Raw genomic sequence first — 61,493 nt, 5'->3', positions numbered from 1 at the left:
AGAGAAATTATCCAGTCATATATAGTACAAAAGTAGCTTGATTAGGGAAAAAACCTTTATCACCCTGATTACTTCCTTTTGCCACCTCCTGAGTGGCTTTTAGTATGCTTAGGTTGCTTGTCTTCTACTAAGTGAGCATTAATCAACAGCAAGTAATTATGCTTTTCTCCAGGCCCAGAAAAGATCCTATCTTGACCCTCATTGTGTACTCATCTATCTCTGAGGGCCCAGGCACTCTCTGTGTCCCCAATTTTAAAATTTTACCTATATATGAAATAAGCTTGCTTATTTGTTTAAGTTACTTATTACAACCCTCCTCCCCATACTAGTCCGTGCTGTGACAGGTCACTACTATCTCCAGTGGTGAGCATCGCTGGCCCTAATGATATCTGCTCAAAGGACTTGTGTTAAATGAATAAATTCAGCATTTTAACTCAGTCGAGCCAGGACATTCTCTAGGCGGATGGGACCTGACAGTAAATTTGTATGACTCCGCACAAGTCATGTTAGAAGAATCTGTGCCTTCTCGCCAGACAGAAGCTCTGACCCAAATCTCACCTTTCCCACCCAGATTGTCGCTCAAGAGTGAGGTGCCGGAGAACCGGCTCCCTAACATTTCCCCGCAGAGTCCCCAGGTGCAGCCAGAGAGCTAGGAAGACTTCGGCCGGCGCCACGTCAGCCGGCAGGCGTACGGCCAACGCGCCTGCGCGCGAGGAGGGGCGGTGCGCGGGCGAAGGCCCGCCCCTACATCCGGGGCCTAGGCGGCGGCGGCGCCGCCGCGCGGGGGTCACGTGGCTCTTTCCTTTCCGTCTCTGGCCGGCTGGGCGCGGGCTACTGCTGGCGAGGAGCGTGGAGCCTCGCGCTGCTTCCCCTTCGTCTCCTCTCCCGGCCCGGGCCCCTAAGGAGTTCGCTGACGCCGGGTGAGCTGAGCCTGCCGCCAAGATGCCGGCCTATTTCCAGAGGCCGGAAAATGCCCTCAAACGCGCCAACGGTGAGTAGGGGATCAGGGCGCGCCGGACTGGGGCGGCCCGAGGCCTCGGAAGTCGAGGCGCCCGGGCCAGCTTCTCGCTGCTCCGCCGCCCAGCTACGGCTGCACAGGAGGCCGATGCGGCCTGCCCGCCGCCGCCGACTCAGGCCGTGGTTGGGCATGGTGTCCCTTCTTGCTCCAACCGACTCGGGGGTGGGAGGCGCGGAGCAGGGAACCGTCGCTTGGGGGGCCGTCCCTCCCGCCGCCGCCGCCGCCGGGTGAGTCTCGGGGCCGCGGCTCCCGAGACTGGCCTACCCGGGCCCGAGCTTCTGCCGCCCGCCCGCCCGCCTGCCTCCGCTTGGTCCTCCAGACCACGGGGCTTTCAGCTTCGGCCCCGCGCCCCCGGCCGCCATCTGGGAGTGCCGGGGAGGAGGAAACATGGCTCCCTCCCGGGGACAATGCACGCGAGAACCTCGGCTCCACCTCCCGCCGGGCCGGGAGCCGGGCAGTCCCACCTCCGGCCCTCCCGCAGACAGCTCGGCACCCCCCGAATCCAGCCCCGCGCTTTGCGGGGTCAGGGTCCACTTACCCTCCCCTCTGACCACTATCTCCGCTTCGGGGACTCTGACCCATTTAACCCGTTTCCTATTTTTTCTGGCATTGATTAGTGGCAGCTCAGAAGCCTACTCCGAATCACAGGAAGTTGGAACAGAGTTAATACTGTAAGAGGGACTTCAAGTTCTCTCTCAAAGATAACGAAAGTGAGGCCTAGGGAGTCTGGTTTGCCCAAGGTCACTCTGGGAGTTAGTTGTTGAGCTAGGAGTCTAAAACCAAGGTCTCTTAACTTCCAGATCAGTCGATTTTTTTCACCACGGCGCTGCTACTTGCGATTTTTATTTCCACATGTGTACTTATGGGAAAACTTACGGCGCTTCTGGGAAAACTTGTGCTTGTCGCGGTCCATTCAAGAGGCATTTATTACGTTGGCATTATGGGGGTGCAAATGTATTATACGTGCCTCTGGTCTTTAAACACTTTCTTATTTAGGGTTTATAAGTGTTAAGGGCGTCCATTGCTCTTAGTTTCACCCTTCTTCCATCCGAACAAGTTTTGGATCTTATCCATGTTGTAGGTGGATGTGCCGTGTCTGTTAAGCTTTTATGCTTGTGAAGCTTATTTTGTTAGTTTGTTTGAAAATCCTCTTAGGAAAAGGTCAGTTTCAGTCAGTACATACAGTTGATACTACTGATAATGTCAGGGCCAGAGGTCTGTTTGTCCCATGCTTGTTATTTTAACTAGAAGTAAGAATGTCGGGGAGAAGTAACAGTCTGTGAAATAGGATAGTGCCACATTTTGTAGAATAGAGTAATTGTTTTAAAAACAATTGAAACTACAACTTTGATCTAATCAACACCCATTCTAATTCTCTAATATAACAGGCAAGAAGTTTACAGATGTTGATTAATTTATAGGAAAGAAAATAGATTGAGATGGAAATTTAACCCTACAAAATGAGCTAGCAAAGTTAGGGAAAACATTTTTTTTTTTTGATGTTTTGAATCTTAGAGAATTATATTGTGGTATACCAAATGACTTGGGTGAAATTACTGCTGTAATTGCTTCTGCAGATCTGTTTTACAGTCCTTTGAATGCTTGACCAACAGACATTTTTCCCCATGTTAATTGGCTGAAGCACTGTAATCTCAATGGCCTAAATATTACACATTTGATGTGTTCAGGCCTTGTTTCTTTTGCTCCTCCCTTCTGAATCTTTTTATGAACTTAATATGTCAGTAATTTTTTAGAATTAGTAGGGATATATGATATGTAACAAATCTTAAATCTTTTCTCACAATTTCTAAGTTGAAATAGATTTGATTCATGGAGGGCAATATGGGGAAAATGTCAGAAATTAAAGTAGGCAAGATGAGAAAGGGACACAGAGATGGAGGTGGGAACATGAATTTTGTTAGTGTAGTTTTTCAAAAAGGCCCCTTTAAGCTGTAGGATGAGTGCTTGTATGGTAGGGATGCCTTACCTTTCAAGTAGTAATTTCTGTACCTTTGATCTTGTGAACAAGAGATCCCATCTTAGTGTCAAAGAGCAGAATGTGGACGGCAAATGACACTACTTATAAAACTTTAAATAGGATGATCAAAGCACATTTTATTTTAATGGAAATAATCTCATTTATCTATAACATTGGTAATCTCAATCACATTTGGACCTCATCCATTACATTATCCTAATAAAACATGAATAAATTTAAGTGTAGAATAGTTTATCAGAGCAATATTTTTGGAAACAATTGGAAAACAATCATTCAGGAAAATGAGAACTTGGCCCAGCAGTTACAGGCAAGAAACTCATTCCCCAGAATCATTTGGAAAAAGCCATTTTCCAGTTTATATCGTTAAGTAGTGCCAAGCCAGTTGCTTCTGACCCTGTAACAGCTTTTTAACTTACACTCTACAACCAATGACTTAAAAATGAAGTTGTTAATAAACCCACAAATTGTGTAACATTATAGCTTATCTACTTGGTCCGGTGCACAAATAAACTAGTAAAATTGAAGGGTTGACCTAAAGTTTTTCTTTATAGGTAGACACATAGTTTCATTCATTGTGTCTTTAAGGTAAACTCAGAATGCCCACCCTCCTAGTAATAGTTGGTAATTCCAGATTTTAATTTTTATTTCAAAAATATCAATCTGGTAATGAACATTTCTGTAAATTTTGCAGTAGAGGTTTTAGTGTGTGATAGTTTTTTCCAGCCTCAAAAACTTTTTTTCCCCCTAATTAGATGATTCAGAGGATCATCTAAACTATATCCTCAGATATCCGTTAGGATAAAGACAGGAACTCACCATCATGGATCACCATGAGAAACTTCTTCCCATTTCAGTGTTTTCTTTTAAAAACATCCTTGCCTGGTATCCATGTTTTCCTTTTTTTTTTGGTGGTGGTGGTGATGGTCCTATGAAAAATTATTTTTTAATGCATTTGCTTTGACTTTTATGAAACTGTTGTTTCAGAGTTTGAAAGTATTGAATTTGGAATCCTAAATTTTGATTGGCTGTTGAGGAAATGAAAAGTACTTTTAGTTGTATCACTGAACAAGACTTTCTGTTTTTTTTAAAATGACATTAAGATACCACACGAATTTAAAAATAAGATATTGGGAAAGTGAATTATTTTTTGACAGTTTAATATTTTGTCACCACATCATGCTGGTGACTCTTTTTGTGCCTATTCTGTATTGCATTGACGGTGTTTATATATGGTAGTATGGGATTTAAATCCTCAACCTAAGTTTGGGAATTGGATATAATAGGTTATAATAGGTAATTTTGGTGTGCTGCTCTGATACTCTTAATGTAAAGGATAAATTTAAAAACATTTACTCCCCAATTTTTGGCTGATAGAAACTGTTTATGTCAGTTTTGAAAAGCATTTAAAGTACTGTTGGATTTTAAAATAATCTTCTGTGCATGCGCCAGGAAGAAGATGGGTAGGTCCTCCCCTTAAAATAGAAAAGGCTTATTTCAACAAAGTATCTAGTTGTATTACATCTTTGTTTAATTTTGTAGGATTTATTTGGGGGGAGGTAATAAAATTGACTCAACTGAAAATGGCCTTTCTGTCATATTGGCAGGTTTGATATTGAGACTATTGAAGTATTGAAGAGGGGTTTATATTCATTTGCCTGTGAGGAATATGATTTGATGTAATATGGGATGATGTAGGATATTGTGTTAAAGATACTAAGTTTAGTATGTTTTGTGATTTATCCTGTGCAAGCTTTTTAATATACTAGAGTTGGAATATTGTTTGTAGTTTTCCTGGAGGAAGGAATGTTTAGAAACAGCATTCCTGAAAGATGTGATAACTGTAAGAAGAAATAACAGAGTTACTCACTAAATCTGTAGATCTAGTAAATCCTCCAAATAAGAGACATTTTTATCTATGTTTGCCTAGCACAGTTAATGTTATAATGTTATACATTGTTAGGTTAACACTTAAAAGAATTTTTTGTCAAGGATTTTTTTTCCTTAGGATGAAAGTAAACAATGATTTTAAAAAACAGATGTTTTAAGTTTTTTATAGTGTAAACGTGTTTAGTTCTGCCAAATTATTTTTCAAATGTTCAGTGGAGAGATTTTTTTGTGTGTGAAATTTGCCAGTTACTGAGTTTTAAGTTGAACATAACCAGAAAAGTACCACCCCCTAGTCTATTAAGTGTACAAAAGAAAATAAGATGAGAAAAAATATGATAAATTTTAACCTTGGTCAGAAATAATGTGATAGAGGAGACTTTGCTTTTGATTGAGTTTCAAAACGAGCAACATACCTAAGATTGGAACTGATTTTGAAATATTGCCATGTACAGGCCTTCAGGTTTAGGTGGTGAATTTTAAAAGAGTATACATTTCTTTGCTCTACGTTCTAAATTTTTTTTCCAATTAAAAAATAAACTTAATTTTAGAAATTAGAGATTTACAGAATTATCATATAGTACAGAGGGTTCCCATGTACACCACACACAGATTCTCCTGTTATTGAATATCTTACATCTGTGTGGTATATTTTTCACAATTAATGAATCAATGATGTTACATTGTTATTAAGGAAAGTCCATACTTTATTCATATTTCCTCAGCTTTTCCTAATGTCCCTTTTGTATTCCAGGATCCCATCTAGGATACCACATTACATTTAGTTGTCTCCTAGGCTCCTCTTGGTTGTGACAGTTTCTTAGATTTGTTGATGGCCTTGACGGTTTTGAGCAGTATTGGTCAGGTAGTTTCTCTCTCAGCTGGGATTTGTCTCAATATGTTTCTCATGTTTAGACTGGGATAAGTGGAGCGATATTCTGTGCTCATGGATTGGAAGAGTAAATACTGTTGTCAGTTTTTCCAAACTTGTTATATAGATTCAATAAGATCCCAGTGAGCTTTCTCTTTTTTTTTAAACTAACTTATTTTATTTATTTGGCTGGATCTTAGTTGCGGCATGTGGGATCTTTCCTTGTGGCACGTGGACTTCTCTCTCATTGTGGTGCGTGGGTTCCAGAGCATGCAGGCTCAGTAGTTGCAGCGCTTGGGTTTAGTTGCCCCGTGGCATGTGGGATCTTAGTTCCCGGACCAGGGATCGAACCCACGTCCCCTGCATTGGAAGGCAGATTCTTAACCACTGGGCCACGAGGGAATTCCCCAATGAGCTGTTTTTTAGGTATCTACAAGCTAATTCTGAAGTTTTATGTGCAAAGGCAAAAGGTGTTGTATAGCGAACACAATACTGAAGAACAAAGTTGGAGTACTCACCCTACTTGATTTGAAGACTTTTCTATATGGCTACAGTAATCAAGACAGTGAGGTATTGGCAAAAAACTAGACAGATAGATCAATAGAGAACGATCACTATAGAGCCCAGAAATAGACCCACACAATCAATAGATCGTAAAGGAAAAAAGTCAATCTAATTTGTTTTTTCTGCCTCAAGTCTTAACATAAACTAAAAAAATTTCATCAGCCAGATCATTGTGACCGAAGTTATACTTGATTTTTCTGCATGTACGAGGGGGAGATTGTTTTCCCTCATGACTTGAATTCCTGGAACTTTAAAATAACTTAGAAAGATATAATTGGTACAGAGGAATTGAGTGAAATCTAGTTTTACCTGTAGGTCATATTTGAGATAGTATTTTTCATTGTTTTGCCTTGGATAATTTTGGCATAGCTTTAGAAGTCAAAAATAAATTTGACCTCAAAAGAGATGGTAATAGGTTCAGAAATTAAAACAGCCAAATTAAAAAGCAAGATTTAGGCATTTATATAGTATACATAACTGATTTTAATTCTCCTGAGTTACTTTTCCAGAATTTCTTGAAGTTGGCAAAAAGCAGCCTGCTTTGGACGTTCTTTACGATGTTATGAAAAGTAAGAAACATAGAACATGGCAAAAGATACACGAGCCAATTATGTTGAAATACTTGGAACTTTGTGTGGATCTTCGCAAGAGCCACTTGGCTAAAGAAGGCTTATATCAGTATAAGAACATTTGTCAACAGGTATGAACAGCTGGGTTTTTTATGTTTTACTAAGTGCTTTTAGTAATTTTCAGAGGAGTTTGCCTCTGAAAGTTATTATGTTTTATATCATAAAGTTTGCTTTTAAAATATTTTATGGTTTGTTGGGGAAAGTTTTATTTATTTATTTATTTTGTCTAGGTGAACATCAAATCTCTAGAGGATGTTGTTAGGGCATACTTGAAATTGGCAGAGGAGAAAACTGAAGCTGCTAAAGAAGAATCCCAGCAGATGGTCTTAGACATAGAAGATCTGGATAATATTCAAACTCCTGAGAGGTGTGTGGGTTAAATTGCTAAGTAAATTTTTCTCATTGTTTTTCTTTACATGTGTCTCCATCATACCCATTTGAAGTAGATGTTTGCTAGAAAGAATGCTTATCTTTGAAATTTTAAATGTACGGTAACCTCAAGAAGTCATGTACTATTTAAAGTTCATAAAGGTGGAAAATTACAACCATCAGATAGGAGGGTGTATACTAATTTAAATGGCTGTAATACAGATTGGGAATTCAAGTACTTTGACACTGATAGCTTTAAAGTGTGTCCAGAGTTGTAGTAAGAATTTAAACTATTTTATAATGATCAGTTTTGGTTTTGGTTTTATAATCATATGGCAAAGTAGGAAACCATGTCTAAAATTGTTTTCAATGTTTTTAAATATTTTTGTAGTGTTCTCCTAAGTGCTGTAAGTGGTGAAGACACTCAGGATCGTACTGACAGATTACTTTTAACTCCATGGGTTAAATTCCTGTGGGAATCATACAGACAGTGTTTGGACCTTCTTCGAAACAATTCTAGAGTAGAGCGTCTCTACCATGATATTGCCCAACAAGGTAAAACAAGAACTGATTTGAAAGTTGACTTAAGGATAGGTTTTGCAAAAGATTAACTGTTAAAGTTAACCTCCTTTTCTCTGTAGTACTTATTTTACATAGTTTTTATTGTTGTAGATGATTAGCATTCATTTGAATATTACATAAATGATTATAAGAAATTTGTTTCATTAGTCAAGGTAATTCTCTATATTCCTCTGATGTCTGAAACACCTTTTAAAGTCATTTTGGAATTTTCCAAGTGACTGAAAAGATAAACTTAACTTTTTGATTGCTTTCTGGCAAACTTGAGTTCTACTTTTGACTCTACAACATATTCTTTGGCAAGCTGCTTAACCATGTACTGGGTTTCTAAAGTCTTTTTAAGGTCCAGAAGAGTTACATGATTCTATGAAAAACTATATATTTTTCCTTTCTTAAACAGTGTTACTGAATATAGAACTAAACCTTCTTGATGACTCAGGATCATCATAAAAAGTATCTAGTAGTTAATACTGCATGCACTTTTAATCTGAAGAACTGTGTTAAATCTGTTTTCCTAATCTTGTCTTTTTGCCTTACTGTCAATGCAGCCTTTTAACTGTAAGTGACTTGAGAGTGGCTCTTGGCTTTTTCTTACTTTGGCCTTAGGCACAAGCAGGTGTTGCCATTCTTTTTAATATGGGGCTGATTGGCTGATCTGTTTCGTTATGCTTACATGGCTAGCATATGTGAATTTTCATTTAACACAAATAAGCTAGGGCTTTTTGATAACAGTTGAGATAAATATTAACTTGTAGTTAAATTGCATCCTTTGAAATAGAAATACTCTTTTTTAAGGGAAGGACAAAAGTTATTTTAGTATTGCATTTTTGACAGTAGAAAATGACTATGTATTTTAATGATGGAGCAAGTATTTCATTTACACATCTGTGTACACAGTTGAAATTAGGTTACCACACACCCCCAATTTGTATTATTTAGTTTTAATTAGTGCAAAAGCTTGTTTTCTAGTAACTTAGATAGGAAAGTTCATTGTATTTCAGACCAGAATTTTTTTGCTCTTTTAGGGTTTGAAGTGTTTGAAAGGTGAGTCCCTCCTAGACCTAAATTTGAATTGCTTCCTTTTGTAAACTCTCCCAGAACCGTATTTTAGTCCTAGACCAGGACTGATGACTATGTCCAAAAGGTGGTCAGGGCACATGAAGTGAGTTATGACTCTGATCACTTCTAAAGACTGATGGTGAGTTTGGTAAATCTTGTTAAAATAACTGACCTTAGTATATGAAATAAAACCTATTCAAATACTTAAGTTGATGGTGGAAAGTACCTAATATATTTTACAATTATGCTTATAGCTTTCAAATTCTGCCTCCAATATACCCGTAAGGCTGAATTCCGTAAGCTGTGTGACAATTTGAGAATGCACTTGTCTCAGATTCAACGCCACCATAACCAAAGTACAGCAATCAATCTTAATAATCCAGAGAGCCAGTCCATGCATTTGGAAACCAGGCTTGTTCAGTTGGACAGTGCTATCAGCATGGAATTGTGGCAGGTATGTTGTGAACTGTTAGCTTTTCTTTGTAGTAATAACAGCCCATATTACCTTTTTTTTTCCTTTAATGCGTATCTGCATCTTGATAACCTGTTGGTTAATTTCAATAGATAGGTGACAAATTTAAGGTTGTCTAATGGAGTAGGAAGAGTTCTGGACAGGAAGTCTCAGATATTTTGGTTCTTGATGCCTGCTGTCAATTCTGAGCCAAATCATGTAATCTTTTTCAGACCTCAGTGCTCAAAGTGTAGCTTAATCCTTGGGGAATACGCATTTACAAAATTTTTTAAAGAATAGTTTCATGGTAGTTTTATGTCTGTTTACTCTGATTAAAAAAAAGTCTTAAGTTCATCTTTCCATCTTATTTTTGTAGTAATTTTATTGTATTTTATAAAAGTATTGGTGGCAACCGGTTAGAAATGACAAAGATGAACTTGTCCTTTAATGCAGAGAGCTACAGAAACACTGCACTAGATTACCTCCTAGATATCTCAGTGCTGCCCTGACTTAGTAAGCAATGCACAGTGAATATCCTACATTGGAGATCCCAGTGGTGTTGGGAATCTTGTCCTCATCATGGCCTTTTTACTCTAAGAATTCTGCAGAGACATTTTCACATGAATTGTTTTTATATATTTGATTCCCCCACCAAATCTAATTGAAATTGCGGAGGAAGAAACTAAAAATCGGTAGTTTTTCAGCCAAGTGGAAATGTGATTTCCCGCTCTCTCCCCATGTTTTCCTTTTCTGTAGGGTACACCCGTGGAATACTGTCTGATGAACTAAAGAGGAAAAAAAGTTCAATAGAAGACAAGTAAACATGCTTAGTATAGAAAAAATAGATAAGTAAAAGGGAGAAAATATCCATTATCTTATCACTCAGAAATAACCTCTATATTGTGTTTTATATCCTTTCAGATTTAAAAAAACATATATTCCCTCAAGCGGTATGATAATATGTATATTTTTTAAAAAAGTTTGGGCAAGCTACTTCAAGCAGTTTAAGGATTTAGTGTTTTTGTAATTGATGTTTTTCTGAAACATATCAGATATTGAATTATAGACAAATAAAAAGAACCACACATGAAGGCATTTTATTTGCCATTTTTATTCTTGTGTTCTGTATTTTAAGTTTCATAAAGAGATTTGAATTAGATTTGTTTGTTTAGAATGCAATGACTGTAATTTGTACCACTAATTTTAGGAAGCATTCAAAGCTGTGGAAGATATTCATGGGCTATTCTCCTTGTCTAAAAAACCGCCCAAACCTCAGTTGATGGCAAATTATTATAACAAAGTCTCAACTGTATTTTGGAAATCTGGAAATGCTCTTTTTCATGCATCTACACTCCATCGTCTTTACCATTTATCTAGAGAAATGAGAAAGAATCTTACACAAGAAGAGATGCAAAGGTAAGAGTCTTATTGTCAGATAGTATTGAAATTATGAAAGAAATAACTTCTAAATGGCATGAGAGTGTTTGATGAGGGTTTCTCAGCCTCTGCACTGATGACATTTGGGGCTGGTTCATTCTTTGTTGTGGAGGGGACTGCGCATTCAGGATCTTCAGCAGCATCCCTGGTTTACCCACTGGGTGCCAGTAGCAGTCCTTCCAGTTGTAGCTACCAAAGATATCTCGGCGTGGTTCTTCTTGGGCAGTATTCTTGGTCTTCAGTAGCTATCTTTTATCTGATAATCAACTCTCCAATTGAGGAAATGGAATATTAGGAAAGTCGGTGTTAAGGTATGAGCTTTCTATCCACGTACCGGTATTTAGAATCTAGGAACTAATTAGACAAAAAAAATGAGTACTTCTATCAAGTAACTTTTTCCCAACTATAAAACGTTAACTGTATAGAGTATTTGGTGTGTGTATTTTTATGTAGATAGATAGTCTATAACCTAACAATCTAAAGACTGTTTTATTTTTTTAACATTACACGTGTACTTTTCTTTCAGTCATGTTTGGTTTTTATTGTACATTTCAGTTGCGCATAGGCAACTCACATACCATATCTTATTGGTAGACCATGTTATTTTGGCCTCTAGTAGAAATATATACACCAGATTGTTTTTCTTTTAGCTTTTAAAGCAATACATGGAACCAAATAAATGAATTTTTCTAGTATGTATTTTTTAAAAAAAACTCTTGAGGATAGTGTTCATTGTGTCATTCACTATCCTGTACGTAATCCATGTCTGTTTGGGATAAGAAAAGACCTGATATTCCTTTGTTGTTTCTGTACTCTCGCATTAGAAAATACTATAAGAGTACTGTCATAATCATTAAGCTGTTTTGCTCTATGTACGTTATTTTCCTTAATCCTCACAACAGCCTTGTGACTCAGAAAATGAAGTATTTTGCCTAAGGTTCCAGTTTTGGGAATCGTGAAGCTGAGATTCCAACTCTTTTTTTAAAGGAACTCCTTTATTTATTTATTTATTTATGGCTGTGTTGGGTCTTCGTTTCCGTGCGAGGGCTCTCCCTAGTTGCGGCAAGCGGGGGCCACTCTTCATCGCGGTGCGTGGGCCTGTCACTATCGCGGCCTATCTTATTGCGGAGCACAGGCTCCAGACGCGCAGGCTCAGTAATTGTGGCTCACGGGCCTAGCTGCTCCGCGGCATGTGGGATCTTCCCAGACCAGGGCTTGAACCCGTGTCCCCTGCATTGGCAGGCAGATTCTCAACCACTGCCCCACCAGGGAAGCCCTGAGATTCCAACTCTTGACTCCTGTGCTCCAGAGCCCACAATCCTTAGTGTCCTACGGTGCTCTTAATTCAACCTGACTTTCCTTTTGTGTTTTAAGGAAGCTTTAGCTTTTGACCCCCACCTTCCATAATTATGTTCACTTATGGTCCTTGTAATTTTTTCCTCTTTCTTATTGTCATTTTTCCCTTAGTTTTAAAAGCTGCCTTAAATGTTTTTATAAGGAAGCATGGGGTACATACAAATGTGTCTGTTCTGCCATTTTACCCACAGTCTTTCTCTATAGCTAGAAGACATAGACGGTAGTAAGTGGGTGAATGAAGTTCTGCTTCTCCAAGTGTTCATTTTAGCGTAGTCCCATTTCTCTTTTAATTAATCCCATGCTTTGATGAATACTTATGAGTACAGTTCACTATGGTGGTGTAAACATTCTGTCACTGGCATATTTTACTAGAGGATTAAAGAGAAGTGTCTTTCTGCTTATCAAGTAACATTTACACATTTAACAGATTGTAACTTTGTTCTCCAGAATGTCTACTAGAGTCCTTTTGGCCACTCTTTCCATCCCCATTACCCCTGAGCGTACTGATATTGCTCGACTTCTGGATATGGACGGCATTATAGTTGAAAAACAGCGTCGCCTTGCAACACTGCTAGGCCTGCAAGCCCCACCAACGCGAATTGGCCTTATTAACGATATGGTTGGTATAAGTTTTAGCATTCTTATGGCTTTGAACAGAAAGCTATATGGTCAGGTTTTATAATTTATGATTATTAAATGCTGGGAATTCTGATGCATGGACAAGTTTGAGAACCACTGGTGTAAGTCAACACTGTGTTCAGTTGAGGTGTTTTGTCTTGAGTGAGCTGGGGTTAAATTTGATGTAGCAGACAAGACTTGGACTAGCTTCGAGGAATAATATGGGCCACCTGGTAAGAGAAGTGATGATGGGCAAGAATGTTCAGGGGCTATAGGAAAAAATCAAGCTGATAGGTGTTAGAAATACGGTGATGAGGCTAGGAAAGAATGTGAGTTAGATTAGGCCCAATTCTGGACAGTTAAAATGTTTCCAACTTTTTTTTCTTTTAAACTTTCATTGTATGTTACTTAAACTTTCATTGTATGTTACTAAGGCGGTGGTTCTTAATCAGGGCTATGCACTAAAATTGTGTGAAGTACTTTTTTAAATGCAGATTTCTAGGTTTCACCCACTGCATTCACTAAGTCAGTTTCAGAATATGGAGCCTAAGATTTTGTATCTTCACAATGTTTTACATTGGAATCTTTAATTCAGTGGAAATTTATCACATGAGTGTCTGTTACATGCCAGGCAAGTGATACTTAAATGGAATTTGCGCTCTTAGAGGAGTTTAGATTTTAGAGATTCTGATTCACAGTAGTAGTCTGACTTAGTAGTTATTGTGGTACACCTCCGGCAAATTACTTTGGGACAAGAGAAAAAAGAGGGACAGGTATTAGAGAATAGGCCTTACTTTACTGGCAGTCAATTAATTTAGATAAAAATTAACACATTTTCTATATGGCAGCAGTTTTGTCTTGTAACATAGTTCTCTGTATAGTAGCAAGGCAAATTCCCTTTGTGGTCAACTTTTATAAAAAACTTAATATCTAAAACAGTATTTCTCTGTCTTTGTATGCCTCCATGTTTTATTCTGCTTCCACTTGCAAAAATCAGCTTTGTGTTTTGGAAAGTTTAAGAGACTGAATTAAATTAAAAAACAACAGCATTGTGATTAGGAAGAGGTCTTACTAGCAAATATGTATTTTAAAAAATTTTTAAATACTGAAAGATGTGCCAAACTGGAAGTATAATCCATATGTCTTGAGCCCATGTCTGTACATAGCACACCTTGATGTTAAAGATACTTATTCAGGGGTGAGTATTGGTGGGATCAGGGTCAGTGCCAAGACATCCAGATCTGGGTCCTCATTGTACCCATAGACAAATGTTTAAGTTTGTAAGAAAGGTACTGGTTGGTGCCAGATGAATAGCTAACTGTCAAGAGGCATTTTATAAAACTTAAGTTCACTATATGTACAAGGTTGAGACCTGAGTTTTGGGCTTATATAACTAAATTCATAATCACCAAGAGAATGATTCTAATATCTCAGGAACAGACTCAAATTAATCCAGTTCATAAGAGATTGTTAGGTCAGAAAGCCAATTATTAATTTTAGAGAGAAATGTACTTTAATAGATTATGGTAGCCTACCTAGCACATTCCCTATTTGGAGGGGTTGCTAAATGGAAAATCTAGGATAATTATTTATTTATTTAAAATCAAATTGTAGTTGGTTTACAGTGTTGTGTTAATTTCTGCTGTACAGCAAAGTGATTCAGTTATATGTACATTTTTAAAGTATTCTTTTCCATTATGGCCTATCTCAGGATACTGAATATAGTTCCCTGTGCTGTACAGTAGGACCTTGTTTATTCTGTATGGAAGAGTTTGCATCTGCTAACCCCAAACTCCCAGTCCATCTCCACACCCCGCACCCCCGGCAGCCGCCAGTCTGTGCTCTATGGGTCTGTTTTTGTTTGATAGATAGGTTCATTTGTGTCATATTTTAGATTCCACATATAAGTGATATCATATGGTATTTGTCTTTCTCTTTTTGAATTCACTTAGTATGATAATCTCTAGTTGCATCCATGTTGCTGCAAACGGCAGTTTTTTTTATGGCTGAGTAGTATTCCATTGTGTGTGTGTGTGTGTGTATTTATATCACGTCTTCTTTGTCTGTTCATCTGTTGATGGACATTTAGGTTGTTTCCGTGTCCTGGCTATTGTGGATAGTGCTTCTGTGAACATAGGGGTGATGTATCATTTTTAATTATAGTTTTGCCCAGATATATGCCCAGGAGTGTGATTGATGGGTCATATGGTAATTCTAATTTTAGTTTTCTGAGGAACCTCCATACTGTTCTCCATAGTGGCTGCCCCAATTTACATTCCCACCAGCAGTGTAGGAGGGTTCCCTTTTCTCCACACCTTCTCCAGGATTTATTTGTAGACTTTTTCATGATGGCTATAGAATAATTTCTTGATAGGAATGAAATCAGGGCTGGGGGAATTTTATTTGAATGCTTGTATCACATCTTATTCCTGTAAACATACAAGGGCACTTACAAGGGAAGTATTCAAATGTTGTGGGACATCAGTCATGCACCCATTTTGCACTGGAGTTAAACCTAGAGTGCTCGAGAGTGTGGACATCCTCCTGTCTTGGAGATGGGATCTGCCAACAGTTGCCTCAGTTTAGAACCTAGTCTGTAGGAGTATGTGCTCCTGTGCTTTGGGGTCTTGGTTTGTTGCTGCAGTTTTTCTCTCTTTGGGTTAGCAGTTTCCAACAAGTAAAGGATAAAGGTCACATGCACTGCATGTAGTTAGAGCACAGGTTAAGATAGGATTTGGTTATGGGCAGTTTTGGAGTTTATAAAATTATACCACTTTTTTGTCTCCTTTGTGAGGGCGGTTTATGCAAGCAGCATCTTTATTGTGAAAGGAAGTTGAGTTCTATTCAAATATAAACTTAAAATGTATTAAACTGTAACGTTTTTTTAAAGTACAAATCATAAATGTAATTGCATAAATTCTCAAAAGATTTTTCCAGTCAACACTCTCCCATTTCCCCCAAGAATAACCACTGTCCTGATTTATAACACCACAGATTAATTTTGCCTGTTTGTATATTTTATGTGAAATTCGTTTCCTCACCATCTGGGAGATTTATTCATGTATTGAATGTAGCTGTGCTTTCTTTGACCGTTTCTGTATATTATGTGAACCTATCCCTTTTTGTCCTGAGTTTTTTTGAGTTTGTGGCTATCAGGAGTGACGCTGCTGTAATAACTTTTGTGTGATAAAGTTGTTTGTAAACTAGTATTTTACTTGTTATTGATAATAAATTAGTTGATGTTGGCCATACAAATTGTCTTTGTAAATATTTTGATTATGTTGATGAGTTTTTATTTCCCTTGTAAATTCTTGTGGGGTTTCACTGTAGAGAGCTGCATAATTTGGGGCAGGAGACTCAGCGTAGTGGTCCTGGATTTCTTTTTCATAAATTTCAAGGAGGTGAGGTTGAGGCTAGATAATCTTAGAGTCATTTCCCAGATTTCCAATCTTATATTTTTCTTTAATTTATAATCATTTCAGAATCCCAGTTGAAAACACCTTCAGCATTTAAACCTTTTGTTTTGCTTACTGTAGGTCAGATTCAATGTGCTACAATATGTTGTCCCAGAAGTAAAAGACCTTTACAATTGGCTGGAAGTCGAATTTAACCCACTAAAACTCTGTGAGAGAGTCACAAAGGTAAGCTTTGGTTACATTACCACGTAGCCAGCCCTGTTGCAGTCTTAGGTTGTATTTTTATTTAAGAGAGAAGTGTTGTCCTGTGTGTTTGAATTTGGTGCACATTTCATTTTTTTTTTTTTAATGTCAAGAGAAAAGATATTTCTGATGTGCTAAATAAACCTTTGGAGGTAAATTAGCAGCACGACTAATTTAGCCATTGCTGTCAGTCACCTTCAGACAACAGTCAATAGCTGCACGTTACCTTTTGTATTTCTTTGCATTGTGTGGTGGTTTTGTATATTAAGAAAATTGAAAAAGTATCTCAGGTGTTTTAGTATTTGTCGTGTAGAAAATATAACTCTTTTTCAATTTAATGGATTTTATAGGTTTTAAATTGGATTAGGGAGCAACCTGAAAAGGAGCCAGAGTTACAACAGTATGTCCCACAGCTGCAAAACAACACCATACTCCGGCTTCTCCAGCAGGTAAAGATGAAAAAAATGAATGTTTTATGGAAGAACTGTAATTTCTCCCTTGATTGTTTTGATCACAAAACTAAAAAATGTAGGAATAGCCTAGAAAATGAAAGCCTCCCCAAATTCTACCCTCCACCAAAATTAGTTTTACTATTTATCTGTTTGATTTGAAAAACAATTATGTAATTCATAACTGCTTTTGTCTCTTTTTCTGTTGACCACTGTCTTCGTACATTTTTCCTTGTTAGCCGTGTATGTCTTATTCCTTTTAATACCTACGTAGTTTTTCATTGTCTAAGGGTACCATGATTTATTTATTCAGAGTCTATTGATGGAAATTTTTTTTTTTTTGCTATCATAAAATGTTGCAGTAGTGAGCATCTTCTATACTTGTATCTTTGCATTCTTCTGTGACTTCCTGTAGCTAAGAAGTGGAATTAGTCATAGTCTACACATTTAAAGCTTTAATAGATCCTCAAAGATCAGATTCATGGGCCCTCCCACCAGTAGTGAACAAGAAATAGAAAGCCTTTTTTCCTGCTAACACTAAGTATTATCGGTCTTTTTTTTTTTTGGCTGCACTGCGTGGCCTGTGGGATCTTAGTTCCCCAACCAGGGATAGAACCTGTACTCATTGTGTTGGAAGCACAGAGTCTAAACCACCAGACTGCCAGGGAAGTCCCAGTATTGTCAGTCTTTTAACGTATTTTAGTCCACCTTTGTACTTAAGTTTGAATATTATGGTTTATAATATGGCTTAAATGATCCTGTTTTGTCTTCCATTTGTTTCATTTGGGGGGGTGGCTTTTACTATATGTTCACTTTCGTATTTGTGCACATTTCATTGACCTGCTTTCTCTCCTGTATGTGAGCAGTGTTATTTCTTATGTGCTATACAAATAATTGAAGGTTAATTAGCAGTATAACTAAGTAGTAATACTGCCAGTCTCCTTCAGACAAATAAACAATTTTATTAAGTGTTCAGATGAATTAGGTAAGTAGCAGGTCTCTAGCTACAAATACGTGACCATTTAGGGTTTTTTTTTTTTTTTTTTTTTTTTTTTATGAAACTAGGATATGAAAGGATTATGTGATGGTTCAAAATATAACATAATCCTTTGAAATAGCCTTGGATTGTAATTGCAGCTCCAGCAGTGTACTGTTAACATACTCTTGAGCTTCAGTTTTCTTTTCTTTGAAAAATAGGCTAAATTTCTACTTTCCATGGTTATCATGAGACTCCACATAAAAATTGCTGAATAAATGATAGCTATTATTACTAACCTTGTGTTTTTTATGCAGGTGGCACAAATTTATCAGAGCATTGAGTTTTCTCGTTTGACTTCTCTGGTTCCTTTTGTTGATGCTTTCCAACTGGAACGGGCCATAGTAGATGCAGCCAGGCACTGCGACCTTCAGGTAGGTGCTGCGAGGGGACTCTGAGGTTGGAGGCCTTTGAGGACGAAAAAGACGTACTCTTTGTTTCTCAGCTTTTGGTACAGTGGCACTGTTGTAAAGCTTTATTGAATGAATCTTCTAGCTTTTATATTTGACACTCTTTAGTTAATTTTTTTTCTCAAATGCATTTGAAATTTTAATCAAGTTATTCATTTGTAGAATGACTATATTTGCATGTAGATTTAACTGTTGATGATACCATTTAATTTTCGAAGGTTCGTATTGACCACACATCTCGGACCCTTAGTTTTGGATCTGATTTGAATTATGCTACTCGAGAAGATGCTCCAATTGGTCCTCATCTGCAGAGCATGCCTTCAGAACAGATCAGAAATCAGCTGACAGCCATGTCTTCAGTACTTGCAAAAGCCCTTGAAGTCATTAAGCCAGCTCATATACTGGTATGTATCTTTGGGAGAAATGGACTACAGAATTTTTGAGGGGCCCTTATGTCTTTCACAAAAAGGTTTGAGATGATGTCTGAGAGAAGGGATTTATTATATATTTCCTATTGATATTTAGTTGTATTTGATAGTTTTGGTATTTTATCAAATATCTTTATCAGATATACAGATCTTTGAGCTTCCTTCCATGGGATAAAATGATACACTACTCGAGTAATGTGATAAAAGGAGTACTGTTAAACCGTACAATAACAGACCACATGTGATGACCCTCCAAATAGGGAGTACTATGATTGGGCTTTTCCTTTCTGCTTCAGTTGTTTATTGTTTGTGAGCTCTGTTAGTATTCCGCCTTGGCTTGAACACTTTAAAGTAGATTTGGTTCAGGGAAAAGTCAACCTAGCAGATAAACGTTCTTCAGCTATGTCATTATTGTTAAAGACTTCAAATAGGAGTAGCGCCATAGTATTTGGTACTGGGAACCAGTAGCTTGAATAATGTTATCTTCTGTTATTAACTGCAGATACATGTAAGGATAATATATTAGGATTATGTAATATTTTTGATGTCTGGATACCATGGTATGTCACTTAAATTTATTTTAATGCATTCGTTTTTGAAGCAAGAGAAAGAAGAACAGCATCAGTTGGCTGTTACTGCATACCTTAAAAATTCACGGAAAGAGCATCAGCGTATCCTGGCTCGCCGTCAGACAATTGAGGAAAGGAAAGAGCGGCTTGAGAGTCTGAATATTCAGCGTGAGAAAGAAGAGCTGGAGCAGAGGGAAGCTGAACTCCAGAAAGTACGGAAGGCTGAAGAAGAGAGGCTGCGACAGGAGGCAAAGGAGAGAGAGAAGGAGCGTATCTTACAGGAACATGAACAGATCAAGAAGAAAACTGTTCGTGAGCGTTTGGAGCAGATCAAGAAGACAGAACTGGGTGCCAAAGCGTTCAAAGATATTGACATTGAAGTATGTAGCGTACTATGCATTAAAAACTTCAGTTTTATTCGGGTCTCTTAGAAGTACAGTTCTTTACCATTTATTGGTTTATTTTGGGTTATTTGGTTATTTCACTCATTTTGATACAGCTAGTTCATTAATCTCTGAAGTAAGCATTTGTTTTTAGTGATGCTACAGTTTTTAGCCACTGTTGAAATGGAGTTTGGATACAGTAGAATGGAGGAATAAGAAATAGATGTTAAGATTACATTGTTTTTCCCTACAATCAAGTGGAAACAAGGCTATTTTAAAACATTTTTATATTGCCTGAATTTACCCATTGCAAGCATTTGCCCATTATAAAGAAAGTAATTTAGCATACATTTCTAGAAAGAAATGGTGCTCCATATGGACCGCTGTGCACTTCTTTTATACTTTTATTAATTATGGTGCGTTTGTATTACTTTTTAGGACCTTGAAGAATTGGATCCCGATTTCATCATGGCTAAACAGGTTGAACAACTGGAGAAAGAAAAGAAGGAACTTCAGGAACGCTTAAAGAATCAAGAAAAAAAGGTAAATGAAAGAACTGGTGAACTTTAACATGCCAAGTTTAAAATAATTTTTTTTTTTTTAAACAACACTTGTTTTCATGACATTCAGATTGACTACTTTGAAAGAGCTAAACGTTTGGAAGAAATCCCTTTGATAAAGAGTGCTTATGAAGAACAGAGAATTAAAGACATGGATCTGTGGGAACAACAAGAAGAAGAAAGAGTAAGGTTTTCATTTAATTATAATATTTTCAGATTGTAAGCTATAATTAAGTCCTCTGCCAGTAATGGGAACAGGGTTTCAAATTGATTTTTGTATTCTTTTGCCAGATATGGTGCTTGAATGGCTGCATGCTAACAGATTGGTAGACAGACAGAAATTTTCAGAATGGAGATTAAAAAATGAAACTTGTAAAATACAAAGGATAGCTGAAAAATTTATTTAAAAAAATACCCCAGCAATTCACATGCCTTATAACTCACATGCCACATAATACAATTCACATGCCACGTATTTCACCAATTTAATGTGTGCAATTGATGGTTTTAGTGTATTTACAGAATTGTGCAACCTAATTTTAGAACATACCCCAAAAGAAACTTCATACCCATTAGCAGTCACTCCGTTTTCTCTCCATTCCCTCAGCAGCCACTAATCTCCTTTCTGTCTCTAGACTTGCCTGTTTTGGATATTTCTTATAGGTGGAGTCATACAGTCCGGTTTTTTGTGACTAAACAGCTCCTTCTGTAGTTTTGTTAGTCTGTATTGTATGTATTTACCTAACGATACAAAAGCAACATTTGTAAATGCTTGTAGCGGCCACATTTGTAGTAAAAATGAGTGCCCTCATTCTGGTTAAACAAATAACCACAGGCAGGAGACAACACACAGCTATGGAAGCTGCCCCTTCTTGGTTCCATTGGATTGTTGTCATTCTGGGCCTAGTGCTGCCAGTTTTTCCAGTTTGTTTAGAAGTTGTAATTTGTGTGGTAGTTCTTTAAATGTATGAAATTAGAAAAACAGAAGTGTTACAGACCAGCTAAAATGCTTAGGAGGATTTGCTCCATGTGCCCTGAAACCTTTTATTGTTTCACTTGGAGCACAAAGGAAAAGCTTTCCTATATGAATAATTCATCCTGCCTTAACCTCCAGTTGTTTTTAAGGAAGAAAATGCGTTAAATAATAAAGCCATAGTGCCTATTATACCATGAGGTATTTGTTATTTTGTTTTACCATATACATTTTAGTTTTTCCTCTATAAATGTTGTCGTACCATGGGGTTAAAACCGTTTCTTACAGATGCTCCAAGTCGTCTTTATCCATCTTCTGTCCCTGATTGTCTTCCTAGGGATGTGTTACCCTTCCATTTTTATGGCAGAATGGAAGGGGCAAAGGAACTTCTTGTAATTCTTCAAGAATATCTGTCAGGAATTTGGGATAAATTAGTAAGCAGATAATGAATACTTTGAAATTTAACTTTGTGTCATGTATTTGCAGATTACTACAATGCAGCTAGAACGGGAAAAGGCTCTTGAACATAAGAACCGAATGTCACGGATGCTTGAAGACAGAGATTTATTTGTAATGCGGCTCAAGGCAGCACGACAGTCTGTTTATGAGGTGACAGTCTGTTTACTGGTTTCAGGGAAACATCTATTCATGAGCTTTTGGGTTTTACCTTAAGGATTCTTCTTTAACCTGGTGGTACATTCTGTCTTGAGCTAACATTTATAATCGTCATTCAAATAATATTTTAATAGAGGTATCTTGAAATTATTTCATAGGCCAAGTAACCATCACTTATGAACAGATTTTTCTGAAGGTGAAAGTAGACTGCATAAAATTTGCTTTTGATACAAGCTTTTGTTTATTCTTTGATTCAGAAAGGAAAAAACTAGATCAAAGTGTCCTGCTCTTAGTTTCTGACTTAATCATTTGATTTATTGTATAAAAATAAACCCACTGGGTATAGATAATACTGTCAGTTCAGATTTTAAAAATTTGACATGCGAGAACTTGTCACTTGGAAATTTGGTTTTTATTCTTAAAGGTTGCTTTCTGTGGTCCCACGAAACTTGCAATGTTTTTGTAAACTTAAAGCTTACTGCCAGTTTGTAGCCCTTGAAAATTTGATTGTTTTTTATTTTTTGGTAACCATTCAATTACAGGAAAAACTTAAACAGTTTGAAGAGCGATTAGCAGAAGAAAGGCATAATCGTTTGGAAGAACGTAAAAGACAACGTAAAGAAGAACGAAGAATAACCTACTATAGAGAAAAGGAAGAAGAAGAGCAGAGGAGGGCGGAAGAAAAAATGCTAAAAGGTAACTATATAGACAGACTGGAGGTGTATGGTAAGCTTGGTGATAGGTCCAGTTTATACAGTCTTACTTAGAAAATAGAGGAATGTGGAACCAAGATGATTGGCTTCTTAACTGCAACTAACTAGTTCTCAGGTTCTGACAACCCAGCTTGTAGTTTCCTGCAATTTTTTATCTGTGAGGGTGTTAGGTCCTCTGCCAGCTTATTTCCACGTTTTTGGTGTTCTTTTGAAAATTCTGCCTTTTTATTTTTTATCACTGTAGTCTGCATAGTGTTAACATTTATTGAGCAACACATGCCAGATGAAGTCTCAGATTATCCTTTACCTGGCATCCCAGATGCTCAGGAGTTGGGGGAGGGATTCTTCTTTAGTTGTGTTGAGTGGCGTAATACTTGTTTTCTTGAATATTTCTGATATTCAGGTTTAGCTGATTGTAAACTCTTGTAAAATTCTTAAAAAGAATTTCCTTCTACATTATGCTGCCTCTTTAATACCAGAGAAGTAGACCTAGCACTAGGGGAAGCGTGCAGGTAGGAGGCACACTTTATAACCTGATACGTTGTACAGAGCGGGAAGAGAGAGAGCGTGCTGAACGGGCGAAACGTGAGGAGGAGCTTCGAGAATATCAGGAGCGGGTAAAGAAATTAGAAGAGGTGGAAAGGAAAAAACGTCAAAGGGAGTTGGAAATTGAAGAAAGGGAACGTCGTAGAGAGGAGGAGAGAAGACTTGGTGATGATCCACTTTCTAGAAAGGTAAGTATAGACAGCACTCTGTTTTTATGTGATGTGTGTTTATCAGCCAGGTCTCTTGCATGATGCATTGGTCAATGCACGTGTCAGTGTCTGGGCTTGGTGTTTTAAATCACATTATTCACATTTCTTTTTAAGTCTGGTATTGCTTTGTCTTCCCAAAGACAGAAGGTTCCTAGAGGCAGTGGGGAGGGGATTAGAGTTGTCTTAGCAAAGTTTGGATTTTATAATAAGCTTTAGTTTAGAATACTTAATTCAGTAAGAACTAATCCCATGAAACTAAGTATTTGACAAAAAGTAACATAGTCATATGGAAAAGGGACTGTTTTGGTTCCTTGAAAGGAGTTACTGTGAATTAGGAGGATGATGTGAGGGTACTCAAAGATGAATCTGGGGGACCAGCAGTATTCAACATCCCTTTAGGAGCTTGGTAGAAATGCAGAATCTCAGGCCCAATGCCAAATCTTCTGTTTCAGAGTCTGCATTTTAACAAGAGTACCAGGTGATTCAAATGCTGGTCTAAATGTTTATTTTTAATATGCATTCATGTCCAAAACTGACCTGTGTTTCTCACTTTATCTTGTGTAAAGGGGGTCTCTCTTTAATCCCCTCTTCTCGTGGTGGCATTGTACCTACTTAACCACAGTGTTTTGAACTCCTCCCTCTCCTTTCTGTCCCTATGCTCCTGCCTTAATTCAGATTGTTTCTTTTGCCTGTATTACTTTTGGTCTTACTATTTTCCCTGATCGTAATCTTGCCCAGCTTCAGATCTTCCTCTATACAGTGGCCTGCTTGGTTTTTCATAATGCATATTTGATTGTTAGCCCTGCTCTTGGTTTCAGACCTTCCTTTGAGTGGTACTCATTGCTTAGAGCCAAAGGTAAAAAACATGCCTTAGCAGTCAGGGCCTTTTATGTTTATTGCTTTTTTCATTAGCTTCATCTATCACCATATTCTTCTTAGTCACCTGTACTTTAGCTGTTCTGAGCTCGTTTTATGCTTTATCGTGTCTGTGACATCTGCCTGCATGCGCTTTGTTTTTCCTGGGATGTGTCCATGCTGCCCTTTAAATAAAATACTGCTTATTTTTTAAGGTTAGAGGTGAGTAGCTGGAGGTATCTGTGCCACACCTGTATCAAATGCTTAATTTTACTGGAGGACCTGCTACTAGTTATCTATGTAGCCTTCAATTTGTTTTATAATATATAGGTAGATTTTTAGTTTTGTTACTCTTGTTGCTAATTTTTATGAGTATTCTTTTTCTGTTGGGCACAAAATGCTGTGTGTATGTGTGAAATCAGAGGTACAGTGTTTGATTTGCTACATCCTGTTAATTTGCTTCATCTTCTGAAGTAGATGAGGTAAATCACCCGTGGTTATGGATTTCTAATTCTTTTCTTTTCGTTAGTTTTTGAAATTCTGTGTTCATCCTTTTTTTTTGTTGTTTCTGTTTGTGGGCCCCCCTCTTCCCTTTCAGTTGGAGAGTCTTTAGTTATCTGTTAATGTTTAACATGGTAACTAGTATATGCAGCTTTATTCCTGACATTTGGTTTGGTGTTTTTTTATTTGCTTCCATGTCCCTGCCACTCACCCCTTCCTTTCTTTAAGCCAAACTTCAGAAGTTTTCTCAGCTCATTTGTTGTGCTTTTCTCTATTCTTTTAGTGATTACCATCTATTCTTTTCAAAGTCTAAGCTTTCAGTCTGTAAATTTTGAGAACTCTTCCCTCTCTTCAGAACAAAACAAAATTTTGAGCACACCTTAAGTTTTATTGCCTCCAGTGCTTTAAAACAGTGCTAATCTCTCTATTTAGAAATCATTTAACAGTGTTACAACCTTGTTGGCAACATGATTTAGTTTAAAATATGTTTACACGGTATATCACCTTTTCCCCTTTGCAGATAAGTTTTTTTGTTTTGTATAGTGTATATTTTATCAAGTATTTTTGTGTATGTCTCAAAAGAGGTTTTGTTTTTCTCTCTCAGTTGAATAATGGTTCATTGGTTTGGCCAGTTCAAAGTCATCCTGCTCCAGAAGATTAGAGACCTGTGTTCACCGTCCTAGTACATAATGGGAGGAGGGTTCTTGATAATAGTCTTGGTCTTGTTACTTTTGTAGATACTCTGCTTTATTCCTTGGAAGCTCTGAGCATATGGTCTGTTATTCACCCGTTTTGGCATGTGTGCCCTATCAGGATTCAATTTACTTAGAGCAGAAAACTTAGGGAAATTTTTCCTCCTTTTCTTCCGGCCTTTCACAGTCCATCTCCTTTAATGTTTCACTTATTCTTTTCATCTCTTTGTCCTTTTGTTACTGGCTCTTTGAGATTCCTGTTCAGTATGTTGATCAGTAGTGTTGCTAATGTAGTGCCTCTCATTAACTTTTGCTCAATGTAGGACTCTCGTTGGGGAGATAGAGATTCAGAAGGCACATGGAGAAAAGTACCTGAAATAGATTCTGAGTGGAGAAGAGGCCCACCAGAGAAGTAAGTAGAGTTAAGGAAAATAGTACCAACAAATCATAGATCCTGTTAATATCTTATCAGTGTTTTTCTCATTTGGTTTATTTTGTAGGGGTGGGGAAAAGGGAGTCATGAAGAATTGTACGCATGTCTATTACTGAAATGTTTGCTTCAGTGCTGCTGTAATTACTGACTTATAAATATCTTGGGAAATATGTGCTTCAGTTTTGTTTTTTTTTTTAATTCCCTAAACTAATAGTATTGAGGTTAGAGTAAGAATGAACAGTTGCATAACATTTTTCTCATCGTTTTGAAAGCTTGTAGTAATAGATTTAGAAATTGCTAAGGTATTCCTCATAAAGTGCAGATACCTTTTAAAGGCACTTGTCTGCTTATTGGTTTAATTGTTGATGTAAGATTTTGTGTTGTTTTTTAGTGGAACATACTCTTTTAGGAGTAGGATTAATGAATTTAGACTGAAGTGATTTTTAGACGTGAGTAACATCACTCCCAAAAAGATCACCTGCTTTTAAGAAAATTTACTTTTTAAGATGTTTGGCTTGTTACTCTGTAGGGAGTGGAGACGTGGAGAAGGGCGGGATGAAGAGAGGCCTCAAAGAAGAGATGAAGATCGACCAAGGCGTTCGGGGGATGATGAAGAGAGAGAGTCTTCTCTTAGACCAGACGATGATCGGGTTCCCCGGCGTGGCATGGATGACGACAGAGGCCCAAGACGTGGTCCTGATGAAGATAGGTTCTCTCGCCGAGGGACAGACGATGACCGGCCTTCTTGGCGTAATGCAGATGACGACAGGCCTCCCAGACGAATTGGCGATGAAGACAGGGGTGTCTGGCGTCAGGCGGATGATGACAGACCACCTAGACGAGGACTGGATGAGGACAGAGGAAGCTGGCGAACAGCTGATGAGGACAGAGGACCTAGGCGTGGGATGGATGAGGACCGGGGTCTGCGCCGAGGAGGTGCGGATGAGGAGAGGTCATCCTGGCGGAACGCTGACGACGATCGTCCCAGGCGGGGCATGGATGACGACCGGGGTCCCAGGCGTGGGTTGGATGACGATCGAGGACCTTGGCGGAATACCGACGATGATAGATTTTCCAGGCGCAGTGCAGATGATGACAGATTTTCCAGGCGCGGTGCAGATGATGACAGGGGGCCTTGGAGAAACACGGATGATGATCGGATCTCAAGACGGGCTGATGACGATCGGATTCCTAGGAGGGGTGATGACTCAAGACCTGGTCCCTGGAGACCGTTTGTCAAACCAGGTAAAATTCTGGTATTCAAGAAACCAGATTGGATGCTTTATAGATGTAATCTGCTTGATGTGTTTGCAAATACAACGTGAAATTCTACACCAGCTAATCTCCGCTGCTCTGTAGAGAATAGCAAGTTATTTCAAACAAGGAGCTCAGATCTCAGGTGACAAATTACAGTTTGATTGTTACGTAAGAAGTGTTCTTTTCAACTGAAAAAAGTGAAATTTTAACAGATTTATGACAGAGGTTGGGCTGTATTACTACTATTTTTAGATAAACTGGTCTTTTATCTTTCCTTGAATATTTCTGCAGTGACTTTTATGTCAAAAGCTTGCCTCTGAGATCTTTCACACCAAAACAAATAGCTTCACCCCCTTTTCTGCTTTAGTGATATATGCACTTTGTTTTCCCTCTTCCTTGTTGACTGCTTCTTTGCGGTCCCTTCCTTCTGTACCCGTCCCTAAGTATCGGTGTTCTTCAGGTTCTGTCCTGGACTAGCCTCCTCATATAAATAATGAAAAACAAAATATACTTAACTAAACATTTGTCTGTACTCTTGCCAACCATGGGATTATGTTCATGAGAGGAGCCCATTTCTTTACTTTGTCAGTCGTAGGCCTGCTCATCCTTTCATACTTTTTATTATTCTTGAGTAATGTATACAGGTCTGTGACTTCTGTTACTGTCTTCTCCAGATGACTTCTCCCCTTACCTTCAGACCTGTGTTTCCAACTTTATATCGCACCTGTAAGTGTTACTGACACTTCCAACTCAACCCATCAAAAGTGAACCCCCCCTTCTCCAGTACACGTACACACACACACACACACACACACACACACACACACACACACACACTTCAGGGGCACCACTGTCCGTCTAATTGTATAAGATGGGAGTTCTTTGCTGTTTCATCCTTTTTCTTACATCTTTTCGGTAACCATTGTAATTTGTTCTAAATGCAAATTTGAGCAGCTTCCTGCCCTTTATCCTTAGTGCTTTCTGTGGCATACTTGTGTTTCTTCTCACTTCATTCCACTGTGAAGCTTTGTGACTTTGGGAAAGCCACCTAACTTTTCTGTGCCTTGTGTAAAATGGGGATAACAGTCTAGTACATTCTCATTAATTCGTGATAGTGATGTAATATAAAGTCAGTGAATACTGAACCATTGCTCTTAAGGGAAGTACCAGGTTAGGTTTCTGTGAGCCCTCTGGTCAGTTTTTCAACCAGTCAACACATAACCTTGTTTTATTTTTCTGTTTAAAGACACTTTATTTAATGTATATTATTGATTCATTAGCATTGAACTTATGGCCAACAGCACTGTAACTCATTCCTGAAAGAAGCTTATCTAACACGTGTATTTTTTCCCTAAGACATATCCATTGCCTTCTTGTGCTTGAGACTGCTGGGGCGTAGGGCTGGTGGCGCACTTAAAAACTGAAATCGCCAACAAAAAGCACAAAAATGTGAAAATGTGGCACTAACTAGATCACCAAAAGGCTACTTGTTTAAAGTAGGAGAACTGCAGCAAGAAGACGGCATTGTCTTGTTTGACCTCAGCTGACAACAGGCCCGTCAGGCGACTCAAATATTTCGTCACTCTGTATGTGTCTGCGAGCGACTTGTAAAAGTGCTAGAGTATTAATTTTGGGATTATAGATTTTAGCAAGTAGCAAATTAGCAAGTATGGAATAATCTTCTTAGCTCAGTGCTATGGGTAGGATTGAATGAGCTAATACAGGCAGAGGCTTTAGACTAGTTCTGTGGCACACAGTAATATAAATGTTAGTGACTAATAATTATTAGCCTTGCAGCTGTAATACATTTTCATTGAAATCTCTGCTTCCTTTGGTTTCTTTTTGTGTGTGCATGCATATGTGTGTGTACATGTATATATTGTTTCTAGATTTGGACATCCCATGGCTAAGTGTGAGATATTGAGCAGGGCCAAAGGATTTATCCTTATTTCAGGACTTTTTACGGGTGGTAAATGGTGAGGGGCATGAATGTGAAAGGAAAGAGCCTTCAGTTAGAAAGGTTTTGAAAATGTTGCAAGGTATAAATGAACTAGTAATTGGGGTTCTGCCTCTCAGAGATCTAGATCCTACCCCTCACCCTTTGTTTTCTGCTTAAATGAGTTGTCTTTACCGTCAGAACAGATTTTTATACCTGAAATCTCTGCATATGGAACATTTAACCTAGGCTATAAAAGTTCCTATATGTTATATGTTAGAAAAACAATAATAGGTAGTCATAAATAGGAGTTGGTGGTTCCATGAAATGAGGTAAATGAATTTAGTTGGTTTTTTTAAAATGAGGTAGAGTGTCTTAAATTAATTAGCATTTGTAATGGTGATGGATTAACATCAAGATTCATGGCTGCCAATCTGTTTCTTGAGTGGAAAAATTTTTTTTTCTTTTTTAAAAACATAGGTGGATGGAGAGAGAAAGAAAAAGCCAGAGAAGAGAGTTGGGGTCCACCTCGAGAATCGAGACCATCAGAAGACCGTGAATGGGATAGGGAAAAAGAGAGAGACCGAGATAATCAAGATCGCGATGAGAACGACAGGGACCCGGAGAGAGAAAGAGACAGAGAGAGGGAGAGGGAGAGGGACAGAGAGAGAGATGGGGATCGCGAGGACCGCTTCAGACGGCCGAGGTTTGATATTCTAATTAAAAGAAGTGTCTGTGGCATTACACTTAGGATTCTTTTAATGCTCTCTTATGCATTCCCAACTGTTTTCGAAAAATGGTGCTCATCCCCTTCACTCCCCCCAATTTATCTAGTAGAATCATAGTGTAGATTTAAAAAAATTTAGAGGTCATGTTAATTGAACCAGTTCCCTCTCTACAGAGTGAGGACCTGGAGGCTGGAGCTGTGTGGCTGGCTGTGGGCTGTGTAGCTCTATGGCAGTGGAACCAGTCGAGGTTCTTCACTGCCAATTGCTTTTCCCTTGTGGTTGAGGTCAGTTTATTGCCTTTAAATTATTAAAAGCCTCTTTACTTTTATTAGTAGTAAGAATTCTAGCTTACTTCCTCTGGTCAAAGTGGCTTTGTACTAATCTGGACCGGTACAGTTCAGTACAGTTTCCTGCAAGGATGAAAATGTCCTGTATATGTAATGTTCATATGGTAACCAGCAGTCACATTCGACTGTTGAGCATTTGGAATGAGTAATGAGTACTGTGTTGGACAGTGCAGAGCCAGGTGTTCTCATTTGACCTCCATGCCTGAGGCATCAGTTTGAGGTCAAGTCACGAGTTTAAACTTTATTCCTGTTATTATTTGCTAACTTGGATATGATATATTCACTTAAACTTAACCCGTAGAGTCTAATGACAGAACTTAACGTGTCATTTTGAATGGCTACAGGGATGAAGCTGGCTGGAGAAGAGGACCAGCTGAAGAATCTTCAAGCTGGAGAGATGCAAGTCGTCGTGACGATAGGGATCGGGATGACCGCCGTCGTGAGAGAGATGAGCGCCGTGATCTAAGAGAAAGACGAGATGACAGAGACCGAAGAGGACCTCCTCTCAGACCAGAGCGTGAGGAAGGTAGAGATGTTCTTTCTGTATGACCGCTGAACACTGGAGAGCCGTAATATATGAGGGAATTCGGGGTTTTGCTATGTCTTAAATTTGTATGAACACCAAAAACAAGATGGACAAGTAGATCTTTTATTTCATTTAGAGTTCAAGGTTCTCACAAACTTACTCACTGGTTGCTTTGTGAAGTTTAGCTCATCTTTAAATTCAAAGTATAGTAGTAGACTAATTCAATGGTGTAGTAAGCAATACCTATATTGATTTTACAAAAAGAGTTTATTTTATGTAAAGAAGGAAAAAAGTTAGGTCCTGGTAGATAAGCACAAAGTGTCAAACATTCTTTCTCTGGAATTGTAACAATGGAAGCTTTAGTGAAAAGTGCTTTGTTTAAAATGACCGTAGCACTTAAGTAGTTGCCTCACAAGCTTTTACTATTTGGTTTGTTACAACCAGATTGTAAGGGTATTTCTTCTTTGATAGCCCTAATGAAATACATTGTTTCATTTATTTGCTGTTAAATCTTCAACAGGAGCCAAAAATCCTTTAAAAAATTTTTATTCAGCCAGATTTTTGTCACCTTATCCTAAATTTAAAAAAAAATTAGGACACTTCCCAGGCCAGTGATTTCTTTTTGCTTGCAGACTTATATTTCTAAGTCTGTATATTGTTTTAAAGGTTTTTCAGAAATTGTATCAAAATGATTAAAGTGTATTTAGCTTTTATTGTTTGTTTTTTTTTTTAAATGAAGATTCTCTATCACTATTTTCAGTACAGGATTTCCGAGTAATTTGAGGCATTCCTTTTGCTTCAGCTCTGTTTAGTCTGAGCTAATAGCATACAGTACAGATTTATTCTCTCTCCTTTTTTTTAAATTAAAAGTAAGTTCTTGGAGACGCGCTGATGACAGGAAAGATGACCGGGCCGAAGAGCGGGATGCCCCTCGTCGTGTTCCTCCTGCGGCTCTTTCAAGAGACCGAGAGAGAGATCGAGACCGAGACAGAGAAGGTGAAAAAGAGAAGACCTCATGGAGAGCTGAGAAAGATAGGGAATCTCTTCGTCGCACTAAAAATGAGACTGATGAAGATGGATGGACCACAGTACGACGTTAAGTCTCAAGATAATGTACTCAAACTCATGTCTTTACATAGGTTTGATGACATTCAAGGAAATATTATACTTGTGCTTCAACCAATCTAAATTGGACTCTTTAATGTCTCACCATAACACAAAAAGCATGAACTTGTATTAATCCTATGTAATAGGTTGATCATGCACCGTATCCACAGAAGGTTGGAAAACCATGCCATTTTTTGGAATTTGAGGTGTTGCATTGTTTCATCAATCATTTGTTTACAAAAAAGAAAAACTAAAAAATAAATTTAAAATGGGAATTCTTCAGGTATTCAGTAACGCCTGTATCTTGGTATAGAACTGATCTTTTTTCTTTTGATTTCGAAATACCTGATATTAATTTGGAATGAAGTAAGATTCTGTTCTAGAAAATGTATTTGAAGACGCTAAAGCAGAGAGCTGAAACAATTCTCACACCACTAGTGGTTGAGACATACCTCTAGGTATTTTGAGGTATTTACTATTTACTAAATTTAGAAAGTTTTTAGGTTTACTGTAAGTGCAGTAAACATTACACACACCGGATACAGAGGGATTTTCGGTAGATTTTACTTGAGAGAAGGTGAGTATAAACCAATTTGCAGTCATTATTGTAATGACAAGAATACTGCTGAAGTGTGAATCCAAAACAGATACAGCTTTTAAATTTTAAAGCATTTGGTAAACTGTTGCTGAGTTTTTTCTGTTGCCAATAGCAAACCGCTTTTCCATTTATGGAGAATTCATGCCTTTCAAGCATTTTAAATATGACAATATTTATAAATGTGTGGTTTGGAGGAATTGTTTAAATTGTTTTTCCTAATTTCCTTTCTCTTCAGAATAGATTCTTTCACCAAGTAATTTGTAGTAATGACTGTGTTGACTTCAATTTTGGAGTGTAGTAGCTATGTTAAAGATTAACTATTTGGTCTTATTGAAGCCAACACAGAACTTGCTGCTGTGTTTTTTCTTCAATGATAAATAAAATACTTAGAGAATTTGTTTTAGTGTTGATCTGTGGTTACAGTCAAAGTGTTTTGTTTATAATGCTGAGCTTGCGTATTCAGTTGGGATTTTTTTTAACTTGAGTTTTTACCAGTGCTGTTAAATTTCTCACTGTTGGGTATCAAAGAAAATAACCTAAATATAACAGAAAGCAAATGTGGCTAGGATGTTTCCACTAAAACGTCCTCCTCTGTTCTGTGATAATGAACCCCTCAGTTTCCTTGTAAAGCTATCCTCTCTGTGAGTACGGTGTGTGTGCAGTGTACATCTTGGGTTTTCCCCTGAAATTAGAAAAATCATAATTGGTTTCACAGAATGTTAGTTGCAAATTTATAGTGGCTATAGGCACTTACATTCTTCCTGGTGTGAGTAGTGGTGAGAATTTCTGTTGGTATAGCCTTAAGGCCAGAAGAGGGAGTATTGATGCTTTTTTAAAACTTAATCAGATGCAGCCTCTCCTTTTTGATGTTAACAATGATAGAAACCACTTTAGAGCTGCAGCCAGACCCCGAGCGAGCTGAGCGGACTCAGCTGCTAGCCGGGCGGCAGCGGCGCCTCCCCCTCCCCCCCAGGAGACCACCGGCTCACCTCTCCCCTTGGCCTCGCCATAGTGACCTATGGACAGAACTGCCCGCAGCCAATGTGTATTCCTCCATCATATGCTGACCTTGGCAAAGCTGCCAGAGATATTTTCAACCAAGGATTTGGTTTTGGGTTGGTGAAACTGGATGTGAAAACAAAGTCATGCAGTGGCGTGGAATTCTCAACATCTGGTTCATCTAACGCAGACACTGGTAAAGTTACCGGGACCTTGGAGACCAAATATAAATGGTGTGAGTGTGGTCTGACTTTCACAGAAAAGTGCAACACTGATAATACTCTGAAATCGCTCTTGAAGACCAGATTTGTCAAGGTTTGAAACTGACATTTGATACCACCTTTTCACCAAACAGGAAAGAAAAGTGGTAAAATCAAGTCTTCTTACAAGAGGGAATGTATAAACCTTGGTTGTGGTGTTGACTTTGATTTTGCTGGACCTGCAATCCACGGTTCAGCAGTCTTTGGTTATGAGGGCTGGCTTGCTGGGTACCAGATGACCTTTGATAGTGCCAAGTCAAAGTGACAAGGAATAACCTTGCAGTGGGCTACAGGACTGGGGACTTCCAGCTACACACTAAGGTCAATGATGGGCCAGAATTTGGAGGATCAGTTTATCAAAAAGTATGTGAAGATCTTGACACTTCAGTAAACCTTGCTTGGACATCAGGAACCAACTGCACTCGCTTTGGCATTGTAGCTAAATATCGTTTGGATCTCACTGCCTCCATTTCTGCAAAAGTCAACAACTCTAGTTTAGTTGGAATGGGCTACACTCAGACTCTGAGGCCTGGTGTGAAGCTTAAACTGTCTGCTCTGGTAGATGGGAAGAGCATTAATGCTGGGGGCCACAACCTTGGGCTTGCCCTGGAGCTGGAGGCTTTAATCCAGCTGAAAGAAACCTCTGGGAATGGATATCAGAAGACATGGCCTTAATATACTTCCAGTGTGACCAGCGGGCTTCCCCTGCCTCCACCCAGGAAGGTGATCAAAACAAAGGATGATCTAAAGAGCTGTGTTTTAAATACTTAGGCAGTTACTTGTTAGCTGGTTTCTAGTTGAATTGGTTATCTAGTTACCAATGCTGCAGTCGTGCAGTCACCTATACATTATTTAAATGTATTTAACTGTTAAATGCGCTACCCACCAATAATGAAATAGACCTTTATGAAAACTGTGAAAAAAAAACACTTTAAAAAACATTTTTCTTAATATCTGGATTTCAAACAAGTGAAAGTCTTAAAAGGTCCTCTTTTGTGAGGAGAGGGTCTTTCCTTTTGTACCAAGTGAAAAAACTTGGGGCAGTTACCTGCTCTGTCTTAAGTTACTAGAACAGGACTGTACCTGGGCCATCACAGATCGGCTGCAGCAGACGATTCATTTACGCTGATTTGTTTAGATGAGTTACAGATGCGTGTCTGACAGTTACATTTCCAGGCTAGTCTGCAAACCACCCTTCCTGCCCAGACCCTTTTCCAGACGTCCTGTTCTCCCAAGTCCTTTGTCCTGGGTATTGGAATCAGAGCACAGGATATAAAGGCAGAAGAGTCTGCAGCTGCTTGTGATCCTGCTCTCCGGTTTCCACTGTCAAGGCCTCACAACCTCACCCCGCCCCCAGTGCTTATTCACAGGTGTCAAAGGAAAGCTGAACGACCCACCTACTCACTGTCTTCCATGTTGCCAGTGGTTTCTGCATTTTTAGATGGGGATATTATTGCTGTCAATATGGATGGGTCTGAGGGCAGAGACAGCGGCCCAAAAAAGACTCGACATCCTACTAGTTATCCATAGTGGCTACCAGGAGGAGGTTGGCACCTATATGGTGTGGCATGATTTGGCTGTAGACTGATTCATGATTTCATAAGTCTAACTGAAATATACAGGAAATTAATGGAATGTTCATACTGTAGCTAAGAACAGATTAGAAAATTAGGACTAACACTGAAACTTTCTTTGAAGTACATGTGTATTTGTGGTATAATTTTAAAATATAAAGCAGTCTGTGCCTGCACAGTTGGTGAAGCTCTTTTGAGGATTCCATACTTTTTTTTTTTTTTTTGGCCAAATATGCAGTCTGTTCTTATGAAAACAAGTAATTTTGTCACACTATTGTGGGTACTTTTTAACACTTCAAAAAATTGGGTTTCTTTTACCCTAAATTTAGCTTTTCAAGTGTTTAAAACATGTTTCAGATCGAGAGTTGCTTTTAAATGTATTAGCATGGTTAGTAAACTTTTCATAAGAGATCTCTACAAAACTACTGATATTCCCTGTTCATGCTTAAAATACTGGGAGTTAAAGTTAGCTGGAGAACAGGCAAGTTTGGGGGGCTGATACGGTTAAGTCACCTTCTTAACCATATCTTCTGGTCTGGAGAATGCACCCCTCAGTTAATAATGACTCTTGAAAAGGTACAATTAGAGCAGTGGCAAGAGGTAACAGGAATTCACGTTGACCTGAAAACTCCTTAAAAAGCAAGTCTAATTTAAACTGGTATGTCTTCTAGCAAAACTGAAGAAAATAAGTTAATTTCATGGTTTTATTAAGCTACTTGAGTCCAGGCCAAGTGGATTATTTTTTCCTGACCAACAAATCGTCCCCGTCCATCCCCCGCCCATGCACCTTCCTTTGACCAATAAACGCTCATAGCTATCCCCCAGTGTTATTTACGGCAGCTTCAAAGGATGTTCACATCAGGCAAATTTGCTGCGGAGGAAGTTAGTTGTTTACCATGAAAGCAGTCTAATTTTTAATAACCTAGCTAAGTAAGCTCTCCTGGAACCTCTATAGACTAAATCTCTGGCTGGTATTTTCAGATAGTGATTTTATACATTTCAGATGACTTCATCTTAATTCATTTCCATTTTTGCCTTCTATGTCTGTCCTGATGGTAGATATGGTGTGGTGCTCACTACAGTGGATTTGAAAATGAGGGTGGGAGGTTAAAGTAGGAGTCAAGCACCTTTGCTAAGGATTAGATTTAATCTCATTTATGGATAACTGGTGGGATTCCAGAAAGAGAAGGGTAATCTTCCAGTGAGAATGGGAACATGAGAGGCTGTGTTCCTTGTCTCCCGCCCCCCCCCCACCCCCCCACCAATAGTTCCTTTAATTAGTGCTTATACCAGTTTGAGGACTGCCTGTGATGCCTAAAGCCAACATAGCCAGAGTGGAACCTTCCTGAACCCAGGTTATTACACTGACTTTCCAGAGCTCAAAGGATTCCATCTTACATTTAGTTTGAGAGGCAACAGCTGGAATGAGCTTTCCACTATTTAGGAACCCTGAAATTGAGCAATTCAGACAGAGTGAATTAATACTGCTCCCTTTTGATCTGAAGGATGACAAATGTTCTGAAAAACTGGAATGGGGTGGGGGGCATAGACAAAAGGCCAAGTACCAGAGTTAAAGGCAAAATTAATGAATTAACATACTGTATAAATGCACAAGTTTTTTTAAACAGCACCATTTTCAAGTGTATACACAACATTATAACTTGGCACGACTTTTAAAGGTGGAAAACGCTAGTTGCTCGTTCAGTAATAAAAGATATGGTACATAAAAGGATAAGGAGCTGTATTCTACCTGCTACATCCAGCTAGGACAGAAACAAGCCACAAGGAGGGAACACCCACCCAAACTAATACTGGAAAGTTTACTAAGCCTTCACTTAATGATACTACCAGGCAGGGGGGTTGCTTCGCCTGGAATTATAATTGATTAAGGACAACAGAAATATTACTTGTTTCAAACAATAAAAGTCATTTTGCTGACATTCCATAAAATCGCCAGTTAAGTTCAGTTAAGAGGCTTTTAAAAAAATATTCTAGACCTAGTAAAGTGCCTCCATTCATAAAATTAAACATCCAAGATTAGATTGAGACAATTTCATACTGATGCGCATCTAAAATAGGTCGACGTATAAATAAACAGCGCCTCTAAGTTGCCACATTTCAGTTAGCGGAATACCCAGCCTTCACCGTCTGGATGTGCACAAACTAGAGATAAATCAAGACTTTAGCGTCTACTCTCAACCGCTCTTCGACAGGAAAGTACTCAGTACCGTCGGCTTCCTTTGAGAAAAACAAGACGACATCCCAAGTTGAGCCAACTGCTGAGCTCCATGCTCCCCAACAACAAGGGAGAGTGCGCAGACCAAATACGAGAGTAGGCAGGCGGCGACCCTGGTGGCGTCAGGTGGCAGCAGCAGACCGGAGCCCGGGTCCTCAACGCAGCTTCTTGCCGGGCAGGCCGTCCCTGGCGCTGCGCGGCGGCGGGCGGGCGGCGGGAGGCGGCGGCACTTTGGACAGCGGGCAGTACTTGATGGTGTGTGCGTTGTCGCCGCTGGCGCCGCACAGGGGGCACGTGTAGCGGCGCAGCACGGGGCACAGCACTCGCCCGTCGGGTCCCTTCAGGATGTGGGTGGTGTAGAGCGCCACCGCCTCCTTGTTGTTCCGGCAGAACACGCACACCTGCAGCTCGGGCTTTAGCAGCCGGGCGGCGGCCGCCCCGGAGGCGGCGTGCAGCCTGGGCTCAGCCGCCCACGCCGCGGCCCGCTCCTCGCGCGGCGCCACTTCGGCGGTGGCAGCAGCGGCGGGCGCGCAGCCCAGCAGCACGGCGGCGGCGCGACCAGCGAACGGGCTCAGCTCGGCGAAACGCTCCTCCAGCAGCCCGGCCTCGGCGGGGTCCGCGCACAGCTCCAGCGTGCGCAGCTCCAGCGCGCCCCCCAGGTAGCGGCCCCGGGATCCCAGCTCGTCGCTGTCGTCGTCGTCGTCGTCGTAGTCGGGCGGCCCCAGCGCGGGCCCCAGTGTCCCGGGCCCAGCCCCAGCGTGGGGGGAGCAGCACGACGAGGAAGGAGAGGAGGGCGGGGAGCCGTCGCCGCCGCCGTCCCCGCCGCGGGCGCAGCCGAAGCGCGGCTCGCCGTCCACCGCCTTGGTGATGAGCGTGGCGAGCCCCAGGTAGTCGTTCCACGAGCTGAAGGGCTGCGGGTGCACCGGGCGCTGGGAGCTCACGTAGCGGGCGCTGGGCACGAGCGCCATGGGCGGGGGGGCACGGCCGCGGCGGGGCGAGCGGGGCGCCCAGGGGAAAGCCTCCATGGGCGGGCTGCGGGACGCGCGCGCCGCCTCCCCGCCGCCGGCGCGGGCCGGACGGAAGGGACACGCCGAGCCTACCCGCCGGCCTGCCTCGGGGTGGGGCCGCCTCGCCGCCTTTTATCCGGCCCCGCTCCTCCCCGCCCCCGGCTTCGTCGCCTCGGCCCTGCCCCCTGCCCTCCCCCGCCCCGGCCACCTCGCCCACCTCGCCCGTGCCCCGGACCGAGGCGGAGCGGAGGCGGACGCGCGGGGGGCGGGCGGGCAGGCAGGCAGTGAGCGCGCTCCGCTCTGGCCCGCGCGGCTCCCGCGCCCCACGCGCTGCGCCAGCCTCGCCAGCTGCGGGGCGGCTTTCATTCTGGGAGTGGGCGGGCGAGGCGCCGCCTCGGGCCGCTGCGCTAATTGGCTGCCGACCTGAGCCCCCTGCGCCACGGGCGCCGCTCCGGACGCTGATTGGTGAATCGGGGGAGGGGACGTGCCCTACCGCGCAGCTGGGAGGGGAGGGGAAAGTAGGGGAGAGGAGTACGGGAGGGGCGGCTGCTGGGGCCCGCCTTCGCCTTCGCCTTGTTCCCTCGGTTTGGAACCGATGACCAGGCCTGGATCTCCCTCGGCCTGGTGGTGAGACCCACTTCCCAGCCCTTAGTGCCCTGGGCTAGCCTTCTGAGAAACCTCTTCTTTCCTCTCTCCTTCTCACCAGCATCTGCAGGAAAAGACGTGGGGAGGCAAGACTTGGCGCGACCTAAGGATGCAGTTTTTAAGTCAGAGCAGCCTAGCAATCAAGTAACTTCCGTTTGCACAGCGTTTTGGAGAGCTTTCAACTGGGTGAAATCCTCGCAGAAACCTCAGAGAGGTTCAGAGAGGTTTTGGTTCTTGCCTAGTAAGTAGTGGAAGGACGCAGGACTTTCCCACAGCACGACGCACCTCCCAACAGGTGTTCCGAGACTAGGTGGCCATTCGCTGGTGACAGGTGGGGATGCGGGCTGGGCCAGATAACCTTCCGGCCTTAGGACAGTGATTGGTGTGTGTGTGTGTAGCTCCCCACGCTCCCTGCCTCACCCCCAACCCCGGGTCAGGGGGCTGTATTAAAATCTGAGGTGTATGTGCAATTTGAATAACACAGCGTATTCAGCGTCACAGTTGAATACTTTGAAATGAATAAAAAAATTTTTCTAAAAAATTGGAAAATAAATCAGAAGACTTGATTAGGTGGCTGCAAGGTGGTTATGTCCTTCCCAGGAGAAGCGGCAATACATTTTTTAAAAAGATGGAAAGTAGGAAAGGTATTAGCTGCTGGGAGGATTCTTGTAGGGTACTGTGGGACAGGGAAAACGCCTCCTCTGGTGGCTGAGCTGGCAGGCAGGGTTGGCTTCATGGGGCAGGGCAGGGTTTTCCTTCCTCTCTCTGGAGGAGCTGTGGCTATTGAAACAAGGACTGGGAGGCTGGTGTTGCAGCCGTCATTAGCGGTCATTAGGCTATGCTTATGGGTCTGGCTGCGCCCAGGAGGTTTAGAATAGCCCAGGTGGGGATGCCCAGAACCTAGTGCTGGCACAGGTTAACATTAGAATGAATGAGTGAGTCAGAATGTTAGCAGTGGAAGGGATCTTTGGGATCATTCACTCCGATCTTACTTTACAGATGAAGAAAATGAGACTCAGAGAAGAGAAGGGCTCCTTTAAGGTCACATGGTGAATTTGTCACAGCCAGAACTAGGACTCAGGCCTCTTCATGACTGGCATGGTGGCCTTCCCACTATATCATGGAACCTGAAGGTATTTCAGACTTTGTGCATGCATCAGCAGAAATCTAGTGTAGCACACAGGGAAAACTAGAAGAAGAGAAGTGAGATGGGGCCTTGTGCCTTTGGCGTGGGCCCCTGCCCCCAGGAGCAATCCAGAGGCCACGTAGCAGGCATGGGGAAGGCCTTGAGGTGGTAACGTGATGCCTGTTCTGGCCACCTGTCTGTGTGTGGGGTGGAAGATATGTTTTTCAGTCTCTTCCTCACCTACTACTCCCTAACAGTTAAGTCCCCAAACCAGGCAGTGATATTCTGCACTTGCCAACCCAGTTCCTTTTCCAAGTTTGTGTTGGCACTCAAGTTAAAAAGCTATTCCTTTATTTCCTCCCGTCTCCCACCAAAAATAAATAAAAGGGCCCAGATGGCGTGGGGCTCCTGCAGAAGTGTGGCGGGTTTGCTGACACTGAACTCCAAGCTCTTACCACGAGAACGCTGACCCCCAGAGTGGTATGAAGAATATTATTCTATAAATGGAAAATTCCTGCAGCCTGCATACTTGCAAGGTATGCAGGCTTTTCAAGTTCTGAAGACTGGAGCTACCATTCTGAGAAAAACTTCTGCAAGGAAAGTTTAAAACCGCCAGCTGCCGGGCCCAGTCCGCCTTGGTCAGGCCAAAGAGAGGCTGGCAAATAAGCGAGGCCTTCTTTCCTCCCTCCCATGATTTTTTAGCCCTTGTGGTTTTGCAAGGGGAATAAACACTTTTAAGTGAACATGAATGGAAACAAATGCCTTGATTCGGAGCTACAGCCTGGGTGGGTGGGTTGTGGTGATTGTGAGATAGATGCCCTGGAGAGAAGTGAAAGGATCCTCATGTGTCCTGGGGGCCTGGCTCTGTGCTCTTTCCCTAGGCTGCTCACCTTGTCTGCTGTTGGCCTTGCCCACAGTAGGTGCTTTGCCCTGAAAGAATGTCTGGAAGTGGAGGCCAAGTTCATAAAGGCTTTTTTTTTTTGGCGGGTGACACCCTGGGCCTCAGTACACTGTCAGTGGCCGCAGAAAGGCTGGAGTGGCTGCCTGGTCCAGCTCTAGGGTAAATCAGCAGTTACTTTTGTCACCAAGCACAGGCCTCAGATGAGCTCTCCAGCTCTCTTTGAGGCAGTGGAACTGACTTCTGAGATGTTCTTAGATGCTCCGATAGATGAAGTCTGACTGCCTTTTTGTTCCCTTTCCAGAAGTCTGGAATGAAACGGAAAGAGTCAGACTGTGACAGTGTCTTCGAGGGATACCTTCAGATTGATGGAAGCAGGAAGGCAGATCAGGATGGGCCTCATCTCAGAGGTTAGACAGCGTTGCTCAGTTTCTTCTGGAACGGGGCCTGTGTGGCACAAGTCGGGCAGGGCAGGGGTGGGTGGTGGGGAGGGATGCTTGGGCTCTGAGTTTCCACCTCTCCACGTGGCCCCCAGCCGCCATCCTGGGCCATTTCCTTTGCTGGCAGCAGAACTGAACCATGAGAGGCAACACACAGACCTCAGGCGTCTTGAGGCTCTTCAGAAGCATGAGGTCAGCCCTAGGGAATGAGGCAGCTTGGCGGGTGTCCAGGCAGCTACAGAGATGCTGTTTGTCAGGCTCTGGGTTCCCGCTGACCCGCCTGCCAAGCTCTCGCGAGGGGCAGGAAGTGCCTTGGCTCCCCCCGCCCTGGGGCCTGAGTATGTCAGGGGCTCACTTCTGTAACGGTGTTGACTTTGTGCATGTCATGCCTCTGGCCGAGCTCAGAGGGTCCCGGGGACGGGGCTTCTGCCCTTTGGGGCTTAGAGGCGGCTGTAGTGGGTTGAGAAGCCACGTGGTGAAGTGGCAGGAGCTTGCTGGGCCAGTGGCTAGGTTTTTATCATGGTCCTTCTGCAAAGTCGCCTGTGGCCTTGGACGCGGGACTTTACCACTCTTGGGCTCCAGCTCCTTCCTCGATCAGCGAGGGGGCTAATCGTGTAAAGTGACAGCCACTTTCTCCTTCTTGCTTTCTTAATTGTGTACTGGCACAGTCTCTCCCTCGCCCTATGTGGGTGAGCTGTGATGGGTGTGAACCAGCAGAAACAGCCTATTTTCCCTGATTTTACTAGGAGAGGGCTGGTGACCCAGGTCCGGTCCCTGAAATATAAGGGGATGTCTGTTAGGTGGGCTCTGAGAGGGAGTTTGCTCCCTTCTTTAAAAAGAAAAGAAAAAAAAAAAAAAAAAAGACCAGGAACCTCACCTTCTTCTGGTCACTGGCAGGTTGTGGAGCTGAGGCAGCCCAGAGGTGACAAAAGTCTTAAGGGATAAAAAGCTGGCACACTGGTGATGGCTGCCTGGAAAAGCTATATTAAAAAAAAAAAATGAAGGCTTGGTGACATTTCTGTTGAAGTCTTGTGATTTGTTACACAAGATAATTAAACATCTTTATTGTTTCAGCCGCTACAAGTCAGGTATTCTTTTACTTGCAGCTGAATTCACTCTAATTGAGACGTAGTAACATGAAAAAAATGCATTTGGGAATTCTATCAAAAAGGTGGGATACAACATTCTGGCCAGATGGAGGTGACAACCATGTCAGAATTGTGTGTGTGTATAAACGGGGGCAGGAAGAAAATCCAGAGAACTGAGAACAGGGGCTTTGGAGTGGCTCTTCTCTTACCCACCCTGCCTTGCGCTGAAGTCTCCCAGCTGATATTAGTAATGGTAACACCACGACCATCAGACCAGGTGCTTTATAGCATCGTCTTGGTACCACTTACACGGCTGCTCCACGAGGTGGGTGCTGTGATTGCCCTCGTGTTATCCACGAGGGGAGGCTGCAGAGCTCACATTTTAACCTGTGTCCCTCTCCAAAGCTGGGCTGTGCCTACTTGGATGCACCCGGTCATCCTCTGGCCATGGGGCTTCTGGGGCTCGCCTGGGGGAGGACGGCTAGGAGCACAGGCAGTGGGGGGCAGAAGGAGATGGTACAAGGAGCCGCCTGGGGCCAAACTGGGCCCATCCAGCGTGTCAGAAATTGTTCCCAAAGAAAACCAATTCCACTCGGAAGCGGTGTGAATTTTTCTATTTATCTAGTAATGGGTACTTTAGTATAACGAGTAATCGTTTCTCTTTGTAACACACCCTCCCTCCTCCTAGCCATGTGGTTTGCTTTTAGAAATATGTATCGTCCCAATTTTGTTTAAAGCAAGATATGCCTGGAAGCTGACAGCCTGAAGGGCAGATGTCCCTGGGCTGATGGTGCTGGTAATAATAGAAATAACAACAGCTCGCACGTCCAGAGCCTTTACAGGCACCAGCATGAGCTCATAGTTTCTTAAATCCTTCCGGCAGTGCTACAATCATACCCTTTTCACAGAAAGGAAAATGAGGTTTTCGGAGGCTAAAAAAGTGTACCCAGCATCTCCCCAGTAGGTAGTGGGTGGGCTTTCTCCAAGGCCTGTGCTGGGAGCTACCAGATTTCCTCAACCAGCTCCTGGCCCATAGACATTCAGTTAGCATTCACTACTTGCTGTCTCCCTACCTCCTCACCTTCTTTCTGACTGGGACTATCAGGCTTCTCATGCTCATCCTCAACCCCTGCTGTCTGCAAGGGGAAGGGAGTAAAAGCTGGGGCCCCTAGTGGAGGAGTTAGACATGAAATGGTAAACTATGAGGTCAAGGTTGTTTTCCAATGGGCCTGAGGGCTGAGGTGAGGGAAGATGAGGTCAGTGAAGGGGATGAGACCAGACTGCCTAACAGGGCTGCTGTGTATGGTTCCTCAGGTTGTGCACTGTGCAAGGGCTTCACATCTAAGGGGGTGTCTTGTACTTCATAGACGTGGTAATACACGTGTGAGTGAATCTCTGATAGTTTTCTGGCAAATCGGGAGTAAAGTGTCTTTTTCTAATGGAATGGTATATTATGACACTATTCTGACAGATGGAAAAAGATGTCTTGTGGAAGAAGTACCTTTTCCTAATTTGCCCAAAGCTTTGACTCTGGCCAGAAGAGTGAAATGCTAAGATTTTTTTTCTTAACATCTTTATTGGAGTATAATTGCCTTACAATGTTGTGTTAGTTTCTGCTGTATAAGATTCTTGAAAGCAGGCCTTCAGTTTGCCATTAACTACGTGCCCATGGGCCGTTCTAAAGCTTCAGGTGAAAGTGTCTTTCTAATTGAGCCGATCAGGCGGGTGCTGGGTGCAGTTCTGCCCTAGTAGTTACTGGTGGACCAGGGACTCCATTGGGATTAACATTTTTAAGATTGCTCAAGTCATTTTAGACATCTTCTCTCGGTCTTACCTGACTTTCCCAGCTGTCCTGAGTTCCCTAGGGTTTCTTGTGCCCTGACAGTGCCTGTCCTGGGGCTTCTATGGCTTAGGGACCAGAAGGCAGGGTGGTGTCCCAGGCTGGTACAGATTGAGCAGCCTTAAGCAAGTCATTGCCCTTCTCTGGGCCTCAGTTTTCTCTCATTTAAAATAATTAGGTGGCCTAAGTGATTTCTTGGCCCTTTCCAGCTCTCAGGTTTATTTGTTCACCATCAGGGCCTTGGGCTGAGTGTGAATAAGACGGGCATACTTCTGAACTCATGGAGCTTACACTCTGATGGGGGTGGACAGACAAGCAAACAGGTGATGATACTTTGGTGGGAGACATATTAGTTTCCTTTTGCTGCTGCAACAAATTATCACCAACATAGTGGCTCAAAACAGTACAAACTTATCTTACCGTTCTGGAGGTCAGAAGTCTGAAATGGGTCTCACTGGGCTAAAATCAAGGTGTCAGCAGGACTGCATTCTTTTCCAGAGGCTCTAGGGGACAATCTGTTTCCTTGCCTTTTCCAGTTTCTCGAGCCTGCCTGCATTCCTTTGGCTGTGGCCCCCTTCCTTCTTCAAAGGATTTTTTTCTTCTGCTTCCCTCTTCTACTTTTCAGGATGCTTGTGATTACATTGGGCCCACCTGGATAACCCAGGGTAATCTTCCTATTTTAATGCTCTCTAATTAGCAGTCTTAGTTCCACCTGGAACCTTAATTCCTTTTTGCCATGGAAAGTAACATAGTCTTTAGGGTCCGGGAATTAGGATGTGGGCATCTTTTGGGGCCATTATTCTGCTTCCCACAGGAAGAGTACAGAGGACTGTGGGACCCCTTGGCAAGGGGCATCCAACCAACACACAGGGGACCCATGTGTCATGGGTCCCAAGACCTTTGCATATCCAGAGGTCAGCTGGGCTGGTGAATTGAGGTTTCCTTTGCCAGTTGGGACCTGACCCAATACAGCGGACTCTATAGGGTGAGGAAGCCCTACGCGGTGTATGTGTGTGTCCCTCAGGCAGATGGAAGGTAATTGCCTAGGGTCTGAGTTGCAAGAAGGGATGGTGAGCAAAGGAAGCAGTATATGTGTGGGGTACTCTAAAACATAATAATGATGGCGATGATGTTATTTAATTTGTGGTTAAAACAAACAAACAGCCAAGTACAACAAAAATACCAAGCAACAACAGCATGTGCATCACGGGGGAGTGACTGGAATAGAGTGCTCTAAAATCCTTGTATTGTTCAGGAGGAGGGTAAAGATACCAACTCTAAGATTTTTAACTTATGGAAAATTGCAAGCATTACGAAAGTAAAGGTCATAGTGTAAAGAATCTTAACCCACTTTTCCCTTAATACAGGACGACTCTTATTTTATCCAGCCCCCCACACCTGTTTTTCACTCCAGCTCCCACACTGTGGATCATTTTGAAGCCGTGAACATTGATATTAATTTTGATAGGTTAAATATGTATGTTAAAATATGTAGGGCACTGCTTGTAAAAAAAAAAAAAAAAAAGGAAAATAGAGGGTATAACTTCCAATATAGTGGATGTAAAGAAGTGGAGTGAAGAAAAAATAAATATTACAAAAGAAAGCATGATCGAGGGAAAAGTCATGAAAACGGTAGAAGAAATTAGAAGTACACAATAAGATAGCTGAAATAAACCCAAACATAAGATTACTTATAATAAATGTAAATGCACTAAAGAATGCCATTAAAGTACAAAATTTCAGACTGGATTTAAAAAAAACAGTTATACATCCTCTATAAGAAAAATGTGTAAAACATAAAGATGCAGAAAGTTTAAAGGTAAAAGGATGAAAGAAGATGTGCCAGTAGACGCTAACAGAGGAAAGCTGACATAGGTATACCAGCAGCAGACGAAACAGGCTTTATGGCAAAAAGCTTTACTAGAGATTAAAGAGTGGCTATGTAATGTAAAAGCCTCAATGGCTTTTACCAGGCTTCCTGGCTTTTACCAGGAAGATATAACAATTCTAAACTAGTATATACCTAATCGTTTCGCCTCAAAGTATGTGAATGAAAAAACCGATAGAGCTGCAAGGAGAAACAGGCAAATCCACCATCTTCGTGGGAGATGTTACAACTCTCTTGTAGGTAAAACAGACAAAACATTAATAAGGATATAGAATATCTGAATAACAACTAATAATTATATATAAATACTGCTTTAAGGGGAATTCCCTGGCAGTCCAGTGGTTAGGACTCTGCGCTTTCAGTGCTGAGGACTGGGGTTCAGTCCCTGATTGAGGAACTAAGATCCCACAAGCCACACAGCACGGCCAAAAAAAAAAGAATAAACAAGATTATAATCAAGGAAATGCAAATTACAACCAAATGAGGTACACCACCAGACAGGCAAAATCAAACATTCTTTTGATATCAAATGTTGACAAAAATGTGGTGGAACTGGAACTCTAAAGGGAGTGAAATTGCTACAATCTATTTGGAAAATAATTTGTTAATATCTAATAGTAAAGTTGAAGCCACACATAACCTATGATTGAGCAGTCAGCCAGATACAAACGCTTGAGAAATCTTGCTCAGGTACACCAGGAAACGTGATTCAGAATGTTCATACGCTACCTACCAACTAAAGTAGATGTAATAGAAGAGACTGGCAAAACCCAATGGTTTTGCTGCTTGGATGTGGAGAAACTGGAACTCTCATACACTCTGGTAGGACTGCAAAATGACACAACCACTTTGGAAAACAGTTTTATTGTTTTTTAAACAAGTTAAACATGGGGCTTCCCTGGTGGCACAGTGGTTAAGAATCCGCCTGCCAATGCAGGGGACACAGGGTCGAGCCCTGGTCCAGGAAGATCCCACATGCTGCGGAGCAACTAAGCCCGTGAGCCACAACTACTGAGCCTGCGCTCTAGACCCTGTGTGCCTAGAGCCTGTGCTCCGCAACAAGAGAAGACACCGCAATAGAAGCCTGTGAACCGCAACAAAGAGTAGCCCCCGCTCACCACAACTAGAGAAAACCTGCACGCAGCACCGAAGACCCAACACAGCCGAAAATAAATAAAAAATAAAGTAAATAAATTTATTAAAAAAAAAAAAAGTTAAACATAAAGTTGCCATATGACCCAGCCATTCTACTCTTAGGTTATCTACCCAAGAGAAATGAAAACATAGGTCCACACAAAGACTTGTACACAAGTACTTTTAGCAACATTATTCATATTAGCCCAAACCTGGAAATAATCCAAATATTCACCAACTGATAAATGGATAAACAAGTATGGTGTGTCCATAGAATGAAATACTACTCAGCAATAAAAAGAACAAGCTACTGATACATGCAACAAGATGAATGAACCTCAAAAACATTATGCTAGGGCTTCCCTGGTGGCGCAGTGGTTAAGAATCCGCCTGTCAATGCAGGGGACATGGGTTCGAGCCCTGGTCCAGGAAGATCCCACAAGCCATGGAGCAACTAAGCCTGTGCGCCACAACTACTGAGCCCGAGTGCCACAACTACTGAAGCCCGCGTGCCTAGAGCCCGTGCTCTGCAACAAGAGGAGCCACCCAACGAGCAGCCCATGCACCGCAATGAAGAGTAGCCCCCATTCGCCGCAACTAGAGAAAGCCCGCATGCAGCAACAAAGACCCAACACAGCCAAAAATTTGAAAATAAATAAATTTTAAAAAATTATGCTAAGTGAAAGAAGACAGGCATGAAAGACTATATATTGTACGATTCCACTTGTGTGAAACTTCTAGAAAAGGCAACACTATAGAGACAGAAAGTTGTCAGCGGTTGCCCGGGGCTATGGGTGGGTGGGTGAGTGGGTGGGATTGACCACAAATGGGTATGAGGGACCTTCTGGAGTGATGGAAGTGTTCTAAACCTGGATTGTGGTTATGGTTGCACAAATGTATATATTTATAGTCCACTACAATGGGTAAATTTTATAGTAATATAAATTATAACCCAATAAAGTTGTTCAAAAATGTTCACTGAAGCCTTATTTCTAATTGCCTCAAATTGGAAACACATCCAAGTGTCCATCACTGATAGAATGAATAAATTGTGGTATGTTCATTCAGTGGAACACATTGAGCAGTATTGGTGAGTTCATTATAGCTACATGAAAAAACATGGTATCAGGAACATAATGTCGAAAGAAAAAATACAGTGGCAAAACAATACATATGCTGTTTCAATTTAGATACAACTAAAAAGCATGCAAAACTGAACAAAATGTTTTCTAAAGGTACAAACATATATGGTCCTACCATAGAGAAGAACAAGGGAGTGACCACAGAATCTGAGACAGTCCTTCTGTGAGGGGTCTGGGGATGGCATGGGACTGGGGAGGGAAATCGAAAGTTGATGGCAAAGTAGGCAGTTTATACATAGTTGATTCTTACTGTTATTCTTTATATCTTACCTTTGTTTTTGAGATAGTCTTTTGACTCTACTCAATATTGAATACGAATTTTTTTTTTTTTTGCAAAATGTTAATCATTTGAAGTACTTGGTCCTTTAACTGTTATTAGTAGACATTGCTGATGACACCCTTCAGAGCTGACCAGACACTGCAGCTAAGAATTACTGCTCCAGGCTCTAATCCATTGCCTGTTTTGTTTTTTTTTTTCCGTTTTTTTCCCATTGTCTCTTTGATGATTGGGCTTCTCCACACAGGCAGACACCAGTCACCACTTAGGGTGGGTTCGAAAAGTTTCCATCCTTTCTTCCTCGTCGTCTTTTTTTTTTTAGGAGAAAAACAGAAGTTTAGTGGCACATGTACCTCTTGTACACATGGAAGATACCCAGGCAAGCTGAGTACCTCCTCCATCCTTCCTTCTGGTGGTAGCAGGACACGCATAGGGAGGTAGAGCACAGGGAGCCCCAGGCTGGGATCCTTACTTCTTTGTGAGGTTGAACGTGGTTTGGGGGGATGAGGAGGTCTGGGAAAACCATCAGCATTCACTCTGATTATAAGCACTGGGGAATCTCAGAGTGAAATGAGAGAAATTGAACATGGGTCTGTTTGTGGAGAGGGGATGCTTCTTGGGTTCCTGCTGGACCACAGTAAGGATGCTTATAATTTAGTGTGTGTCACATTCGGGCTTGCTTTTGGCTATACTTGAATATTTCCTGGGATTGTTATTTGACTCTGTGTACACCTTTAAAAAGTTGCAGGGAACTTTGCCCTCATGGTCATAATGAAGTTATGCATTAAAGAGTTACATTTAGGACTTCCCTGGTGGCTCAGTGGTTGGGACTCTGCCTGCCAATTCAGGGGACACGGGTTCGAGCCCTGGTCCGGGAAGATCCCACATGCCATGGAGCAGCTAAGCCCATGCACCACAGCTACTGACCCCATGCCCCGCAACTACTGAAGCCCGCGAGCCTAGAGCCCGTGCTCCGCAACAAGAGAAGCCACCGCAATGAAGAGTAGACCCCACTTGCTGCAACTAGAGAAAGCCCATGCGCAGCAACAAAGACTCAATGCAGCCACACACACACACAAAAAAAGAGTTAAATTTAAGAAATTAAACTACATGCACACACAACATAGAAGAAAATGCATGTAAACATTTACCCCATCTCTGAACTGGGAAGGTCTTTCTAAGCATTTAGGTGATGGATAAGATCCCAAAGAAAAAACAATAGATCTGACAACATGAAAAAAAATGTATAAAACACGAATAACAGCAAATGCCAGAAGGCAGCAACAAGCAACTATTTATGGCAAATGTTCCCCCCAAACAAATACGTATGGCAAATATTTTCCAATATATATTTTCCAAAATATATTTGTGATATATATGAGAACACTATTTTTAATGTTCATATTGATATATATAAAATAAAACTGATTAGAAAATTATTAACAAATAGAAATATAGGAAAAAAACATGAACAAATGATTCATAGTTGACATAAAAATGTTTTGTAAATATATGAGAAAAAGGCTCAGTTCCACAGGTAACCAAGGAAAGGCAAATTAAAACAGGAGGCTATTTTTATCTATCACTGATTTTTAAAAATCCTTCAGGTTTTCAAGAATTTGAAATGGATTCTTTCCTGTCCTTATCATTTTGGAGAGCCATTTGGCAGTATCTGTTAAGAGCCTCAAAATGTTTATACCCATTGGATTGATGATTTGACTTCTAGGAATCTATTCTAAGGAAATAACCCAAAATGCAGTGGGAAATTCAAGCAAAAATGTTTATTGCAGGGTTGTTTGTAATAGTACAGAATGAAAAACAACTTAATGGCCAAATAAAAGGGAGCAGTTAAATAATGGTGCATTTGTGTGATGAACTATTATAAACTCAATGAAAGTTGGGTTTTCTATTAATTTTTAATGACATAGGAGAATGCTCATGATGTAATTTGTAACCATAGTATAATTCCAGAATATTAACAGTGGTTCTCCCTGGGCTGTGGGGTCATGGAAGATCCCCTGCGCCTCCCTTTTTCTAGTGTAATGTCAAGAGCTATGCTTTGGAGTCACAGACCTTCCATCTCAAAGCCAGCACTTCACGTCTCTTTGACACTGAGTCTCCTGCCTCCCCTTCCACTTTTAAGGACGCTTGTGATTACACTGGGCCCACCTGGATAATCCAGGCTACTCTCCCTATTTTAAGGTCAGCTGATCAGCAACCTTATGTCCATCTCCAGCTTTAATTCTCCTTTGCCACATATGGTACCATATTCACAGGTCTTGGTGGCCATTATTCTGCCTACCACACTAGCTGTGTGACCTTGGGCACGTGATTCTCTCAAGCCTCAATTTCTTCATCTATAACAGGGTTTCTGAACTTCAGCACTATTGACATTTTGGAATGGATAATTCTTTGTGGTGGGGGCCACCCTGGACATTGTAGGATGTTCAGCATCCCTGGCTTCTATCCATTAGATGCTAGTAGCAACCGCCCCCCTCCCTATAATGTGACAACCAAAAACATCTCCAGACTTTGCCATATGTCTCTTGGGGGCAAAATCGCCCCTGGTTGAAAACTGATCTATAAAATGGGTATAGGGCTTCCCTGGTGGCGCAGTGGTTAAGAATCCGCCTGCCAATGCAGGGGACACGGGTTTGTGCCCTGGTCTGGGAAGATCCCACACGCCGTGGAGCAACTAAGCCTGTGCGCCACAACTGCTGAGCCTGCGCTCTAGAGCCCACGAGCCACAACTACTGAAGCCCGCGCGCCTAGAGCCCATGCTCCACAAGAGAAGCCGCCGCAATGAGAAGCCCACGCACCGCAGTGAAGAGTGGCCCCCACTCTCTGCAACTAGAGAAAAGCCCACGCTCAGCAATGAAGACCCAACGCAGCCAAAAATAAAATAAATAGTAAAATAAATAAATTAAAAACAAAATAAAATGGGTATAGTTCTTACCTTGTGGTGTAGTTGCAAGGATCAGACAAGATGGCCTCAGGCTTTTCTCAGGATGACTTCCTGTCGTCAAAGTGGTCCTTTCAGGCTGGAACAAGACACTTAGAGCATCAGAGACTTGAGTTCAACTCAGATGAAATCTTGTCTGATTTCTAAAAAAAAAATACTAAAGGCAGATGGCAGTTGTGTCCGTGATATTGATTTTACTTGTATCTGAAAAACAAAGCACCTTGAAGCACCTTGCATGTTGGAAGTCACGTCATCTGAGCATAGTGATGGTCACTTTTCTAGGGGTCTGACCCCCCAAACCTCAGCCATCCAGGATGAGGCCGAGAAGTGAGAAGTGAGTGGAAGGGCTTGGGTGATTATCTCAGAGAGTTCCACAAAAGCATTTTTGCTGTGCAGAAAAGAGTCAGCTGCTCTCTGGGAACCTATTAACTCTTACTTTACATACATTTGTAACAGGCTCCTTTATCTGGTTTCTCAGCTCAGACTATAAGGTGGTGGTGAGGGGGTGGGTGGTACCTGTTGAAAGCAATGAAAAGCAGTAGCTGAAAACCGGACAGTGAGAGAGGGGACCAGCGAACTGTCAAACAGCTGATGTGTGGGACTTCCCTGGTGGCACAGTGGTTAAGAATCTGCCTGCCAATGCAGGGGACACAGGTTCGAGCCCTGGTCTGGGAAGATCCCATGTGCCACGGAGCAACTAAGCCCGTGTGCCACAACTACTGAGCCTGCGCTCTGGAGCCTGCGAGCCACAACTACTGAGCCCACATGCCGCAACTAATGAAGCCCACACACCTAGAGCCCGTGCTCCGCAACAAGAGACGCCACTGCAATGAGAAGCCCGCGCACCACAACAAAGAGTAGCCCCCGCTCACCGCAACTAGGAAAGCCTGCGTGCAGCTACGAAGACCCAACGCAGCCAAAAATAAATAAATAAGTAAATAAATAAATTTATTTAAAAAAAAAACTTATAAAAAAAAAAGCTGATGCGGGCACAGTTAGAACAGAGCCACCTTGTGCTGGACCATCTAGCACCTGGACAAATAGCCCAACTTGCATCCAGTCACCTCTATAGATATTACCGTATGATGGCAGGATATAATTATTTGGTAATGTTAATTCTGAATTATTAGAAAAATATTAAATTCCAATTACTCTGTTTAAGAAGGCAGGAAACGTATAGTACAGTTTAGAAAATGATTAGCACATAGTTTGATGTTTGTAGTATCTATCATGTAGACACATATATTTACTTATATGATTTGTCCCCTCTCTCAGAACCACCAGGTAAATAATAACCGTGGTTAATGTGTCGAGCTATGAACTCTACCTTGTTACCTCACTTACTCTCGAACAATCCGGGTGGGGCGGGTAAGTATTATGGGTAATCCCATTTTATAGATGTGGACGTTGAGACTCAGAGAGGGAATGCAATGCGTCCAGTGGCACACAGCCAGCAAAAGCTGGAAGGGACTTTGATCCCAGGTTAATAGACTCCAAAGCCGGCGCTCTTAACCCTTAGGCCCTGACTCTGCTGTGATTTTCCTCTTTTGCCTCAGCAGACTGCAGCCCTGCTGGGTGTGTCTCCTGCTGTCCTTTAATCGCTCCACTTGCCCTGGCTCCCAGGGAAAGGTTCAGGGTGATGGAGTTGCTTCCCAGGAGGCTGGATGCATCGTCAGGGCCCCTGGTGTCCACTGCTGTGATGTTTGCTAATGAATAGCTCCCTTCCTGGAGCCAAAGGAAATTCACTGTCTGGCCACAGGAAAAGCACACCGTGCGTCCCCTGACAGCACAAAGATGAATGTTGACTGTCTGGACACGCTCGGGGTGTACCCATGGCCTTTGGCTTCACTGACCACACCTGTTTCTGGGCCAGAGGTAAAGTCTAGGGCCATCCCTCTGCCAAGTGACGGGGCTTGGCTGGAGGGTGGGAGGGAGGCAGGGTCCAGGGTCCTGGCCGGGAAGCCACAGCAGCTGCCCTGCGGGCTGCTGTGAGGTTATGTGAGCCCCAGAATCTCCTGGCGGAGACCAAGGTAGGACGGCACCACCTCCCGCTAGCTGCTGCCTGCAACCGGAGGCCAGAGCTCCCTGCCCGCCCCCACGTTGAACACAAGTGTCACTTTCAGAAGGGAACTCACCATGCAGCAGCGTCACCTGCTGGGAAGGGTCCTGCGTGAGCCAAGGGTCCTGCGTGAGTCGGATCTGGGGCGGCTTTCTGACCCACCAGCAACTCGCAAGTGGTTTCCTTCCTCTGGACCTCAGATTCCTCCCCATTAAATAAGAAGACAGGCAGTGGCATGGGACATTGTTCATACCTGTCACTGTTAAACAGGGTCTCAAAACTGTACAAACTCCCCCCTGTTATCTTGTTAAATGAGACATTTGGTAGGTATATTTTCCCCTATATATTTTGTGTGAAAAATATAGAAATATGTAAGAAAATATACGTACAAGTATATATATATATGATTGCTAAGAGTGATCATCTGGGAATTCCCTGGCCACCCAGTGGTTAGGATTCCATGCTCTCACTGCCAAGGGCACGGGTTCAAGCCCTGGTCAGGGAACTAAGATTCCACAAGCCACACGGTGCGGCCAAAAAAAAAAACAAAACAAAACAGAGTGGTCGTCTCCAGGCAGAGGAATTAAGGGTGCATAGTTCTATACTTATTTTTTTTAAATACAAAAAATTCAAACCCAGGATGTTAGATTCCAAATTCTGTGCTCCTGGTTCATTGATGCTGCTGCCTCTGCTATTAAAGCCCAGCAGTGGCTGTCCTCCTTGTCCCTGGAGGCTGCAGCCAGCTCATTGCAGGGACCAGGTCCACCTGCCAGAAAGGTCTTGGTAGCCACACCTGCCCATCCTACCTCCTTTTGCCCCTCTGGGTTCCCTGTGTTGCACACCTGAGCATGCTTTCATCTGGGATTTGGTGGTGCCAAAGTCTGTTTTCAAAACAGCGCAAGTGGAAGTCTGGGTCCTATATGTTTTTTCACCTCTTACTACTGCACCCATTGCTCCCACCCCTAGATTCAAACATCATGATGGTCCTGGAGAGGTGGAAGTTAGATTAGAGTGAGATAGGTGAGTGGAGTTCTGAGGGGTCTTCTCTGCTTTCCTGTCTTAGCTTGGGCAGCTATAACAGGATACCATAGACTGGGTGGGTTATAAACAATAAAATTTATTTCTCATGGTTCTGGAGGCTGGAAGTCCAAGATCAAGGTGCCAGCAGATTTGCTGTCTGGTGGGGGACTTCTTCCTGGTTCTTAGATGGCTGTCTTCTCACTGTGTCCTCATATAGCCTCTTTTATAAGGGCACTAATCCTGTTCACAAGGGCTGCACCCTCATCACCTAATCACCTCCCAAAGGCCCTACCTCCATATACCTTCACGTTGGGGATTAGGTTTCAACATACGAATCTGGGGGAGGTGGGGAGCAAACATTCAGTTTATAGCCCTCTCCCTCTCAGCCATTGTCTAGGGTCACTCCTGTCCCATACCTGTTCCCTCTGCCCTTCTCACTTTCCCCTAATAAATCTCGCCTAGCCATCAGAGCCAGCTCATATGCTGCTCTTCAGTGAAGCCTTTGGCAGTAGATCAGGGAAGTGAGTGCCATCTGCCCAACATGCTTTCCCATGCTCCATCTTTGGGTTCCTCTGAGGAACTCCCTTAGGCCATGTGGGCCTGGTAGGGCTGTCAGTCACAAGGGTCAGCATGTGACACAGGCTGGCCAATCAGAGGATCCAACCCCCTGGCCATAGAGATTGGTTCAGTGATGGGCATGTGACCAAAACAGGACCAATCAGACTCTTCCCTGAGATTGATGTGAGAATGTTGCAGGAGAGAAGTGCTGTTTTCACTGACACTGTTTACTTGGGATGCTGTGAGTCTGCAGCTGCTGGTGGCTATCTTGTCTGCATAGGAAGAGCACCTCTGTGCAGAAGAAAGCCGTAGACAGACAGAGCCCAGATGACATAATTGCTTCAGCCTCTGGATCCAGCTGTACCTGAAGCTGATATTCCTAAACTTCCCAGTGAGCTGGTAAATCTCCTTTTTGTTCAAGCTGGTTTGTTATGGGGTTCTGCTCCTTGACTCTGAAGGAGACCTGATCAGTACAACTCCCTGACACCCCGTCCCGCCATGCATCTCCTTGAAGTTAGTCACTCTTATTTGTACTTCTGTGCTACATTGTCACTGCTTGCTACTGTCCTGCTCCTCAGCAGGACCTCCCTGCTCCTCTTCCGGCCCACAGCTCTGAGACCATAGGTGGTGGTCAGTGAAGGGGGATTGAGTGAACCAGAGAGGGATGAGTGCGGGTACCACCTTGAGACCCCTTCTGCAGCTACTAATGCTTCTACTCAGGGATAGGCTGGCTGGGTTTGAACTTACCTCACAAGGAGACTTTTAAAGAAAACAAAGAGATCTAGCCCTAGCTGCCAACATTCCTACTTCCGGAGTGAGGCTGGGCTTGGGCAGTTCCTTGAAGATTCATTTCAGGCCAAGAGAACAGACAGTACTGTTGCTCAGGGGATGGGAGAGTCTGAAGCCATAGCACTGGCACCTGCCAGGGACAGAGCTGACATTAGGGTTCATCTCAGCCCCTTGGAGGGCGGCCTGGAGCTGGCCAGAAGGTCAGAGTCAGGGTCCTTTGAGGGAGTGGGGGCCACGGTCCAGACAGGGGTCCACTTGAAATGGGTGGAAAGCTAACTTCCTGCCAGGAATCTTAACCATGCACAGCTTCAACTCCCAGGAAAAAGTTCAAATTTATTTAGTGTCCCAGTGCCATGCCCCGGGACATGGGCACTGTTTTCAGTGTGCCTGTGAGAGTAAAACTGATGATGGGCTTTTTAGAAAATGGAATCTAATAATCAACATGTTTCCAGGTCTGCAACTTGTAGAAAGCCTGGCAGACAGTTGAAGAAATGTTTTCTCATAATAAATTAGAAAGTGTTTTACTTTTCCTTCAGCTTATTTCTCATAATAAATTCAGTTGTGCTGTGGGGGGGCAGGATTCTTTTAAATAATTCTTCCCTGAAACATAACATCTGCTGGTCTCAGATTGCCAGAGAGGATCCTTGATAAGTTTGAAATTGATGAAGATAGAATATTCATTTTACAGTTGGTCCATATTTTATTTTGATTTGTGGAAGTCACCTTCTCCTCCTTACTTTCTTTGGCTCTCAAGTAAATACCATGATTGTGGCTTAGGTATTCAGTAAATCCACGGATGGTTGTTTTAGTAGAAGCATGGACAACAGGGAAGGCAAAGCCATATTTATTTAAATTAAAAAAATTTTTATTCCAGTATAGTTGATTGACAATGTTGTCTTAATTTTTGCTGTACAGCAAAGTGACTCAGTTATACGTGTATGTTCATTCTTTTCCATTATGGTTTATCACAGCAATGTTGAATATAGTTCCCTGTGCTATACAGTAGGATCTTGTTGTTTATCCATCCTATATATACTAGTTTGAATATGCTAATCCCACACTCCCAGTCCATCCCTCCCCAAACCCTCCTCCCCCTTGGCACCACAGGTCTGTTCTCTATGTCTGTAGTCTGTTTCTGTTTCATAGATATGTTCATTTGTGTCACATTTTAGATTCCACCATAATCATATGGTATTTGTTTTTCTCTTTCTGACTTACTTCACTTAGTATGATAATCTCTAGGTCCATCCATGTTGCTGCAAATGGCATTATTTCATTCCTTTTTATGGCTGAGTAATATTCCATTGTATGTATGTACCACATCTTCTTTACCCGTCACCTGTCGATGGAGGCAAATACATATTTAGAGATTCAATTCCAATGAGAAAAAAGGGCTGCCCCTCCTGTGATGGAAGTGATTCAATGTAATCAGCTTGCCATCAGATCACTGCCTGGTCCTCTTAGGAGGTGGTGATGTGTCTGTAGCCTTGAGGAGGGGATGTCTATTGCTGAGCCATGGTGTCGTGGCCACTTTGGTGTAGGTTCAGAGCCAATGCCCAGTAACTCCTAAAAAGTATAGATATTTCTCCTATCCAGTGCACAGGAACATGGTCACCTGCTATGTTGGAGGAGCAGAGTTCTTTCTCAAGGGACTGCAGCAGATCGTGTTTTCCAAACATGGCTGTGTTGAATATGGTCCATCTCACATGCTCTTTTTATGGTATGATGTTGAGACTCCTCCACTGAGTGGTAGGGTCTGTGATCTCTTCCCTTGAATATGGTCTGGTCTGAGTTCTAAAACACAGAACATGGCTGTGATCGTTCATATTATGTGTCAATTTGACTGGCTAAAGGGTGCCCAGAGAGCTGGTAAAACATTATTTCTGGGTGTGTCTGTGAGGGTGTCTCTGGAAGAGATTAGCATTTGAATTGGTGACCTGAGCAAAGCAGATGGCCCTCCCCAGTTTAGGTGGGCATCATCCAATCTGTTGAGGGCATGAATAGAACAAAAAGGCTGAGGAAGGGTGAATTCATTCTGCTTGAGCTGAGATGTCCATCTTCTCTTGCCCTCAGACAACAGTGTTCCTGGTTCTTGGACTTTCAGACTCATATCTGGACTTACACCGTGAGCTCCCCCCTCCTAACCCCCCATCCCAGCCTCCATTCTCAGGCCTTTGGACTGAGGCTGAATTATACCACCAGCTTTCGTGGTTCTCCAGCTTGTGGATGGCAGATTATGGGACTTCTTGGCCTCCATAACTGTGTGATACAATTCCTGTAATAAATCTCCTTTTATATCTATCTATCTTTATCCTATTGGTTCTGTTTCTCTGGAGAACCCTGACTAATACAATGGCAGTAATGGTGTTACTTGGCATCTGAGCCTAGGCTATAACAAACGATCCAGTTTCTGTCTGGTGTCCTCTCTCTCTGTCTCTCCCCCCATGTGTCTTGGGAATCCTAAGCCAACATACAAGAAGTCTGGCTACTCTGAAGCTGCCATCCTGGAGAGACCACACATGGAGGCCAAACAAAGATAGAGAGAGGTGGCTGGGGGGCTCCAGCTGTTCCAATCTCAGGTTTGAGTCCTCTAAACTTTAACGCCAGATGTCTGGATGAGTCTTCGGATGATTCCAGCCCCCAGCCTTTGAGTTGTCCCAGATGACACCAAGTAGAATAGAGATCAGTAGTTCTTACTGAGCCCCACACAAAATGCAGACTTACGAGCAGAATACATGATGTTGTCTTAAGCACTAAATTCTGGGATGGCTTGTTAAGCAGCATTATTTATAGGGTCTAGGTCTGTGGACTGGCTCAACTATGGGAGTGAGTTGAAGGGCTGTGACTCTTTTGTGCTCCTTCAAGGAAAACCTTTGCTCGCCTGATCTAGAACATCTCTGTTTATACAAATCAAGTAAGTTGCAGGGTGCCCATCTCTTTCACCATCTCTAGGGTCACCATGATCTTTAGCCAATACCAAAGATCTCTGCTTGTCAGACCAGGAACACTTGGTTCTGTTGCTTATTACAGAAATCATGCCAACCTCATCTCTGGCAATTAAATACCATCACTTGGCTTCTGCTTCTCTAGGATTTCATCTTCTCTGTTGAACTGAGGAAACCCAGTTTGATGCCACTATCATTCCTGGTCTATAGAGAATATCCACTGTAGAGACCTTCAAAGATGCCATGCAATCCCCACCAAAATATTTCTCAAAGCCTCGGTGAACGGAGTGTCCTCTGGATCCTCCCAGGGGTCATAGTCATCCTCCCAGGGGTGAGTGAGCAAGTCTTACACAGCACGTCCACGCTGGTATTCCAACCTCCCAAGCCTTTGACACCTTCCTCTACGGTATCCCAAGGAAGTTTTGGTACCTCAACCTCATTCAACATACACATATTTGGGTCTAGGATTCAGTCATCAACCAAGCAAGTCGATGAAAAACTGAAGCCCTGTGCCTATGACACTTTTCAGTGTAGAATCTGAATTTAAATATATGGTAGAGGACTTTCCAAGTTGAGGTATTAATGTAAAATATAGTCCCTCTGGGATACTTTGTGGAAGCAAATATAAGACTTTTAATAGACATTCTTTCATAATTCAGGGTCCATGGGACCACTGAAGATAAACTCAGAATCCAAAATCATAAATGACGTGAAGAATCATTCTGGGGAAGAGACAGCGTACAGGATTCATATTTTAAGAACCTGAGAAAATGTGAGCATACTAAAGAAAGAAAAAAAAATGAAAAGAAGCAATAAGGATAGAACAGAATATAATAATAAGAGAAAAAGAAGATTTGGAAAAGAGCTACATTGAACGATACAGAAGTGAAAAGAAGCCATTGAAATAAAGATACTCAGTGGATAGGTTATTATCTCAAATGCAATACAAAATGATAAAGAGAAGGAAAGAGAGGTTGGGAGACATGGAAGATAGAATGAGAAAGTCCGACATCTAATAGGCCTTCCAGCATGTATAATGCAGGGAGAATAAGAGAGAAGTAATAGTCACAGGGATAACGGCTGAGCATTTTCTAGTATTGATGAAAGCTAAGAATCTTTATATTATGAGACTGACATGCTGCCTACTGCACTAAGGTAGGAATCCTGCCTAGGTTGGAATCTTCATGTTGAAAATGGACAAGGAGTCCTGTGAAGGTAAACCAAGGAACTCTACTCTTATATACAATGAGTAAAATTGTAGACAACCAGAACAAAGAGAAATCTTTAAAGTAACCAGACTTAATTACCTACAAAAGAATTAACCACCTACTTAAAAACCTACAAAAGATCGAGCTGACAGCAGATTTAGTAACAATAGAAACCAGAAGACAATGGAGCTTTATAATACAGATGCCACTATAAATAATTGTCAGTCAAAAATTCTGTAGCCAACGAAGAGTGAGCGCAAAAAAAAAAAAAACAAAAAAGAGAGAGACATATTCAGACAAAGAAAGTCTGAGACTCTTAACACTCATAGACCCTTGCTGAAAGGATTATTACAGGATGTACAGTTGTCCTGTGGTATCTGTGGAGTACTGGTTCCAGGAATCCCTCATGGATACCAAAATCTGCAGATGCTCATATAAAATGGTGTCATACAATGAATACAGTTGGACCTCTGTATCTGTGGATTACATTAAGGAGTTTAAGCCCAGAAGGGAAAGGTAGGATGTAGGAAGTAATTGTAAGACAATAACTTGATAGTTATATACATAAGTCTAAATAAGGCCTTGATTGTATAAAAACCAGTAATTAAATAGCAACCAGTTTTGGGGGCTCAGAAACAGGTGGAACTAAAGTACTAGATCACAACAACCTGAAGAAACAGTGGTGAGATTGGAGGCAAAGTGTTCTAAGGTCTTTGTGTCATTGAGGTGAAGGATACTGATGTGGCTTAACTTGAAACCTTGTTAAGTATTCATAGTAAAATATGATAGAAACTAGCTACAATAGTAAAATAACAGGTATGCCTTTGAAATCAGTAGAAAAGGAATCTAAAAAAAAAAATGTGAGGGACTTCCCTGGTGGCGCAGTGGATAAGAATCTGCCTGCCAATGCAGGGGACACAGGTTCGATCTCTGGTCTGGGAAGATCCCACGTGCCACGGAGCAACTAAGCCCACGCGCCATAACTACTGAGCTTGCGCTCTAGAGCCTGCAAGCCACAACTGCTGAGCCCGCGT

The 61,493-nt window shown here is 41.9% G+C and overlaps 2 protein-coding genes and 1 pseudogene across 3 annotated transcripts; 2 read left to right on the top strand and 1 right to left on the bottom strand.

The window, feature by feature from the left end:
- Positions 1-777: 777 nt before the first annotated feature.
- On the top strand, positions 778-32,762 carry EIF3A (eukaryotic translation initiation factor 3 subunit A). The gene is made up of 22 exons (XM_082406924.1): positions 778-991; positions 6,846-7,036; positions 7,196-7,332; positions 7,726-7,889; positions 9,227-9,426; positions 10,631-10,839; positions 12,664-12,835; positions 16,371-16,475; positions 16,844-16,942; positions 18,236-18,352; positions 18,607-18,792; positions 19,418-19,765; positions 20,207-20,311; positions 20,399-20,512; positions 21,788-21,910; positions 22,459-22,612; positions 23,179-23,363; positions 25,756-25,844; positions 26,395-27,110; positions 29,539-29,764; positions 30,478-30,659; positions 31,530-32,762. The coding sequence occupies exons 1-22, from the start codon at positions 943-945 to the stop codon at positions 31,757-31,759; spliced, it is 4,101 nt and encodes a 1,366-aa protein (XP_082263050.1). The 5' UTR covers positions 778-942; the 3' UTR covers positions 31,760-32,762.
- Positions 32,763-32,885: 123 nt separating this feature from the next.
- Positions 32,886-35,384, top strand: LOC309635567 (non-selective voltage-gated ion channel VDAC2 pseudogene; annotated as a pseudogene). The gene has a single exon. The product of its transcript is annotated as a non-selective voltage-gated ion channel VDAC2 pseudogene (transcript).
- A 1,409-nt stretch (positions 35,385-36,793) lies between these two features.
- Positions 36,794-38,897, bottom strand: NANOS1 (nanos C2HC-type zinc finger 1). Its single transcript, XM_082407036.1, has one exon. The coding sequence runs from the start codon at positions 38,456-38,458 to the stop codon at positions 37,589-37,591; it is 870 nt and encodes a 289-aa protein (XP_082263162.1). The 5' UTR covers positions 38,459-38,897; the 3' UTR covers positions 36,794-37,588.
- Between the last annotated feature and the right edge of the window lie 22,596 nt (positions 38,898-61,493).

The sequence above is a fragment of the Balaenoptera borealis genome (assembly GCF_965194805.1).
Source record: "Balaenoptera borealis genome assembly, chromosome: 10".
NCBI lineage: Eukaryota > Metazoa > Chordata > Mammalia > Artiodactyla > Balaenopteridae > Balaenoptera > Balaenoptera borealis.
Note: the sequence above shows the minus strand (reverse complement) of the source record. Positions and strands in the feature narration are given on the sequence as shown.

Coding starts and splice junctions, on each gene's coding strand:
- EIF3A (XM_082406924.1), top strand. CDS start 943: ATGCCGGCCTATTTCCAGAGGCCGGAAAATGCCCTCAAACGCGCCAAC. Junction 16,943..18,235: donor TACTCCGGCTTCTCCAGCAG/GTAAAGATGAAA, acceptor TTTTTTATGCAG/GTGGCACAAATTTATCAGAG. Junction 18,353..18,606: donor CCAGGCACTGCGACCTTCAG/GTAGGTGCTGCG, acceptor TAATTTTCGAAG/GTTCGTATTGACCACACATC.
- NANOS1 (XM_082407036.1), bottom strand. CDS start 38,458: ATGGAGGCTTTCCCCTGGGCGCCCCGCTCGCCCCGCCGCGGCCGTGCC.